Raw genomic sequence first — 71,353 nt, 5'->3', positions numbered from 1 at the left:
GTAAGTTCATTTGTAGTCTTATAACTTATTAAGAAATGAATAATAGGCATACAGTTTCTGAACTCTTTAGAAGAAAGGAGAAGTACAGAAACAGTAAGAAAAGCAAACTCATGCCTCGTTTTGTGTCAAGTCATCGTACATCAAGACCACAATCTGTCCGTCCGGGATGCCATTCCTGTTGACAATCTGGTAGGCAGTGGTGTGAAGTAACGAAGTACAAGTACTTCGCTACTTCACACCGGTTGTTTCAGTTGTGCTGTGCTGTGGGGCAACTCAAAGGCTAAAGCACTTCATACCTGGTGGTGATGGTAAAACACCAATAAGTTACAGTATTTACTGATCCTCTGAAAAAAAAAAAATAAAGGAAAAACCGAAGACGGGCCGACAATGTTCGTAGTTTGGAGCAGAGGTTGCGCTACAGTTTTTTTGTTGTCCGTCAAAGAAAAAAAATCATATATATATATATATATATATATATATATATATATATATATATATATATATCGACTAGATAGATGTGCGCGCGCACATTATAAATTCTGCCCCCCCAGAGGTAGTCCTGGCCTCCCCTTGGCCCCCCCAACTTTAAAAGTCTAGCTCCGCCACTGTTTCCAAGCCCAAATGAGGAACTTCATGTTCAAGAACGAGCCCAAAAAACCGCAACCCGCGACTCATTACGTTTGCTAGCGACGTTAAAAAAAACAAGCCCAAAGTAACTTATAATAATCGGACTTGACAGAAACTCAAAATAGTTCTTGATTTTCCAGCAACAAAATGCGCATCTCCCTCCTCCCTCCATTGTTCATGTTTCTCATCAGCTGATCAGCTGATAAATGTCGCGTAGAAACGGCGGTCGCTCCCCAAGACGCGCAGAGAAAATATAATGACATTACTAAAGAAAATAGTAACGCGCATGATTTGGATAAGTAACTTTTATCTGATTGCTGGATTTGGAATAGTAACGCCTTAGATTACTCATTACTGAAAAAGAAGTGGTCAGATAAGACAAAGTGACGAGGTAGCACAGAACGTCAGAACACTTGCATGCCGATTACGTCATTGCTCTGCATGTATTTCTGTGCTGATGCGTCATAGTTTGTGATGTCACAAGCGCTTTGTTGTGTAACACATATATAACTCCTGTTGGTAAAATTCTACCTCATTACAAGTCAGTTCGAGGAGAAGAGGATCTCGTTTAATCTAGGAAAATGGCGCTGATGAATTCAATAAGAGCAGATCTCCATGTCTTAGTGGATGATCTTGCAATTCCCGCGATTGAGGAATATTACCAACAAATCCCAGAGGAAGATTGGGACAATTTGACTTTGGAATATGAGGACATCAGAGAGAACACCGAACATCTTTTGAATTATCTGACAGATGTCTTTTCAGATGTGGTTTTAGACCTGGTTGAGAACCAGGGATTTACATATCAGGACTTGAAAGCCACATTTGATAATATTGTTTCTCAGGCCTTCGTCCAGGCCATGGGTATTGAGAAGACCATAAAAGACGAGTGTACAGAGGTATTTAACATGCTTTTTATAAAGCATGTCATATCGATGGTGACATCTCCCTCAGATGACCAGGACCCCAACGAGTGGCTCAAGGTGGGGTTAGAATTTAGATCTCTGGTGAATCCTGTCATCTGGTTCGTCCAGGAACTGAGAGCAATGAGGAAATCACTCGAGGAAGAGCGAAAAGACGCGGTACACCTTTTTGTACAGTTGTTAATGTCTCAAGGAATCAAGAAGTCAAAGAAACGTTGGAATCTTAGCTACCTGAGAGAGACACATGATCGCATTGTCGACAAAATCTGGGCTGAAATTGAGGGACGGCAATACAAAATCCAGCAGAAATGGATTCCTGCCCTAAGTAAAAAAGTTTTTAGGGATATCACTAAACGCTGCGGGTCTGCTGGATGGGTGCTGTCCTTCAGGAAGAAAGAGGAGGTCGACGATGCGATCATGTGGTGTCTAGAAAGTCACCTAAAAAAGCACCAGAAAAAGAGAGCCAGCTTTGTTTCAAGGTTTTTTTCTGGTGCTGTTAATGCCGTGAGATGCCATTTCTCTCAGTTAGGGCCAATAGTGTCTTGTCTCTCTGTGCCTCCGTCAGAAATGGACCGATGATGCTTTTCTGTGCTTATGTTGATTCCGGACCCAAGAAGCCTCCCCATGCCACATACGATTCCAGCGACAAGGATGTCTTAGCCCTCCGCTTGTCCCAGGGCTTCCAGCTTGTGCCGTTCCAGTGAGCCAGAGTCTCCAGCTGTCGAGCCTTCAGCTGTCGAGCCTTCAGATGTTGAGCCTTCAGTTGTCGAACCTTCAGTTGTCGAACCTTCAGTTGTCGAGCCTTCAGATGTCCATCCTTCAGTTGTCGAGCCTTCAGTTGTCGAGCCTTCAGACGTCGAACCTTAAGTTGTCGAGCTTTCAGCTGTCCATCCGTCAGCTGTCCATCCTTCAGTTGTCCATCCTTCAGTTGTCGAGCCTTCAGACGTTGAGCCTTCAGACGTCGAGCCTTCAGACGTCGAGCCTTCAGACATCGAACCTTCAGATGTCTGTCCTTCAGTTGTCGAGCCTTCAGTTGTCAAACCTTCAGATGTAAATCCTTCAATTTTTGAGCCTTCAGTTGTCGAACCTTCAGATGTCAACCCTTCAGTTGTCGAGCCTTCAGACGTCGAGCCTTCAGACGTCGAGCCTTCAGACATCGAACCTTCAGATGTCTGTCCTTCAGTTGTCGAGCCTTCAGACGTCGAACCTTCAGTTGTCGAGCCTTCAGACGTCGAGCCTTCAGACGTCGAACCTTCAGTTGTCAAGCCTTCAGATGTCCATCCTTCAGTTGCTGAGCCTTCAGTTGTCAAGCCTTCAGACGTTGAGCCTTCAGACGTCGAGCCTTCAGACATCGAGCCTTCAGACATCGAACCTTCAGATGTCTGTCCTTCAGTTGTCGAGCCTTCAGATGTCGAGCCTTCAGTTGTCAAACCTTCAGATGTAAATCCTTCAATTTTTGAGCCTTCAGTTGTCGAACCTTCAGATGTCGACCCTTCAGATGTCTGTCCTTCAGTTGTCAAGCCTTCAGACATCGAACCTTCAGTTGTCGAGCCTTCAGACGTCGAGCCTTCAGACGTTGAACCTTCAGTTGTCAAGCCTTCAGATGTCCATCCTTCAGTTGTTAAACCTTCAGATGTCGACCCTTCAGTTGTCGACCCTTCAGTTGTCGAGCCTTCAGACGTCGAGCCTTCAGACGTCGAGCCTTCAGACATCGAGCCTTCAGACATCGAACCTTCAGATGTCTGTCCTTCAGTTGTCGAGCCTTCAGACGTCGAACCTTCAGTTGTCGAGCCTTCAGACGTCGAGCCTTCAGACGTCGAACCTTCAGTTGTCAAGCCTTCAGATGTCCATCCTTCAGTTGCTGAGCCTTCAGTTGTCCAGCCTTCAGACATTGAGCCTTCAGACGTCGAGCCTTCAGACATCGAAAGTTCAGATGTCTGTCCTTCAGTTGTCGAGCCTTCAGATGTCGAGCCTTCAGTTGTCAAACCTTCAGATGTAAATCCTTCAATTTTTGAGCTTTCAGTTGTCGAACCTTCAGATGTCGACCCTTCAGTTGTCGACCCTTCAGTTGTCGAGCCTTCAGACGTCGAGCCTTCAGACATCGAACCTTCAGATGTCTGTCCTTCAGTTGTCGAGCCTTCAGACGTCGAACCTTCAGTTGTCGAGCCTTCAGACGTCGAGCCTTCAGACGTCGAACCTTCAGTTGTCAAGCCTTCAGATGTCCATCCTTCAGTTGTCAAACCTTCAGATGTCGACCCTTCAGTTGTCGACCCTTCAGTTGTCGAGCCTTCAGACGTCGAGCCTTCAGACGTCGAGCCTTCAGACATCGAACCTTCAGATGTCTGTCCTTCAGTTGTTGAGCCTTCAGACGTCGAACCTTCAGTTGTCGACCCTTCAGTTGTCGACCCTTCAGTTGTCGAGCCTTCAGACGTCGAGCCTTCAGACGTCGAACCTTCAGTTGTTAAGCCTTCAGATGTCCATCCTTCAGTTGCTGAGCCTTCAGTTGTCGAGCCTTTAGTTGTCGAGCCTTCAGATGTCAAGCCTTCAGGTGTCGAGCCTTCAGTTGTCGAGCCTTCAGTTGTCGAGCCTTCAGATGTCGACCCTTCAGTTGTCGACCCTTCAGTTGTCGAGCCTTCAGACGTCGGGCCTTCAGACGTTAAGCCTTCAGATGTCGAATTTCAGTTGTCAAGCTTTCAGACGTCGAGCCTTCATATATGTCGAACTTTCAGTTGTCGTGCCTTCAGCTGTCGAGCCTTCAGCTGTCGAGCCTTCAGTTGTCGAGCCTTCAGATGTCTATCCTTCAGTTGTCGAGCCTTCAGATGTCCATCCTTCAGTTGTCAAACCTTCAGATGTCAATCCTTCAGACGTCGAGCCTTCAGACGTTGAACCTTCAGACATCGAACCTTCAGATGTCTATCCTTCAGTTGTCAAACCTTCAGATGTCAATCCTTCAGGTGTCGAGCCTTCAGTTGTCGAGCCTTCAGTTGTCGAGCCTTCAGATGTCAAACCTTCAGTTGTCGAGCCTTCAGATGTCGAGCCTTCAGATGTCTATCCTTCAGTTGTCGAGCCTTCAGATGTCGAGCCTTCAGATGTCGAGCCTTCAGTTGTCGAGCCTTCAGTTGTCGAGCCTTCAGTTGTCGAGCCTTCAGATGTTGACCCTTCAGTTGTCGACCCTTCAGATGTCGAGCCTTCAGTTGTCGAGCCTTCAGATGTCAAACTTTCAGTTGTCGTGCCTTCAGCTGTCGAACCTTCAGCTGTCGAACCTTCAGCTGTCGAGCCTTCAGTTGTCGAGCCTTCAGATGTCTGTCCTTCAGTTGTCGAGCCTTCAGATGTCGAGCCTCCAGTTGTCAAGCCTTCTGATGTCTATCCTTCAGTTGTCTAGCCTTCAGATGTCAAACTTTCAGTTGTCGTGTCTTCAACTGTCGAACCTTCAGCTGTCGAGCCTTCAGTTGTCGAGCCTTCAGATGTCTATCCTTCAGTTGTCAAACCTTCAGATGTCAATCTTTCAGTTGTCGAGCCTTCAGTTGTCGAGCCTTCAGATGTCGACCCTTCAGTTGTCGAGCCTTCAGATGTCGAGCCTTCAGTTGTCGAACCTTAAGTTGTCGAGCCTTCAGCTGTCCATCCTTCAGCTGTCCATCCTTCAGCTGTCCATCCTTCAGTTGTCCATCCTTCAGTTGTTGAGCCTTCAGTTGTCGAGCCTTCAGACGTTGAGCCTTCAGTTGTAGAGCCTTCAGATGTCCATCCTTCAGTTGTCGAGCCTTCAGTTGTCGAGCCTTCAGATGTCCATCCTTCAGTTGTCGAGCCTTCAGTTGTCGAGCCTTCAGTTGCTTATGAATTTTACATGCAGCAGTTTACATACTGTATGCAAGTAGGTTGCTTCCTTTTTTTCTATTACTGAAATGTCTCTCCCCACAAGCAACAGTCATAGGCAATGTGCAAAATATACATAAAGCAAGCCAGACTTCTCAAAAAATGCCATGTAGTTGCATTTTATTCAAGCTGCGGAATACAACTTTAATAAAAAGGTTTTTTCTATATTTGTTAAAGCTGTCACGATGTCGTAGCAGTTTGTTACAGATGATCTGTGAAAACAATCTCCTCCATTTAGGGTTGCCACCTTTCAGAAATTAAAATAAGGGACGCTCCCCATGGCGCATCACCCTACTCTCATTGGGTGGGACTTCCACTGCAGTGATAGACATTATTTTATGGCGGTGTTTTTTGTTTTTAAAAAGTGATCCGTAGAGCAATCATTCATGCATTAGAATATCCCTATGAGCCTCGGCAGATGATTGAGGGAGGAAGAGATGTGTTTTAGGTTCTGACGGGTCTGCAGTTCTTCTCCCAAATATGGGACGATTCCGTATTTTACGGGATGGGTGGCATCCCTACCTCCATCTCCTTCCTGAACTACTATTGCTAGCTATAGAAACGCAATGTTCTGGCCAAAACAACCAATCAGAACCAGCAGGACGCTCTTAGCGCTGTTAATCAACTTCATTCACTCACTGCTAAATATGCTAATGGGGGAGAAACAACTTATCGTTACAGAAAAACCGTTTATCTGCCATCACTGGTAGCTATGCTAACCAGAATGAGCATTCAAAACAGGCAGTGCTAGCTGCAGCATAGCACAGAGCAAGGAGAGGGATTGACAGCACTAAAACTCTCCTCCTACTGATTGGTTGTTTCTAGATTGCATTTCATGCAGATCCAGGAGGATCCAGGGGAGGATTCAGTCCAAATATGGATGTGTGCTTTTTGGTCTGGGAGTGGTAACATTTGATTTTTATTGCTAAAAACAATTTTAGAAAACACAATATGATTAATTTTGTAATTGACAGTGCCCCATTTTTATTTAATTTCTATGAAAGAAAAAAATGTAGAGGGTAAGGTTAAGCCTTCAGAAGGTTTGACAACTGAAGGTTGTCAAACCTTCAACCTTCAGTTGAAGGTTTGACAACTGAAGGATGGACATCTGAAGGCTTGACAACTGAAGGTTCGACGTCTGAAGGCTCGACAACTGAAGGTTCGATGTCTGAAGGCTTGACAACTGAAGGTTCGACGTCTGAAGGCTCGACAACTGAAGGTTCGATGTCTGAAGGCTTGACAATTCAGTGCAGATTGCAGGGCAGGAAAAACTCAAAGCTTTCTTTCCCTTTTCCATAGAGATGCAATACGCAGTACGATGTTTTCAGACCTAAACCCTGAAGTTATAATATGTATGTGTTCGCCATCCTGTTAGCCTGGACCTGGACGTCCTGCAGGATGTGAGGTGCCTGGTTCTCCAGCCTGCTGGTGACAGATGAAGTTCTTACACCAGTGTGTGGACAGTCCCCATGCATTCTGCTAGTTACTGCAGTGTTTACTGTCTCTCTCCTCTCATAGTGAAATACAATATTGGGAGATTGTTGATGAAGCACGTAGTAAGAAAAATGCCCTTTTTCTTGCAGTTTCTCTGGAGGTTTTCAGGAATATCCATACTTTATTTTTTTAATGACCTCCCACTGGTTTTGTTACAGTTTTGTTCCTATTGTCTTCTTCGTGGTTTGCACCAGGGGCAACATCTGGTTGTTTATCATGTGACTCATGATGCAGAAAAAGTGTTTCTGTTGCAGTTTTATCATCCTAGCGCCAAAACCTTTTATGGAAAAACAACTTGTTGTTGTTTTTAAAGCTACTTTCCTGCAACTTTTTGAGGCAATCTGGTCTTTTGGGTTTTCTTTCCCTCTGCCATAATCATTAAAATCGCAAAAAATAAAAACTTGTAATAATTTACTCTGTCTAATTAATCACTATGCCATCAGCATTGCAAGCAAACACATAACTGGAAAATAACAGTTTGTTTTTCCAGAGAACCTAAAATGTCTGGACCTGCTGTCAGTTTTGTTTTGCTCCTGTCCATCTGACTGGCTGATGCAAAGCTTCAGAGAGACTGGAAAATCAGAAGCCGACGCCTGTTCCATGTCCTGCTGATTGCCCCACTGTTCTGCTGTCCTTCACACCTGCTTAAAATCATCATTACTCACTCTGTGTGTGTACACACACTCCTCAGTTTGCATTGTTGTCAGATATTGGGGTACTATCAAGTTGGCTGAACCCCAGAGGATGAGTTGCATCTTTGCGGCGGTGAAAGTGAACAGTAAAGCATTGTGAGATATTGTGAAATGTGTAGCACATTTCATTACAACAAAAGCTTTTAATTTGGATAGCTGGAAAACATTGAATTTTATATCTTATAAAAAAGCTGTCTAGTGTTACGGACAAATTCGTCTCAGTGGAGTTGAAGTGTTCATAGGTTTCCCAAGTACCAAAACATGCATCATGTTCACATTTTTGCCACGACTGTGGCTCTGTGGGAAGAGTAGTTGTCCTGCGATCGCGAGGCTGTAGGTTCAATTCCAGCTTCCTCCTGTCCAGCACATGTCAATGTGCCCTGGGGCAAGACACCTAACCCCAACTTGCCTACCGATCTGTGTATAGATCCGAGTGCGAATGGGTGAATGTGACACTATTGCTTTGAGTAGTCAAAATGATTGGGAAAAAAAGCTATGTAAGTTCACCATCATTGTGTGATCAATTCCAATCACAACTGATAGTTGAAAATTATAACATTTGCTATATTTTCAGATTGTGCAGTTTGATTTCACACTGCAGCGTCAATCTTAACCTGGGTTCGATGAGTCGGTCTCAGGGGTTCGGTGGAGCCTCTGTCGCGGAGGTAAAGACACACTTGTGTAAAGTCGTGATGACGCCCCGCTTTGATATCATTTGCTGCAGAGGATCACGTTACATTGCTTAGCCAATCAGTGCTGCGGAGGAGCACTGATTGAAGGAGCTTCACTCTCAGCATGGATTTGAACTTGTGTCTTTAATTACTTCAGCAAAGCTCACAGTTTTTACCAAATTCTGTAGCTTTCGGTGAACTTCTAAATCTGGTCCTTAGTCGCATCTTTTCGGGGTTGCTACTGCCTCTAGTGGCGTGAGGGTGGTAACACAACTAATACAATTACATTACTAAATCAGAATACCGCAGTCTTTATTATTTATTATTAATTTTCCATTCTCTTAAGAATGTAGAGATAATTAAATGACCTAAATAAAACCTTAAAGTGGTTACAGTTTCTCTCGATTACCAACCTGTTGAAACTGTGGCATATTTTAAATACCTTGGGTCGTTTCTGGACAGTCAGCTCAACTGTGCTGAAAACACTGACTATATTTTGAAGAACTGTTCTCAGAGACTCTACCCTTTAAGAAGATCATGGGGTCTTCTTAAAGGGTCTAGTTGGTGACCCAACTAGAGTCTAGTTGGGTCACCCCTATGTCTTGAATTTAGGGGGGAAAAAAATCATTTATCACTACAAAAGGGTTCAGTGAATGTGCATATGAAGCTGGTGGGTTCGGTACCTCAAAAAAGGTTAAGAATCACTGCCTTGCTTGAATGTGTTTGAGGACCTGCTTTGACTATCATGTACCTGTTTTCTTGCAGGACTACTTTGTACATTTGCATTCTCTCTCTGCGCTCCTGTAGCCTCTTTTCTAATTTGCATTGCTGTGGTCCATTTGAAATCTTTGATCTTATGGAAATTATGACATTGTATGAAAGAAAATGGTTGAAAGAAAGTAGGGAGGGAAAAATCTTCCTACTTTTTGAAGCATTTACAGATCTGTGTCCTGCAACTTTGTGTCTTTGCAGTGGAGACCCCAAGAAAAAAAAATCTTAGCTGATGTCGATTATATATTTTTCACTTCTTTCAGCTGGAGAAAAACTTTCAGGTATACAACTAAACTAGATTAAAAAGAATAATTCTCAGCTAAATCTGTGTGGAATGAAGCACCTGACAATCAGTACGAATACTGTAATGTACACACACCTCTTTCCTCTCCCTCAGCTAGCAGCTAAATTTAAATAGATAAAAAACAACACGCACACACACACACACACACACACACACACACCTACACACACACGCACGCACGCACACACGCACACACACACACACACACACACACACACACACACACACACACACACACACACACACACACACACACACACACACACACACACACACACTAGCTAGCGTTTGAGTCTTTCCTCTCTAGTTTAAGAAAGGGTCCCATACTCTCATTCCCCTCTATCTGACAGTGTATGCTGTGGATGAGTCGTTCATAAGAGACGGTCTCTGAGTCCCATGAACCATTCCGTATAGGTGGTTAGCTTCATCCTTCCAGTGTCTGTATATGACCCGCCTTGCTGTGCCAAGGGCTGTTTTTATCCATTGTGCATTTTTTGTTCCTATTTTGCCCTTATAATTCAAGAGGTTAAGGAATCCCAGTTTAGGTGTCAAGACCAACGGTGCTTGTTCCCATCTGCCAATAAGAAATTGGGTATTGGAGTATTTATTTTAAGTATTGGAGTTTTTTATTTTACCTCTAAATAATTTAACTGGTATCTGTTCAGAATTTTGAACTGCGATGAACCTCATTACTGAACAGTTCTTAGCTGTAATGCGGAATGCCGCCCAGTGGGTGATGCTGTCGAGCCACGTTTGACAGAAAGCCTTTCCAGCTTCTTATTGCCATGGTGATGATGAGTGGCTCATTACGGTCCCCTGCAGACTTGGTGTTCCTATAGTTAACCTGAGAGGAAACACGGCGCGGGGGTCCGACTCGGGACGAGCCCGTTTAGTCTCCGGGGAACAATCAAAGCCCTCCTTTAAATAGACTGTGGTTGATGGGACTTAGCAGCGTGAACCGGTGCATGTGGACTCGTCGCTACAGTCAACATCTGTCTGATGGGAAGGGGCCCAGGAGCGCCTCGTTACTGGATCTGTTAGGCAGACGCCTGAGCAGCAGATGGATGGAGGCGCCATGCTGCTCTAGCTGGAGGACGAGAGCGAGCGCTTCAAAACACTCAGAGTCGATGCATTAACACACACCGACACACTCCTAAACCTCTCTGAGAAAAACCACGGCTACCCTAAAGTAACAAAGCTACACAAAATATAAAACACTCCTGAAGTTTTGCCTCTGTGCAGCTGGAACAAACAGAATGTTTGAGGTGATTCGGACTTTCGGAAAACTGGGAAAAAAAAAAAAGATCAAAGCACGTGCTGAAATGAATGATTGCTACCGTGAAAAAAATAAAATAATAAAAATAATAACCCAGGAAAAGTCTACCCTGTGTCACAACCAGGCGTGTTTGGGTTTTGATTTTTGTTTGATGATATTTCTTGTGGGTTATTCATGCATGCACTGAGAAAAATTTGACCAATGGTTACTTAAAAAAATTGTGGCAACAAAGTGACACGTAATATAATTGAATAGAATTTAAGTTCTACAATTTTGATTAAAAAGTATTGAATATGTTAACTTAACTTCACTTAAAAAAATGAAGTACATCTTAATAAAAGCAACAGCTGAAATGTGTTTGATTTATTAATATCAATGCAAATGATCATTTATATTGCCCAAAAATATTTAGTAAATCCAAGTCAATTTTACAAGAAAAACTAATTTTTATTTACCAAGTATTTGAGCAAAAATGATGTAGATTTATTAAATATCTGGGGGAAATTTAATCATATTTACTAATAATCTAGGTGAAATTAACTTATATTTATTAATTAAATGGGTGAAATTGATTTACATTTACTAAACATCAACATAAAAATTATTTGGATTAAGTAAATAATACAAATAATATCAATTCATATTGTAGCACATTACTGGTTAATTCAACACATTAAAACTGTTGTTCTTATTAATCTGTAGCTAAAATAATTGATCAATTTTAAGTTTTTATTTGTATCATAGCACTTTAAATCTATTCAATAATATTGAATGTCACTTTGTTGCCCTAATTTTTCTGTGTCTAATTTACACAATATCCTGACCAAACTTGAGTGGCATCAAAAAATAACAAATTAGAATGCATAAAACAGCAGCAGCATTTATTTGTGCAATGTTATAAAACGTGTTTATCCAGCACCAACTAGTGCAAAATTCCTAAATACAACAATAAAACAGAGAAGGGGCAATACATATCAGTATCAAGTCAAAAACATAGTGCCACTCTGCTCAAAGTAGTTAACATGATTTTTTAGAACCATCACATCAACAACAATCAACGTGGACTCAGTTAAACTTGCTTCAACAATTTATCAATCACATAAGAGTTCACTTTATGTTTAAAGTGAACTCTTATGTTCACTTTTGGGCTCTGCATGTTTAAGGCATGCAGAGCCCAAAACAAGTATGCACATAAAACCTACCTGGGGAAAACACATGACAAGATGTGAGAGTTGGGCGAGACCTTTGAGGCATAAAAACGTCCATTTTCTTTTTTTTGTATGTTTATGCTACATCTTGTCACTGTGTTGGGGCCCGTGGCTCCGTGACACTTACTTTCCTTTTCAAAAATAAGTTGAAAGACAGAACTGGAAAAAAACATATTAAATAAAGTGCAAATGAAACACAACAAAGTTTTCCAGCCTGTAGATCATCACCCTTCAGTGGTGAAGCCTGCATGGACTCTCGAAAAAGGCAATAGTGAATGCTCTATGCTGTTTAAAAGGGACAAGGGTTCATGTGACAGACCTGAACAGATCCAAGCCATATAACAGGCACATATGAGAACAAGGGGTCAGTCCTTAGAAAGGGTGGTTAACTGTAATGTACTGCAAGAAAAAAATACACATGCAGAAATCCACTGAACTGAAAATGACCCTAATTTTAACTAACTTCACTGAGCATTTCACAAAGTTTTGCGTGTTGGTTTTGACAGTGACTTGTCTATTCCCTTTTGTTTAGCAAGGGTCCGTTTTCTTAAGCCAGTAGTTTATTCCTGAGGCTGTTCACTTTTGGGGAGAGCTTTGAATTATCCAGCCCGAGGAGAAGTTTCTGAAACACTTCAAACGTGTATCTGAGCTCCTTTGGATAGGCGAGATTCACAGCATACGCCAACCCAACAAGCAGGGAGCAAGCCCTTGGAAAGTTACCCAGAGCAGTTAGAATTTTCATGCCGTCCACCACAATGCCGATGTCTGGATCCTCTGACGTGTTAGCTTTGATGTTGTAGATCTTCAGGCTTTGAACAGCAAGGTCCTGTGACACACTGTCTTCATCAGCATCCTGTAATAGCAAGAACATTGTGCATATCAGACAGTGCAGCCAAATGAGAAGGTTCCATTTCCCAAATTGCTTGCAACTGTTTGGACAAGAAAATCTAGAGCTTGTCAGCCGTTGCTTGTAATGCACTCTATTTATGTCAGTGTTTTAGACAAATCTGAGATAACACACAAAAAAAAACACACATAATTTATAAAGGAAAAATATATATATATATAAATCAATCATAATAATATATTATACTATAATCAATTATGTAATGAGGAGCTGAACAGTTACAAATATTTCTAAATGAAGTTTCTGAAATTAAATCAATCCATTACACTATTATTTCTTCCTGGCACTGTCTTGATTAATATCTTATTCTGCGTTGCCTCAGTCTTTCTGTAAAAATGTATTTGTATTCACAAAGCAGCGTCTGGCCATCATTTCTTAGCTCACTTTTAGGGACAAATTGCCAAGACTTAAAAATAAAAAAGTTATGGTTAGGTAAAGCATTCTTAGGAATAAAATTACATAAATTACTGACAAGTTTTAAATTATGCCAGTTGGTGAAATCAAATTGAGATAGCATTCTGCACTAGCATTTAAAAATTACTTAATGGAAAATAAGAATTTAAACACACTTAACAGAGGACAATGATATACCTTGCCAAGAACTACTGGGAGAAATACAGTTATGACTATTTTGTGATTTGACTTTCCAACAAATAACAAGTACAAGAGATGAGAGAAATCACCTACTTTATATTTTAACATCTAATTCAACTTACATCGTACTCTTTTAAGAGTTCATCTGTAGATTCCCCAAGGTACATCATCAAACATCGAATGATAACATCTCTGGTCATGTTGATGTCAGGATTGCTTGGAGTCTGAAACGAAAAAAAGAAACACCAGGTGGTTTATATTACTGTTAATATTGAGTTCCTGTGCCTTCTTGGGGACCAGTGTAATAAAACACTACTCATACAAATTCTCATGCGATTATTTCATATTCCATTTATAAAGACAATCACAGGCTAACCTCCAGTAAATTTAAGTAATAATATTCCATAAGTTTAAACACGAAACTTTGAGAATAAAATATTAGCAACGATAATGCTCAATGAAAGATACCTTGAGTAGGATAGCCTGCAATCTCAACCCCATGCTTCCGCCCTTCGAGTGGAAGAGGTTCAGAAGTCGAGGAGTAAATTCATCCAGTTTGGACATAAACTTTGATTCAAGATGCACCATTGTGATTCTGTGAAACTCATCCTGGATCTGAAAGACAAATCATGAAACCAGTTTTAAAGCATCAAATATTACAAACATACATACTGTTCTTACGACATTTTTCAAAAGGAAGAAGATGGATCAAATTTGATCTATAAAAAAGATGACAGTAATGTAACACATTTTGTATCAAATTGCTAAATGCAGAATCACAAATGCAATCCTTCACATTGACTAGGAATATTTCTGATTGGCATGCACTTAGAACTCACGTGAGATGTCTCAAATAGAGCGGGCCATCTGGCTTTGATGTCCTCTATACTGTGTGATTGGTTGATGATTTCGTTTCTTCTGTGTGCAAATGTTTTGGCCATTTTTTCTTTTATCAATGCGTTGTTGTCCTTTTTCTTTACTTCAGTAAGCAACAGAATTCTCTCTTGTTCTTGACTTTCTTCATCCTCTCCAGCCGGGTAAGGAGGAAGGAAGTTTATCTCTGCTTTTCGAGGCTTTTTAACATTCTTTGCAGACTTCTTGTCCGCAGGGGTCTTGCGTTTTAGTGCATTGCATAACACCTCAGGAACACCGTAGCCTCTGAGTTTGGTGCGATAATTTGACATCTTGTATTTAAGGCTTTGCTGCCAGCCATAGTAACCTGCAAAGGAACCGGGTTCCTTGAGACAAGGATATTTATTGACAAGTGCCTCAGCAACATCACTTATCTGTGAACCTGAAGGATAGGCTGTATAAGTATATACAGTTTCAGCCAGTTTCTCAAGTATGTCTGCCTTGATCTTAGAGGTAGTGAGAAGTGTTCCATTCTTCTTGTAGTCCTCATTGCCTCTTTCAAGATACATCTCAGTTTCGTATGCAAACTGCGGAATGGGGAACTGCTTTGGCCATGGCTGACAGCGTTCTGTGGTACTGCGCCCAGACAGGATAATGGTGTCCTGTGAAGAAGATGTTCCAGCAGATGACTCTGCATTTGATGCAGTTGACTCTTCAAACGATGCAGAGTCACAGTCAGTGGACTGTTGAACAGAGGAACTGTCCAAACTTTCATGAGCTGCATACAATTTCAGAAGAATAGGAGAAGTGTGAACAACCTTTATGGTGCCTTTGTGTTGGATAAGATCACTGTTGTGAAGAGTAAAATAATCTTCAAATTCCAAGTCAAAATACTGAAGACTGAACTCAGTAGAAATCCCAAAGGTCTCTTTCACAATATTATGCAGCTCCTCCACAGTGGGCGGGATTCCTGATGGAAGAGCCAACTTCTCAATTCGGTCGTCAATTATTACTCTGAGTTTTGCCTCCATCTCTGCCATCCTGACTAGAATAGACAAAAGTTAAAGATATTCTTATAAAGTACATAAAAAAACCTATATAAAACATTTTATAAATAAAATCTGTACTTATTTAAGTGCAACACCACACTTATAATCAGAACATTAAATGTGTGTGCCATAATTATGATTCTTAAATTGCAAAAATGTCAACAAAAAAGGATACTGTTGTTATATTTCCAGAAAAATGTGTTTAAAAACAGATGTTATGAGATGTAAAGGTTAATATAATTTACCAAAATTACCTAAAACAAAGTACAGATGTGACGTTTGAGTGTGACCAAGCGTTTTCCTCCCACACTGTATGCAGCCAAGGGTACACATCACCAAGTTTCTGCTGCTCAACAAGAGCCATTTTGCCAGTGTTCTCAAGTTGAAAAGATCTAAGATGCTCTTCATACCATGCATCTAGTAACTTTACAATAAAATGTGCACGGTTGTTCAAAATGGCTATCTGAATAATCTCAGCAAAGTCAGGAAGTCCCCCAGTAGAGCCATACGGTAAGATCATCCCAACAGTGTACTTTGTTCCATAGCAGGTGACACTGTTAGCAAACTGCACGGAAGACAGAAGCGGTGATGTTTCTCTTAAAGCTTCCTGTATGTCTGAATGCAGTACATCTAAAGGCACCACAGATATTTTTGTGACACACAATGGCTGTTTTCCACCATCTGTATGTAAATGGCATGCCATCATCATCTGATGTTTTGTAGCAAGGGTCACCAATATATTTTTGAAGTTCTTTGTGTGCCTCACAACTTGCTTGAAAAAGCTGTGTTTCGCTTCAAAGCGCATTGTCCACACACCAACCAGAGGCCCATACTCTGCAATCAGTGCAGGGTAATGTTTTAAATAATGGTGTTTGGGTGTCAGTGTCTCTTCAGGAAAAACTTCTAAGAATCTGTCGCGATGCTCAGATATTTTAAAGTCAAGGTATGCAATACTTTCAACTGAATGAACAGGGGCAACCACCAATTCAACTATGTCTTTTAAAGTCAGAAGAACCTGCCAGGCAGCATCATCCTCAGGTACTCGTGAACCAACAATGAGTGGCAACAACCGTATTAGGGCCCAATTTTCATGGGCATTTCCTCCTATCGTTCTGCGACGAATGTAGTTTTGAGGGACTGCTTGAGGGCTGTTGGCTTTGTCTGAGCCCTTATAGGGAAAACGTGTGATTAACTCGTTGAGTTCAGTCAAATTAAAGTACTTCTTCTTGGTGAAAGTCTGAAAACACAATGCTAGTTCTCTTGGGACTATTCCTTCAAAAAGGTCATGTAGTGCATCTGGTGGATACCCAGATACAAAATGAAAGTGATTCAGTTTATCAGTCAATGGACACGAGCGCTTAACACCAAAGCAATGGGTTAAATGTGGATTTTCTCTCACAGTTTGCACATGCAAACTATGGTCCTTCTTTGTCCGAGGTGGAAACACTCCAGTCCGCACTTCGTGTGTCTGGTACTCTGAAGAATGTCCAAGACAAAATCTACAGATATACGGCCCCTTGAAACTTTCAACTAGTCCACTAATTGAATGTGCACCGAGATTATCGGCTACAACACAGTGTACAGTTCCTTTAAATCTTTTTCCAACACTGGAAATGAAAATCCCGTCCTCTTCTAGAGTGGCAAGATCTTTCAAGAGGGGTTCCAAAACTGCTTTGTATTCAAACTGTTTGACATCAACAGCTTTGCAAAGTAAAGCTAGGTGTATCGACGTTAATGCAGACTGCAACTGTAAAGGTACATTTGCCAAAATCCAATAAACGGCTGTTATTTTGTGGGTTTTTTTTGACGTTCCTAGTGGGTTGCACACTTCAAAGTCATCGACATAAAGGATTATAGAGAGTTTTATCTCTTCTCCAGCATAGAAGGCATTTTGCTTGAAATGTTCGCCATCAAAAGTTGACTTAATATATCCAGTACTGTTTAAATGTCTGGATGACAGTCCCTCTGCAATGTGGTTATTCTTCAAAACCTTCTGCAAAGTCTCGAGAATAGGCACATATTGAAAGGTCTTGTTCTTTTGGGAATCAAGAATATATTCAACAGGATCAATGCACTGGAAATGCTCCTTAAAATACCGTCTTCTCTTAAAAGCTGAACCAAGTGGACCACCTACAGCAAGTGCTGTACTAATGGGATGGAAGTTGCACAACTGTTCTGCCAAGTCTGTTATGATGGCCTGGTCAACAATGCTCTTATTTAACTTCAATGTTGAATCAAGTATACCTCTAACAACTTCAACAGATGCTGAAGATGAAATGAACTGAAGGTCTTCAACCAAGGCATCAATGCACTTCACTGAGGCATTATAGACACTTTCTAGCTTCAGCAGAAGTAAACCGATTCTTTGAAGAACCAAGTATGATGCACTTTCATTATCACAATCTAAACTTGTGCCCTCATTATCACTGGCCTCTAATGAATCAGAATGGTCAACAATCTGATCGTGGTGACTCTCATACACACCTTGCTTAAAATCGCTCGAAGAATAGGATTTGTGTGTTCTACTTTTGTGTTTCAAAAATGTATTGTATATATTTGTCCGAAAGCTGCATCCTTCAAATACACAAAAGACAGTTTCGTGGCTCTTCAGGTGATTTCCTATATGCTGAAAGTAGTCCTTCTCTGTAGAACAACTAGCACTGCAAACTAAACACTTAAAAGCAGGGATGATTCCTGGCTGTATACTGCCATGAGCTGTATGATACCTGGACAAATGTGTGCGAAGGGCACCCTGTGTTTTAAATGTGCAAGGGCAACTGTCATATAGACATGGCTGGGTTTGCCCACGACCAAATGTTGCGTGTTGTAGTCTGTAATGTTTTAGTAGATTCCCTTTTGTTGCAGACAAAGACTTGCAGATCTTACACTGCCACCCCATAGGCCAGAACCTAAGATAATAAGAAAAAAAAGGTGTTTTTAATTTAGTGTATAACTAGTAGCCTACATCACTAATAGATCTAGTAATTAAATAATGTGCCAGGGCTGAACAACCAATCAAAATTTTATCAAAATTGCAATACAGCCTACTGCAATTTTCAAATCACAGGAGGTACAATATTTCTTACATTTCTTAAATCTTAAAAAATTATTTTAAATGAAATGTTCTGTTGCAAAGATGTCCTGGCCTACACATCCTAATCTAGAGACTTAAAAAAAACATCCGTTACACATCCCTGCAAGAATCACGCCATAATCATCTTAATTTTTTAAATGAAAATAAGAAAACAATTATACAAAATTATATTTCCCTCAGAAATTGCAAATCATTTCGCAACTGTAATGTCACTGAAAAGATCATCACAATTAAGTTTTTTTTTTTAAATCATCCAGCTCTATAATATACCAACTATGGATGAATACCTCATCCAATCTCACTTCAACAAATGAACTATCGTTTTAAGATTTTAAGACAAAAATATGAAACAGATTTTAAGGTAATATGCACATCAACAAATGCCAAAAAATAAATATTAAAATCAAAGATGCCCAAAACGGACTAAGGAAACATTTCTCTCACTCTCTCTGTGGCAGCTCAGTCAGGACGAAGCTACATACTGATTTCAACCCAACATTCACAGACGCATCTCACTGTAACTGTTTATCTGTCAGTGTGAGCTGCAGCCACAGTTTGAAAGCATAACGTTTTTCCGAGAAAACGGGAAAAATGAGGAAGCCGTTTGTGCCAACTGAATGTAACTAACGTAATGTTAATGGAGAGCCTCAGTGAGAGCCGGTGAACTGGGGTTTAGCAAAACACCAGCCATTGTGCTCAAAACACGCCAAATTAAAGTAAGAAAGAAGAAATAGCGCACTTTGTCTGAAAATGTAACTATGCAAAACGGCTGTTTTTTCTTTCGAAATGTGTAACGTTATAAAAACTGATTAGAAATCTGCTTTTAACATGCTACTTGAGTAAAAATGTTACTTGAGTACATTTTAATTGTAAAAACTACAGGCAGTAACTTTAAACGAAACTCCTGAGTTGATTAGCTCATTGATTATCTCACCGTTGAAAACAACGTCTGTTCCTCCATTATGGTGCCCAAACATGCTAGCTAGCTTGTTAAGGTGGGGGAGGGGAAGCTTGGGCTGAGGCCAAGAAACTAAATTAAATAAAAGAGTAGCTTGTATTCTACGGCTACTATATAACGGTATTACGTTAGTCACATTAAATTGTGACATTGAGACTACTTTTTCAATCATTGCAATGCATTTAGTCAAATCAAAGACGACGTAGACTGACTTCGAATCCTTCACAATATAACTTAATTGACTTGCTGTACAGTAAAGTTGCCATGTTTGCTAATTTCAGTAACTTAAGACAATGTTTAACTGCTACAGACACTTGAATTGTTTAACTAAAAACACTTAAAACATGTCTTACCTTTAAGCAAACGGTAGTCCACGACGCGATGTTCCTGTGATGAAAATGCCTTGGGCGGGAAAAAGTCAAGGCCTCCCAAATGAGTAAAATTTATCAATTGTCTGCATTTTTGACTTTACCAATGAAAATAAATAAATAATACTTATTGGTTTTTTGCTGATTATATTTAAATAAAAACAGAGTAAAATGCAATTAAAAAAATATTCAAATTTGGTTAATTCAGCTCAGTGAGATTCAAAACTGCACACAGTCTTTTTTATTATGTATAGTTTGCTCTTATTTATTTAGTAAATATTACTTAACCCTGATCACACTTTTTTCAGTGTGGTCTTACCATAATCTGCTCATTTCTCTACTTATTATTGTTTAGTAGATCTGCAACTAACGATTATATTATTAATTGATTAATTTATCGTTTATTCTGATGAATAATTGATTAATCGGATGACAAATTTGGCACATTCTGAAGATTTTTAAATGAACCTTTAGCCTAGCGGTTCTCAACGTGGGCGGTACCGCCCCACAGGGGGCGTTCAGAGGACGGCAGAGGGCGCTGGCGGACATTTTTACAAAAGGGGGGCGCTGGGATGCCTTTGGGGGGCGTTTGGTCGAAGGTAAACTTTACACCTTAAATGAACAACAATGCCAGTTTAGACTTTGAGCAACTTGGTAAAACTGTATTGTGTAACATTAAATCATGCTTGGCTGCAACTGTATCGATGGCAGCTCTTCTTCTGTTCAGTGTTTGTAGCTTCTGTTAGCTTCTTGGTGCAGCTCCGTTCTCCTGCTACTGGTAGCTAAAATAACGATACCCTCACTGTGTATCCCTCTGAAAAATGAACCTTTCAGTTGTTTGCAAATAGTTCAAAGTTTAAACTGGCATGTTGAACATCTTTTATCTGCTCATTTGTGTAATATTTAACAACTAGAAAATGGCAAAGAATTTTTTCCACTCTGATTGGCTGCTGCTAGACCTACAAATTCGTAGGTCTAACAGCTTTACTCAACTCAGTCGGTTAGTTTGGCGGAAAAACTGTGAAAAGTTCTTTGCATTTTGCTGGTTTGCACAGATATGGAAAGTGTGGAAGACCATACTGTATCAAATTGACATAGGAATAACAGAATTTCCATTCTAAAGTAAAAATCCAGCGCATAAAGCGTTCATGTTTTTTTGTTTGTTTTCATCCAGACGGCTTTCCGCGCCCCTCCTGCAATGGGACGGCAACCCCCCTAGGGGGCGCGCCCCACAGTTTGGGAATCTCTGTCTTAGTGAATGTTTGATCATTTAGTAAAGGATGCATCTGCAGCAAAAAAAAAAGAAAAAAAAAACATGTCAAAATGTGAAAATCTCAGCGCTTTCTGCACTCTAAAAAGTGTATTTGGGCTGTAGTTAATGTTATGGTCTTTTTTACTTTAACCTGACTTAATTGTTTGGCTTTAGTTGTGTCAACTTACTTTCATGAGTTCAATTAACTTAAAAGTCACACATTTCATCTAAAACAAACGTTTAACTTTGAGTTGAAGTGAACCAATTAAGTTGAATGCAGTTTTACGTCTGACGTCATTACGTAAGCTTTGCCCGAGACAGATCCACTTTACCAACCGTGTGTGCAGCCGCCATTTCTTCTGACCGTTGACTGTTCATCGGATTGTAATAAAACAGTAAGTATTCTACACACCATGAAAAAATATTATTTAAACGGTGTAAAAATATTCATGACTTTTTCTACCTTTAATTTGAAACAGTTAACTGTGTTTAACGTCGAAGTATCATCAGTTATTTGCTTTGAACACATTTGCTAGTTGTAATTAGCCGCGCTATTCGGCGGAGCATGTTTGAACTTAACTGCTCTATTAGTTAGTGAACGTTTATTTTGGGTGTATACTTTTAATTTGACCCTAAAGAACTTAAATAGCTAGAAGCCTTGTAGGTAGTGAACAATATGAAATGTGGACCGAGGACTGCTGGCGTGTTCCGGTCGGAAGCTAGACTGGGTCAAAGTGTGGGAGCAGCTAATGCACTGCAGTGGTGGCCAGACTTTATAACAGGAACTACTGGACAGGTTGTTTTTAATGGGTAAGCTTAACGTACAGTTACGGAGGTATCAGTGTTATACTCAAAACTAATTTAATGTGACGCAACTGCGCTCTGCTCGTCACCGTGAGCTGCAGTCAGGGAAGCCATTTGTTCCAAATGTCAGGCTGCTTACTGACGACAGGATATAAAACGTATAATATCCTAACTTCGCTAATAATCCATGTCATTTCTCTTAAAAAGGGAAAAGCAAAAAATAAAATAAGCAATTCATGTTTATAGGAACTTTGAGTTAACTTCTCTTTCCTACTCTCCAGGCCTGGAACCAAGCATCATCAGACCATAGAAGGTAAGCCATATTTGCTTCACTAAGCTTCTAATTTAACACAAAAAAAGTTATTAGTTAATATGCTGTATTGTATTGATAATATGAAAAACACATACTCTAAACTAATTCAAAAATAGGTTCCATAAATAACGTCATTTAGGGAGCTTAAAGTAAAAGGAATAATAGTTGGTCAAAGAACGAGATGAAATTAATTTCCTCCAAAGGGTTGATGAGCTCTCCCTCAACATGGGGTCAGAAGCTCAGTCATCTCGGAGAGTACTCAAAATAGACTCTCCATCCATATTTGTTTCATCTTCCTTGCCTTCAGATTTGGCAACATACATGTAACTCAGTTCCTGTCTTATCCTTCTAGTGTTGCACTTCATGTGGAGATGCAAAGACTGCGAGAGCGTGTTTTCCAGAAGATCTGAATTGCTCAAGCACTACAAACTAAATCCCAGGCATTATGTACGGGGCTATTCATGTCCATGCACATATTTAAGTTGCGCGTGTAGATTCAAGACCTGGAATGCTTTACTGAACCATTTATCAAGACATCATCCAGTCCACCAAACAGTTACCAATGACTTAACCACATTCTAATGCCCCATTTGCAGTGCAAGTAATGCAGATTGAGGATTTTTACTTAGATTTTGGAATGATTGGTCAGTATTTACTTTTAAGTCATTTTATAACATACTAAATAATTTTTATTTTGTTTCTCAGATTAATGCAGAGTTCCTGAGACTCATGGCTCTTCCCCTTGAGCAGACTTTCTTTGCCCAGTTGGACAGGCTCTCAAGTCAGCTGATTAAAGTCATCAAAGCCAAGGGAGGAGCAACACGTGCAAAAATAGCTGGAATCATGAGAACCTATGATGAGGTATGGATATCATCGATAGGAACACTGAGGGACATTTACCATTTTTAATTTAAAACAAAGAAGTTAAAGTCTCTAGTTACTTTCAGACTTTTTGTTTTAATTATTAATACTTGATACACTTTGTGCAAAGCTGATATCACTCAAAGAAAAGCAATTTTAACTGTCTTATGTATTTTTGGTGGATTTAGTCAGTCAGTCTGTATTGCGGTTCATTCATGAAATTCATAAAATGCACCTTTCAGTCCAACTTGCCAGAAACATTTTTTTTAGCTTATTTTAAAATTAAAATTTTTTAAACGTTAGACTTGCATCAATTTTATGCTGCAAGATATCTCTTTAACAACAAATGATATTCATTAGTCCCAGTAGATTGTGCTAAGAAAAAGCCTAAACCTCAACAATATAGTCTAGTTTCACACATTGAGACCTGAAGCATAAATATGGCAGAGGTTGAATTTGCGTAATTTTGAAGAGAACTGTTAAAGACCGGTGGACATGCGGGTTGCACATTATGGTATTTGTTAGTCCTTTGCTGTTGTGAATAGCCTGAATATATTACTGTTGCATCCGAAATCTTGTCAGAGATATGGAATATTGATAACAATAATTTTTCTCCAGGTGGAGGACATTGGGATTCGAAGGGAATGTGTTCTGAAAGGGCTCATCACCTTTCTTGGAGAGGATCCAGAAGACCTTATTAAGGAATACTGTGTAAGTTTCTTTTAAAGGTTTGAAGTTGCATCTTAATCCATTCAGAAAAAATGAAAAATTCAATGTCAGTTGCTTTTACATTTTTAAATTATTTCTGGCCTGGCTTTGCTATATGTAAACATCTGTTTTAATACAGCAGGCAGATTTGGTGTCAGAATTGTAAATTTAACATGGCTAAGTCCTGCTTAAATCCAGCAGTGGTGTGCTTTGCTATTCAGCAGAGACCATTATCTAACTTCACTATCAACTTCATTTACTGTTCACCAACATAATAAAAACAAGTTAATAAGACTGTTTTAGTCATGCTATTTTCATACCAGCTCCAAAATATCTGATAAGCAACAGAAATATGCATTTTGTGTTGATTTTCAACCTAAGATTACCATTGGCTTGAATTACTATTCTGCTTTGATGTATAATCTATAAATTTGTTTAAGCTAAAGCCTGCAATATGACAAAACACATATAAAGTTACATGCTTGCATTATCTTTAAAAAAACCCATTAAAAATCACCCTTTGACTTATTCAATTTGTAATGCAACTGTGAACTTGGAAAATTTATCAAGGATATTTCAGATGCCATAAACGATTCTCTTCAATTCACAAGCTGTACACCTTTACACTTATACTTGATGCTTGTATTTATAAGGCTTTTCTTTTTCAATTGAGAGATTAGTTACAGTCTTCAAGTTTAACATATTGTTTATCTCACTACAGGGCAGCAGTGGAGATGATGCCCAGATGGAACTCAAACAACTCACCCTGGCAGTGTTTGTGATTCGGAAGGAGGGAGAGGGATTGAAAGAATCCCCAGAAGACATTGTCATTGAGGGAGTGGAGGTGTTGCATGACCTGACTTCAGTTGCCTCAGCATGTGCCCTGCTTCTCGGTTTGATATATGCCCTTAACCTGGCTTATCCAAAGCCTCTGCACTTCACATTTGAAGTGTTTCAAAAAATCTTCATGCAACTTGACCAACACAAGATGTCTCCCAAAGTTCAGAATTTGTTTGGAAGACTTCAGACCTCACAGTGAAGACAATTGCATCCTGTGCTAAAGGACAGATTATTTTCTGTCTTTGTTTGAACATGAGGGGGTCGTGTTTTGGAAGCTTAACCTCAAGGGACTGAACTTTTTGAATTTCTTTTGGGACATTGTGCATATTAAAGCCACAGCATTAGTAGGCTGCTGTAGTATTGTTCACAGACACTTTCACAGCGTTTTTTCTTCTTTTTTTTTTCAATTTAGATTAAGCAGTGCTTAATGTTTACTATTCTGTTCTGATGTCAGTTAAATAAGTATCGGACATGGTTTAAATGCTGCAGCCATGACCCACTCCCTTGTTTGAAAGGATGTAGATGCTATTGCTCGTTTTCAGTTTGTTCTTGAAGATGTTAAAAACAGTCACACATGTTGTTACATTTTATGTAAAAACAGTTTAGGGATTGAGAATGTTGATTTCCTTTATTTTAGGAGGACTTGTGGTAAATCTATAAAACCTTATTTTTTCAGAGGAATACTTCTGGATTCTACAAGCTCACACAGGGATGTCCAAGGTTTGTTCTGGAGAGCCATCAATGTGCAACTTTCAGATGGACTATTTCAATATCACCTTACTGAATTCACACACCAGCAGACACTCAGCTGAGCAGAGACATAGTAATTAGCAGTTGATTTTATTTGGATCTTGGATTCATCTGAAAGTTGGAGGATGGTAGCTCTCCAGAACTGGACTTAGGATACCCCATGTTGAGTTTACTAAAAAGCTAACCCAATTAAGCAGAAAAGCAAAAGATCTGTGTAGTATGTTCAGTGCATATGTTGTGAAAAATCTGTAAGTTTGTGATTTCACAATAAAATAAAAAATTTTCTATTTGTGCAATGTAAATTTGTTATTAGAACCAAGTTGAATTTTTGAGTAGTGTAAAGGAATTATACTCCTATTGTAAAAGCTAAAACATACTTTAAAAGTGATTTATATTTAAGCATTATTATAAGTACAAAATATGTACAAAACGACTTTGGGGTAGTTTCATTTTTTAAGTTAGAACAACTTAAATTTTTGAGTTGACTTTCTATAAATTTAAGTTGGAGGGATTAAAAATTTGTATATGAATTAAAGTAAATAAATTGAGTTAGACTGACCTACATTTATCAAGTTAAACAAACTAAAAAATATATGTTGATCCAACTTAATTGAATTACTTGTTACCTACAGAAGTAATTCAATTAAGTTGGATCAACTTTTTTCTTTTTAGAGTGTGCTCGTGTGTAGGGATTATTAAACCAGATAAAACTGAAACGGCCACTTAAAGAAATCTGTTCTGTGTAGAACAGATGTACCAGACAAAGGTTATTTTTTTAATCATAAATGCAAAGTGTGTATATTTTTTGTAAACATGTAGGTATATATAGATATATTTGGTATATCGGTTCTGAGTATGCTGTTATTTAAGAAAATTGCTTTTTTTTTTTTTAAAGTCTATGTACTCCAGTTCATGATTTATTGATTTTGAAACGAGCTGACAGTTATTTCAGTAATCCATTAATCCTGATGAATTGCTTCAGCCCTGTTGTTTCTAATTGTTTCTTGTGTTTAGCTTCATTGTTTATCCTGGTGTTCTGTCTTTTGCATACTTGCATAAATTTTTCTTAAACTATCAGGCCTGTTTCTTGATTCCTTTTAGTCTCAGTTCATATTTGTTAGTCTCCTCCCCCATTTCCATTCCATTGTGTTCACATTCACCAAATATTAAACTCTTCATCCGATCTGTGTGTCATCATCACACTCCTGCTGCTCACCTGTCTCTCCTGCCATTTCTGCTCCTCAGTTTCTGGTGGATTCCTCACTTCCATGCAGTGATCTATAGCAGCGTTTCCATTACAGTTATTCACAAAACCTTTTTCAATGTTTCACTGATGTCAAAAAAGCACAATTTTGATATTGCAGTGTGTTTCCATTAAATAAGAAACACAATCAAAATCACATGTGAATAAATTTGTTAATGCGATAAGTCATTTAAAAACCTCCAGTCTGTCTTCTTCTTCCTCATGGTTTTAGCCAGTAGCAACATTCAGTTGTTGATCATAACTTGTGATGTTAAAACAATGCTTCCATTGCAGTTTTGTGAAATAAACCAATTTCAATAAGGTAAAAAAACCACCACCTCAAAACTTTTTAATTGAAAAACAATTTTTTTCAGAAATTCAAAGAGAATTTACTTTTGTAATGTCAAACTGCGCAATTATATAATTGATGGAAACGCAGTTTTTGCCTAATTTTTTGCTGTTTTTACTTTAAATTTCCTGACAGTGTTCAGATATGTGTGCACGGGCTTGATTGACAGCGCTAAGACCCTCCTCTTGGCTCTGATTGGTTGTTTCTGGTGTATTCCTGCAGATGGCAGTAGGACCACAGGGAGGATGTGGAAGAGCTAAATTTTTTTCACAAATCATCTGTCTCATGTTATACTGTCACCACATAGTGGCAGTTTTAATAAATGTGCAAACAAAAAAAATCTTTCATAAAGGTTGCATAATTCTTTGGGTCAAATTTTTTTGTCACAGACATTGATGAAACTGTTAACATTTTACTGCTGGTTTTACTGCTATTTGCTTTTAAGGTAAAATGTGAATGAGTTAATTTACCCAACGTTTTCAGCTGGCTCTAGATGTATTGGTGGCCTAATCAAAACATTCACGACCCTCTGAAAGGTAAGCCCCCCCCCCTAAGCACAAAATTAGTTGTTCCAAAATAGTACAGTTTAAGTAGATCGATAAAAGTATACTAAAGTAAGTAAAAATGTAGTATATTAAAGTATACTTTTTTTTCACCTGGGCAGCCAAGCCTGCTGAAGCAACTCTGGCTCTCCCATTCAGACGGTCACTTCCTGTCACCGTCTGGGGCGAACGGGTTCCCTCCACAGTCACAGCTTTCCTTTCAGTAAGCACCGGGAGCGTCTCTCCATCCCAAGCAGCCGTTTAGCAGAGGAGCTTTTGGGAGACCCCGCCGATGACGAGGCCCCTCAATAAAGACGCCATCTGAGCCCGATCAGCTCTGATCCGATGGCACCAGGCCTGTGTTAACAAACGCTTTGCTCTGGAAGCTGGCCACGCAGAATGAATAGCCATCTGCTGTGGACTGAGTGGCTGTAAACAGCATCAGATAGCTGAGTGCAGAGCGGGAAGCGTTTATCAGCCGGTCATCCTCAGCTCTGTTAGTTCTGCTCTGCTCCTCCGTTTATGGCTGCCTTGCTCTTTTTTTTTTCCTGCCACTCATTTTCCTTTCATTTTTATTAAACCTCTCTCATGGGATTAAGATCTGCCACATAAAAAATTATTTTTTAAAATAATCTGGTTTTATAGAGACACTCATTTACATGAAGTGTTTCCATTTGGTCCACATGAACGCCATGGATGGCTGTGTTTATGTTTCAGTTTACGAGGAGCTGGAATGAGAAGCGGATAATAGGAACGTTCTGCAATGCTTGGCAGGACGACAGTATGAACTGCAGGAGTTACTGAACCACAACTTGGAGAAGAACAAAGTGCTGTAGTGCTCACCTTACCAGGAGCCAGTATAGCTAGGCGCCTTCATTAGCAGCTATGGCAGACAGAGCCACTGGAGCTCCACGCTTTGCATTCTCAAGCAATTCTAGTTAGATTCACTCCTCTGTCCTCGACTTTTCATTCTGATTTTATGTATAATAATTAGGCCTGAAATGATTCATCGGACTAATCATGCTTAGACCGATTAATGTGACTGAGAACACAGACTCTAAAAAAGGTCATTTGCTGAAAGGACATCAGCCTCAGAGCGGTGATTAAATCAAAACTGTACAAATAATCAAAACATTTCACATTTAACATAAAAAAAAACAAAAAAACTTTTGTGTGCAAATATATTCAACCCAAAACTCATCAAGTGTCAGTTTTAGCTTCACTTGGTTCATATTGTGTAAAAAAACCAAACTATTTCTTAGCATCTTTTGCTATTCATTTATTAATTGGTTAATCAAAAAAAAAAATTTTAATAAAATTGACAGATCAGAAGTATTAATGTTAAATCAAACAGAAAGCACTGAGCCGTTCACATGTTGAACTCAAAATTTGTCTTTTAGCTGCAGAAATCCTTCGATACAAATGATCAAACATTCACTAAAGGAACGCTGACATTGCAATTAAATGTTCATCCTCTTATTTTAAGAAAGGAACTGAGCATTTTGATTATTTGCATCTTGCAATATAATGTTTTAATTTGCATTAAAAAATGCAAAAAGTTAAATCAAAAGTCTGCAAAATATACTCGTTTTTTCCGATTAATCGATAAATCATCAGAATGACTAAAAGATTAATTGATTACTATAAGAATCAGTTGCACCACTGATAAACAGAGAAACGAGCAGAATAGGGCAAGACCACACACAAATAACCCTCAACCAAGAACATGTTGCATTTTAGGGAATTTGTTTTTTGTGTCTATTAATGTATTTATAATGATGTTTTTTAAACAGGCTTAAGTGATGAAAATGTGCTTTTTTTTATCCAATTAATTGTCAGACTATAATTGTTTACTAAGATGACTAAGATGTTTACTAAGATAAAAAAACAAAACAACTTTTGTGTGCAAATATATTCAACCCAAAACTCATCAAGTGTCAGTTTTAGCTTCACTTGGTTCATATTGTGTAAAAAAAAAAAACCCTATTTCTTAGCATCTTTTGCTATTCATTTATTAATTGGTTAATCCAAAAAAAAAAATGTAATAAAATTGGCAGATCAGAAGTATTGATGTTAAATCAATCAGAAAACACTGACGATTATTACAAGGCTGTAATAATCCCTGAATGCGTCCTGTACTGTGTGTGTGGATAATAGTTAATATTAGCAGCTAAGCTGGTTTCTCCTGATTGTTGTTGTCAGTGATCTGGTGGCCCAGCAGCGTCTGCAGCCTCTGCGGCCTGCTGCTCCTATCTGCTCTGTCTGCTTCCCCGTCTCTGTGAAGCCTGGCTAATGACACCCTTCCAGATGGCTCGCCTGCTGTGTGTGTGTGTGTGTGTGCGCTGGCCAGGTTTGAAAGGGATCTTTCATCTTTCCTCTTCCTCTGACAAAAGAACGGGTCCAGTCAGCACAGCTGCCTATCTGCCGCCTCTCCTCCTCAGCATGTCTCCATTAATCCCAACATTCTGCCGCGTGTTTCAGTCGAGGACTGCTCTCTCTTCCGTCACTCCATCTGTACTTGCTTCCTCAGCCTATCAGTATGCCTCTCTTCTCTTTTCCAGAGTCAAACTCTCTATCCTTTCCCTCTGATCCTCACTTTCTTCTCTAACTCTTCCTCTTGGCTCGCCGCCTTGCCCCCCCATCTCTCCCCGCCTCTCTCTTTATTCTGTTTCAGTCTTTGCTTCTCCTTCTCTGTGCCTCGGCTTGTTTCTTCTTTGCTGCGTAACAGAGAATGACATGTTTAGCAGTCCCCCTGCTCTCTCCTCTCATAAGGAATTACTGTCCTGACCCACTTCTACAGGAAACCTCTGCAACATCCTCAAAGACGCGGAGCTATTTGTGTTCATGAATGCTGCATAGCTCTCGTATTGTCTCCATGATCATAAATCTACAAACATGTCAACTCGTCCTCGGAAAAAATGAAAGGCTAATTTGCAGTAATGAATTTAAAAGTAGCAGCAGGGTATCAAACGTAAAGTGGAGCGTTTCAGGATTTTAACGAACAAATACGACACACTGTGCCTCTCAAAAATATTCACATTCTTTTGAGGTTTTTTTTCTTTTATTATTATTTTTCTAGCAATTGTTGAAAGAAAATCAAACAGGATGATGCTAACAGTACAGTTTTTGCCATTAGCCTTTAGCTAACAGATTTTCTGTTTCTGCAAACAGGAAGTCAGTCTAGAATACTGTTATGTTGTGTCTGTGCGGCAACCAAAGCTGCTTGTGTAATTAAAGCAGAGTTGATTGATTTATTAATAATGCACTTGAAGTGAGGTTGAACCCATTTCTCTGATGTTTTTAATATCCTGTACAGCATGTCAATGCAGCGGACCTAATGTCTATTTCTGGTTTCATTGCAAAATCAGCAAAGCTGATCGACTGTATGAGGAAGTAGATGCACAGGAAAAATAGGAGAGTAATTTTTTCGGAGTTAACATTATTTTCATCTGAAAGAGTCATGTTTATACATTATAGAGTGAAATCATTTCAATTAGTCAATAGACTCGGAACAAAAAAATAGAGTAAATCATATCAGAGTAAAACAAGAACACGCCCACTGAAGTTCCTTAAGTTTCGTTTCTTCCACCATCTTGTTTTTCCGCATTGGAACGGAGGCGACGGTTAGCTGTGTGCCAGGTAAGTCCCCAAATGGGTTATAGATATATTTTACGTGGGGTTTTATGATTTATTTTTTTTATTACTAAGATTAATTATCTCTAGTGGAAAGATGATGTGCTACTGTGTGGTCGTGGGGGAAGGAGGGGTGCAGCGAGGAATTAATATGATTGGCTAACTAATTAGCATGTGTGCTTCAGCTAATTTAATTTAGCCGTTTCCAACAATGTAAGCAGAAAAAAAACATCAATGTTGTACAATGCTACGTCCATTTTTTAATTTTCACAAGTCAAGACTGTCGCTATTTTTAAGCTGAGAAACGGAGTTTAAAAGAGGAGTTAGCTGTACAGTCGAAGCTGGCTCTGCTAGCTTGTGGAGCCAGGATTCCGCCCAGAAAATGGCGCGGGAGGACTACGCTAGTAGCTTCTTGAACGTAGAGCAGCGATTAAAAAAACAGGATTAAAGTTGTGCTTTGTATGCAAACTATGTAAGTTGTCAGTAAAACATTTTTGACTGACTTTTTTGTTCATAAACCCCGTTTACATCGAGTTGCATGGAGCTGATATGTTGTTTTTTTCCTTTTTAGTTGTGGTGATTGGCTAAATTTAATTAAAGAGTCTAGCTAGCGATCCCATTAAGGATAGTTGTTAGCCACCCAGTGCTTTTCCCCCATTATGGTTTCAACCTTTTATCTTAATTTTTTATTCAGTTTGATAAGTATGTTTATATAATTATTGAAAAATATATTTTTACATAATGCAGGATGCAAGCTGTGCGTGTCAAATACAGAGATCGACAGAAATACGTCTGTTTTGAAGACCAACTGTCTTACAGTTCGTTTTTGGAATGTGGTGAGTGCAAACAAAACAAGTTTACAGCATTTTTACATATTAGGTTTATCAAAAACGTTTTGGGAATGGTGCCAAAATAGATGTTTACCAGCTTTTCAGTTTTCATTTTTTAAACTTAATTTTACTTTTTATGCCATTTTAATTATTTACATATGTTCAAATATAGAATAAATAAATAATTTGCTATGTTCACAGCTGCAAAAAAGTTCAGCATTCCAACCTTGGATTTAAAAGTCTTTGATGACTCAAAGACTGAAGTGGATGAGGAGGTTTTTGAGCTCCTTTTGAAAAGTCCAAACCTTGGTGTGCTGGAAATTTGTGAAGCACAAGATCTCAATCCAGAAGGTAGGTTGTTTTGAAGTGTCATTTGTTTATTTTTGTGAACTATTTTTGGTCATCCTTCTGGGTTTGACCAATAGGGATAGAAATTGCTTTCCAGATCAGTATAGACATGTTGATGTCCATTTGATATCACCAATCTGAGATCATAAAAGCATTCACCTTTGTAGCATTTCAAACATGTGGAAACGTCCTACATCAACAATTTAACCTATTTTTAAGTGTTTCAGTGGTTAATTACAATGAACACAGAAAAATGTGCATGAGTTAGTTGTGTTTGTATCAAACTGTTTTGTGTAAGAAGAGCTCATCAGGTGATTTCATAGTTTAATTTATTTAAAATAATCTTTTGTTATGGTTTCTGTAACCACTTAGGTGGTTAGAGAAACAATTTTAGTGTGTTGGCTTCTGTTAACTCTACCAACAAAATGTTTAGATAATCCTATGGATCAGCAAAGTTGTGCAGCAAGCAGCTCCTTTACCAGTTCTAGTGGAGAAACGGAAGTGGACTCCGATGACACCATTGTGTTGCAACACAGTCCTGCAACAAGACGGAGAACTGAAGACACCTCTCTTGCCCAAGTAAGCTATGTAGATAACTGTGCAAACTTCCATAGAGTTTTTACAAATTTGAATACATTGTATAAATATATATATATAAATTACTCTATAAAAAAGCACTTTCTGTGTTTTTTCCTTCAGCATATCTCTGCACATTCTAGTCCAGATCCTTACCATAGAAGGCTCTGGACTTCACAAAAATTTAAGTTCTTGAAGTTTTTATTTGTGCTTTTTAACATAACTTACTATTCTACTAATAACTATTATAGCTCTTCTAATACTGTCTCTTTTTTATGAAATAAAATAGGATTTGTAATTGTCTTGTGTACGGTGTTTTCGTGATGTATCGATTTATATTTTTACCATCATTTAAGATGATTGAAAATGTTCTAAAGAACAAACCAGGAGGAGACAGGATCATCAATGAATATGCGCAGACAAAAAGCCTAACAGACAGCAGACGGCGTGACATGGTCAAGATATTGGTTGCGCATATGACAAGTGAACATGGGTATGCTGAAATTATTTATTTTTTGTATGCACCTCTCACAATTACCTGTTTTGAAGGTGTTCTTTACTCCTTTAACAATGCTCATAGTTTTTTCTGTGTCTCTATAGAACAAGTCCTTCCAGATGTATCAAAGAGGACTATGCAAAGGGTATTATTACCTTGTTCCCTTACCTGGCTGATCCTAAGAGCAGATTTGGCTATGTAAGTTCAAAACAGAACTCCAACCTATTGGCTATGGTTTGAGTAGAACTGAAAATGTTTCTCTTTTGCATGCCCTGCTTCTGTGCCACTTGTTTTTAACTTTCCAATGTTTAAACCTTTGTAGAGTCCATTGTTCCAGTGTTGGGCTACTGCAGCTTGAAGAATAAACATTGTGAATAGATTTTATCTATGTAATTCAAACAATGTGATATAAAATCTGTAAATCAGAGCCACTAGCATTCACGGCTGTCTTTGCTTTTACAACTTTAAAAACATTCATCATTCACCTACTTTTAGGAGCATTATTACAATGCAGAAGATGGGAGTGGGTATCTGGCTTGGAGACTGAAGTTTGTCCAGAGAGAAGCTTCTAATGGACAAAAGAAGATCCCCAGACTGTCACAAACCCAAACAGGTATGTGTATTTATACTTGTACAATTCTCACCCTGCAACCAAACTGCACAATAAGTTCTCAAGCCTTATTTATTAAATCCTAAGATGGAGTGTCATATTCCTATATTTTTTTAGGGGGACCAACAACTGATAGGGACTGTTTGAGAGAAGAAGACTGCCTTATGACAGACAGCTTGTGTTCTGAGGCCATTGCGCTGATGAAGCACACAGCTGATGAAGGAACTGTTATGAGGAAGATGAAACAGACTTTCAACTATCGCCAGAAGATGATTCATGACCCAGTGAAGTCATCTAGTATCTTTTTGGACTTCCCAAGATTCCTGGACATAGGAGGATTGGTATGTTTATCTTCACTTCAGCTTAACCTATTTTTAACAAAGTTTAAGTTAAGGTGGATGTGAGAAAGTTTAACAAAATGATTTTTAAAACCTTCACTTCATCTATTCTCCAGGTTGAGCAGGATTTTACATTGATGTTTGGGGAAGCCATCGCTGCAAAGTTCCTGGAGAAGTGGCCCACTGTCTACAAGCAGAAAGTCCTCGAACAAAGCCGTGGTCTCACACAGTCTGATGACCTTCAGAACCTTCTTCACAATGCTGAAGGCACAACAGAAGTGGAAAATGGTAAGTTGGACTGGATTATTAAGAAAGTGTTTAATGTAACAGAATTTTATGTAAATTGATTCATTGAATTGAGGTGATGGCACCTCCTCCTGCCGTCACTGTTTGGTAAGCTCACTATGGAAGTGTTAACACTGTTGCAAATAAGAAGTTTTGGTAGCTTATGTTTACTTTACTTTTTCTTCCAGGATGGGACAGTGACATGTCATCCATTTTGATCCTTGTGCACCTCCTGCCACCGTCACCTCACGGCCGCAAGAGACCAGGAAAACTCTCAGCCAGACAAGCCAGTGAACATCTTGTGAAGTTTGTCAAGGTAAGGTTACAGTAAAGGGAACATTTATGTTGTTAAAAATTCTCTTTTCTTCACTTTTTATTGATTCATTTAATTTATTTGTATTTCTTTTGAAGTTGGTCTTAAATTTCATTTCAAGCGTCATTAAAGAGGGCCTGAAAAGTAATTTGCCTTATCTATAAGAACCCTGTCTTCTTTGAAACCCAAGACTAATCGTGTTTTATTCTGTTTTTGCCACAGACAGGAACCAGCATCCAGGAGCACCTTGATGGCATCGCAGAAAGGCGTCAACCGTACCTGCTTGCAGTAGGGACTCAGAGGAGCGTGATTCACAAGTACTTCATTGTGATTGACAAACGTGCCATACCTTGTAGATCACCAGGCTCTCTTGCCTGTTTTGATGAGCTTTTTAAAGCTCACTTTGTGTTCGGCACTTCATATGACCATGATCTGGTCAATGTGTACAATTTTCTGCAGACCGCCATTTATGAGATAGATGTTGAGACAACCAAAGTGAATCCTAGGGTTGCAGAGTTGAGGGCTCGGATGCTGCGTTAAATAGTTGTTTTGCTATGATTATGAGTATTAAGTTGAGTTGGAATGTTCTGTTTCATTTGTAAGAAGTACCACACAAATGCTAATTCTCTGACCAAGCACTTAAAAGTGATCCACGGACTTTGCTCTGGAAAGACACTTCGTCTTAAATGTGGTCAGGCAGGTTGTGCTCAAGTTTATGGCACATTTTCTGGGTTCAGAAAGCATCTTAATAAAGCACATGATAAACACTCTTCTAATCCTGGTGAAGGCCCATCTACAACTGAAGAGACATTTGAAAGTCAAGATTTGCCCTCTACGAGTGTTGCTTCTGATACTGTCCTGCTTCAGAAATCTCTTGTGTCTACTTGTGCAACAGCAGTTGCTGAACTTAAAGTGGCAGGTGTAAGTGAAAGATCAATTAACTCTTTGGTCATTTCCCTGGAAGAAATAGTTAATGATATTCAAAATCAAGCAAAAGAATCTGTGAAAAGCAGTCTTTCTTTACAAGAACCTGTCAAAAGTGACATAGAGTGCAAAATTGATCAATGTTTTGAGAAAATGGAAAATCCTTTCCTGGCATTAAATTCTGAAAGTAAAAGAACTCGTTTTTTGGCAGAGAATTGGGGACGTGTAGATCCAGTAGAATATGTCCTTGGTTCCAGATTTGATACACTGCGTAGTCGAACCACAGGGGGCTATGATCAGGTTATTGTTACAGATAAATTTGTTTACATCCCAATTTTGGAAACATTAAAGTTTATTTTTAGTCACCCTAACATAGAGGAGATGATGGCCAAGTCAAATTTAAGTGAAACTCTTAAAGATTTGTCTGATGGAGAACTTTTTAAGAGCCATGGTCTGTTTTCAAAGCAAAATCATGCCCTTCAAATTCAACTTTTTTATGATGATTTCGAAACGGCTAATCCTTTAGGATCAAAAAGGGGAATACATAAATTGGGAGCTATATATTTCACACTGCGAAATTTTTCTCCTAAATACAATTCTGCTCTACACAATATTCACTTGGTCTCTCTGTTTCATGCACAGGACATTAAAACTTATGGCTTCTCTAAGATACTTAATCCGATTGTGGAGGATGTTAAAATCCTGTAGAGGGATGGAATTACCGTTTCCCTGTATGATGAGCCAATACGTGGAACTATTGTCCAAGTTACTGGTGACAACCTTGGTCTTCATTGTCTGTTTGGTTTTGTAGAGTCATTTAGTGCCAGATACTGTTGCCGCTTTTGTCTCATTGAGAAAGAGGACTTTCAGACAGAGTTTACAGAGGACTCACCCAAGATTGTTATGCGAACTCGGGCACTTCATGCTGAACATTGTCAGAAAATGGAGGCAAATCCCAGACTTCCATATGTTATGGGTGTTAAAAAGCCATGCATTCTAAATTCACTGCGGTACTTCAGTACATGTGAAAACTTCTCAGTTGATATTATGCATGATATCTTGGAAGGAGTGGCACAATATGAAATGAAGCTGATTTTGTTGCATGTAGTTGACCAGTACACAACATTAAAGGATGTAGACAGGAGAATAAGGAGCTTTAACTATGGGTACATGGAACAAACCAACAAACCACCTACAGTGAAGTTGTTAGAGGACTCAAATGACTTGGGTTTAAATGCCATCCAGTCCTGGTGTCTACTACGTAACCTACCACTCATTTTTGGAGACTTAGTTTTTCCACATGATCAGCACTGGTATTTGCTGCAGCTGTTGCTTCAAATAGTGAATATTGTTTTTTCACCAGTGTTATCAAAAGGTATTACTATTTTCTTGAAACACCTGATTGCCGAACATCACAGGTTATTCAAACATTTGTTTCCACAGAAGAAGCTGCTCCCAAAGCATCATTTCATGGTGCATTACCCTACATGTATACTCAAAACAGGCCCAATTCTACATAGCTGGTGCATGCGATACGAAGCTAAACACAATTTCTTTAAAAAACAGTTGAAAAGTTTCAAAAATGTTACAAAAACACTGGCATTAAAGCATCAAAGTCACATTGCTTTCAGTTGGCATACATTTGACCACAAGAGACTGACCATTGGACCAGGTAAAATGGTGCCTTTAAATGCACTGAATTGGGGCTGTGAGATAGCAGAGACTCTTCAGTTACCAATCAACACCAAGGTTTTAAATGTTAAATGGGCCAAACACCATGGAAATGTGTATCGTGCAGATTTAGTTGTTTGTAAAGAAATTTTTCGTGAAATGCCAGTTTTCCATAAGATTTACAATGTTGTTGTGAAAGATGAGAGGTTACTGTTTTTTACATTTGCACTGCAAACAGTGTGTCTGAATGAGCATTTCAGTGCTTTTCAAGTTTTGTGTACAAGAGACGGACCTCATGTTATTTATGTAGAAGAGCTTTTCTGTTCCAGAGCTTTTGATTTACAGGTGTCATACAGTCATGAAGATGGAAATGTTTATATTGTTCCATACCGTTTCATGTGAACAATAAAAATGGCTGTTCAAATACTGATTTCTGGTCTATGCATTCTTACAAACTCAGCTGGGTATATTAGCTGTAAAACAATTGCTTAGTGAGTGAAATGAAGTTAAAGTTGGTTCTATTTAAGAATTTTATTTAATGTTTAACTGCACAATATGGAATAAAATGAAAAGTAAAATTTTGTACTATTAAGAGCACAATTTGACACTTTATGGAATAAAATGTATTCTATTTTGTGTAAAATTCCTTTTTAGTCAGACTAAAAGTTATCTCTACTTAGAATAGAATGCAATTCTATTTAGAGTAAATTATATTCCACTTGGAGTTAAAATACGGTGGAGTAGTTTTTCTTTTAAACAACTTGGAGTAAATTCTCTTGGAAGTGATTAAAATTTTTGCACTAAATGGAGTTGATTTTACTCTGTAATTTCAACTCTTCCATGAGAGTAAATTTTACTCTATTTAGACTGGGACCAAATGTTGTCTTTTTTAGAGTAAAATTTTCTTCAATTTGAGTAAATTTTACTCTGGAAATTTTACTGTGTGGTAGCTTCTGAGACAGCGCCGAGAAACTTTCCACCGTATTGATACATATTAATTTACATTAATGTTTGAACGACTAAAATAGGCACATATAAAGGCTTTTAAAGGGAAACTAAAGTATTTATTGATTTTGTTTTGTTTTTACAATTCTGAGTGCCACTATTCCGTGTGGAACTCAGGATTGTTATCTTTGTGGATCACTACGGCTTTCTGTATAAAGCTGCACTTATATAAAAAACGTATAAATTAAAAAAACTCAATTGGAAATTGTTTTTTGGTTTATTTCGCATGTAATGGACAGGGTGATGGAAAAGAAGAGGAAAAACAAAAAAGAAACGGAGACAAGTGAGGTGACAAGTTTAAAGCGAAAGAAGGAGATAAGAGAGGAGAGACAGAAGGATGAAGAGAACACAAGACGCTTCTACACCTGCAGAAAGCGAGACAAACAACAAGAAACTGAGAAACCTCAGAGACAAACAACATATGACAACAAGGCCAGTGAAAAGTACACAGCACTAATTAATACAAGATGTAACCAGAGTCAACTCAGAGTTCACCTGTAAACATCTAAACCCAAACAGCTGACCCCATTTTAACTAATCGCAGGCGGCTCTCACACCGGGGCGCCGATGTGGTTCGGTTAGTCTTCATACGAAGGCTGGACCACGAGTCCAGTACCGAACTGAGTGGAACAAAACATATTAGAACTTTTTTTTTACTTTTAGGATGGAGTAGTCTTGTGTGAGTGATAAAAAATATTCACAAGGTAATTTTTTTTTTCTTGACACAATTTCTTCTGGGTCTTTTTTGGGGCAAAACTCTAAGCGTAGGACTTTTTCACAATATAATCTGTGTGCCTGCACTTAAACATTTGAGGAGGTGTAAGTGTTTGGTTTTTCTAAAAGACAAAAAAGAAAAGAAAATTACAATTACAAACTTCTTTTTCACTGCAACTTCAGTTACAAGACACAAATACTTTTGTACCAAAAATACCTCCATACACCACAGCCACCCATCAGGTTCATCTGGTCTGGGAAAATAAAACATTTATACAGAAATGTTGCCACAGTTAATAATTCTAATCTCAGTATCAAGGTAAGTTTATCGTTATGTACCAAACTGAACCTAATCTGCAAACTTTAACTCTGACTATGATGCTTTACCCTGGGCTCTTGTGACAGATTTTATTAAAAAATTCTCTAATCTTTCTCATTACTCACACTGCACTCCATTATTTTGTGATCGTGTAACTCATTTACATAGTGATGAATGGAACTTTTAATTAGTTTTTTGCCACTGGCTTGCAGTCAAAGCTGTGCTGAGAGTCTGCTTAGGAACTTTAATGATGGGGTGATCCTGTCCTGAACTTGACGTCATGGTAACAGGGCTGTGATTGTGAAGCTGGTGAAAATGATGCAAATAGTTTTCAGTTTCAGTAACTGCTTAGGTTTTAGAAAAAAAAACAAAAAAACAGATGGACAGCTTGGCTCTGCACATTTAGATAATCCTTCCAGATAAAATATTGTAAAATCACTAAACAAATGTATAAAAAAAAAACCCACCAAAATTGGGGTTTAATTTCCTTACCCACATGCAGAATCAGACTCAGGAGGAGACAAAAGGTATTTAACAGATTTATATGTACAGGGAGAAACATGATGAAGATCTGCATCTCCTCAGGAACGATTTCATCTGGAGGAGGAGAGGGAAGTGATTCCTCGTCTGGGTGAGTCGACTGATGTGGATATTTTCAGTGAGGAGGAGCCGACTGAGACGTAAGGCTGAGAAATGCGTGGGAGGAGCAGATCAGCTTCTGGTGTGAAGTGAAGGTAGTTGTTTGAAGTCCAGGAGAGAGAGAGTGGAGATAAACAGGAGCTTGATGATCCAGAGGAGGATGAGAGGCTGATGGAGAGCAGCCAGGCAGGAGAGACACCCGAACGGCAGAGAACCGAGGAAGTAATCCAGGTTTCACAGAGGGACCAGCGTCTGCATTCAGGAGGAATCCTGGTTCTGGAGTCTGCACCAACTTTAAAAATTAAGATTCAGAGAACCAGTAGCTTGGACTCTGTTTTAGGATAAACTTTATTTGAACTGGTCATTTTCCTTCAAGGATTTCATATTTAGTAGAAAGACTAAGCCACTGTTGGACATTGTCAGGACATGTAAGAGATCTTTGATCTCAGAGTTTTATTCTGCTTAAAAGCAGAAGATCAAGCAGCTCCTGATATTTTAGTAAGTTTGAAGACCAGAAATTCCAAACAGATCTTTTACGCACTTCTCTCATTCACATGCATACATAGTTTATATATAAAAAAAAGATTACAAAACAAAATAGTCAGTGAAATCTGTTTTTCATTTGCAGGTTTAGGATGTATTTTATCACGAGTTTATGTTTTATGTACATCAGGCTCTAACAATTAATCACTTTCAGCTGGATTTCTTCTTTCTTTGTCTATTTTGATAATCACACAGACGTGTGTGAGCTCTGTAATTACCTGTCCTTCCTTAAAATCCTTACTTGACACAGCGGTTTAACCACAAGAAAAGAACATTTGACTTATTTATTACTGATGCATCCACATTAAATTTCTCTAAAACTTTAGTTTTAATTGAGGAAAAACTAAGTATAAGCTTTTCCACCTCTTCAAATACACACACACAAGCACACCCCCACACACGCATGCACCACCCCCCCCCCCCACGCACACACACCCCCACACGCACACACACGTGTGCACACACACGTGTGCACACAAGCAGTGGAACCGTGTGTTTAACATGGATCTGTGCCATAATCTGTGAATGCTACATTTCTCTGTACTCTGTTACTTTTCAGAATCTGGACCTCTGGTAGTTTCACACCTTGCTGTCACTGTCTGCTCTGTGTTTCCACACAGCTCACATTCTGCAGATCTTCATGCTCTTCATGCTGGCAGAGCGAAGCGCCCAGTGAATTCTGAGTCTGAAAGGAGAATTGTTTGTGAACTTTGTAGTTCTAGGACCAGACAACTGAGCTTCCTGCTTTGAACCATCAGCTGCTGCTTGCAGAACGGATTGAGGCTCAAGTCAAAAATACTTTATTGAACCCAAAGGGAAATTAAATTTCAGGACGTTGTCCTTGTGACAACAAAAAGCGAAGACATCTGTGCTGGCTAGAAAGTGGGACGGCAACCAGTCCAGGTACGCAGCTCCAAGAGGAGGAAAACTCACGGAGTTTGCTTAATTTTTCTTTTATCATGAGCTTTTAAATGTGCAGACTGAACTGAAATGATAATCATACAAACGTTATCTTTAAATGAGTGTTTTATTTTAAAATGCCACTGGAAGGTGGCATTTTATAGCTTTACAAGCTTTACAAGCTGATTATTCCTCACTGTTTCATGTTTTAGCTAATATCAGTAAGCAGCAACTCATGTGTAATAATCATCACATAGAGATTTAAAGCTTTTAAAATGTTTTTTTGAGGTTAATTCTTTCAAATAGTAATTTTTTTACTAGTTGTAAAGTTAAATTAATTAAAAAAACATACTACCAAATACTTTGCCTTGTAAGCAGTGATGGAGCCAGAACAGTTTCATAAGGATGACCAGGATGGGACTGTTGTTACTTTTCAAAATAATTCACAGAAAGTATTTTCATGAAGGCCTTGCTATATTAATACATATCAGAGTGTATTGATGTTATACACACCCCTTGGTAGGGGTGGCCAGTGATTGGTCGGGGCCAACCACCCCCTGGCTCCGCCCCCGCCTGTAAGCGTTTAAAATACTGTGAAATATTTCAAAAACGACAAATGAAGTTACGATGAGACGGAATACTGAAGATGGATGTTTTTAAGTCCAGTGCCTCGCAGATACATTAGAATTCATGTTAAACTAACAGAATGTAACGTAACTGTGAAGCTGCCATGTTTCCATGTTGACTTCTGACCAACAAGCACAAAACCCTCTCAGGAGACAGTAGCTGCATTCCCATTGACCATGGAATTGGCTCAGTAGGAAAATGCCAATTTTGGGAAAAAATAGATAAGGACTCACACCAGACTGTTAAAGTAGATATTTTGCTGCCTATATGTTGTTCCGAACCTACATCCCCCTACAGCGACTTAATATCTTCATCTGAAAATTGATGAACCTGTTGTACCTTTGTGTTCAAGCGCTCTCAAATGTTGACCACAGTGCAATTTTGGATACTGCTGTTTTATCTTAAGTGGTATCTAATGATGCACAATACATGTGAAGCTTAACAGATTCTTTAAAGTATTTTTTGTCTGTAACAGGACATATTTTACTCGCAACCAACTCAAAAAGCCTTAAGAACCTCCCCATTAACACCAGCTATAAAAAGATACCACATCTCTGAAGACAAAACTATAATATGACTCAATGTTACTGTAAGCTCTTCATGTCTACAGGAAATCACATCAACTTGTAAAACACATGGTTTGTTAAATGTATTAAATACATTTGCAATCAAGAATTGTGACTGGATATTTGAACCACCCTGACAATAAAACAGTTTTTCTCATTCTTCAGTGTCTGTTCAGACATTGACCTCGCAGCACGACTAACATGCAAAGAACCTGCTTTGCCAAACAAGCTGTGCTGGTACTCCCTTATGTTTGCTCCTTTACATTTACTCCTTTTAATACTCCTTTACGTTTATTATTGTCTACTGAGCTCAAAGAGATTCAAACATTTTTCCTTGCTGATTTTTTCCCCCTCATTGTTCATTTTGCAGTGAAGATGCTGCCCTGGACTCAGTTGGTGTTGGTCTTTCTTAGCGTGGCGCAGGCTGTGGTAAGCTGCCCTGATGTCTGCAAATGCTCCAAGAAGTCTGGCCCAGAAAAGTCCGAAGTCAACTGTCATAAAAAGGGTCTCCGTAGCCTTCCTTCCAATCTGCCTCCGGACGCCTGGATCCTCAAACTGGGTGAGTGGCATTCGGATAATCAGGTCGTTCTTTGAAATATGTTACATTTGAGTGTATATGACTCTGAAGTCATTTATTACAGGTGTAGTTGCAAGACTAATATTTTTTTCCCCACTGATGCAAAAAGGTGAGAATGGCATCACAACCCTAAAAGCCAATTCATTTAGATCAGCGCCCAAGATTGAGAGCATCAACCTGGAACGAAATGCAATCAAATCCATCCATCCCAATGCCTTTTCTGGTGCCAAACAACTGATGCTGCTCAATCTTTATGGCAACCACATCACAGTGCTCCCCCCAAGGGGGTTTCAGGTAAGGTGGTCAGAAAGAAAAGGACAGTGTGTTCCTCCATTCTACACCGTAATCTGACCAAAACTCTGTTTTCATTTTCATTTTTTTACCTCCCCTGCAGGACCTCCTGAACCTTCGTTTCCTCATGCTGGGCCAGAACCAGATTGGGATTCTCAAATCTGAGATGTTTGCTGGCATGAGGAACCTCTCAGACCTCGATCTACCTCTTAATGCGCTGACAGCGCTTCCGTCTAATGCCTTCAGACCTTTGATTGCCCTCAAAGTGTTGGACCTTTCCCTCAATCGAATCCAAAGGATTTCTCCAAAGGCCTTCACTGGACTCAGACAGCTCCTGTTCCTCAATCTGGACAACAACAGGTCACTATAATATATGGTATTCAAGTATTTAAAAAAAATTCAATATATGAACAAGATGAACCCATAAAATACAGCACCTCATGGTACTATTTATACTCTTGTTATTTTCTGTAATGTGACATTTTGTCACATTACAGCCATTAGAATAAGCAACAAAAAGAATGTGCGACCTAAATGGAACGATTTGTCTTCCATACAAAATCATCATTATGTGCATAATAGAGATCATTCATTGCCCTATATTTATCTGTTGTAAGCTGAACAAGAGACTGGTTGGAGCATCACCTTTCAGTAGGACAATGATCCTGAACTTACAGCACGATCTACAATAGAGTGCTTTAGAGGTCAAACCCATTTTCATTTTGGGCCACAACCGGCCCTATGGATGTCCTCAAAGGGCAAAATGCTTTGATAAAATCCATTAATAATCTGTTGACGATATCTCTGCATTAGATGAGTACATCTTAAAATTAAATAATACTGAACGTCTTTTTACATTGATGTAATTTGGCACTATACAGATAAAAACGTTTTTGATTTGACTGATCCAATTGAAACTTGAGATGTTCAGAGATGTTCTCCAGCTTTCTGACGAAGCCTGAGCTATTTTGCAAAGAAGAAATGGCAAAAAAAACAAACAATTCGGTCGATAAGGGTTACTTCACACCAACCCTGCCTAGTCCACTAAATGATCTAATGGCAGTTTATTTGCCTAGAAAGTCCGGTTTGATGGGGGAGATGTGAACCTTAGGTTCTAGGTTTTTAGGTCCTATAAACCTAGAACCTAAAGACCTAGGTTTCTAGGTCCTAGGTCCTAAAAACTAGGTTTTTAGGTCCTCCTAAAAACCTAGTTCTTGTTTTGGTTAACGTAAACTCTGGTGCAGTTTGAATGCATGTGTAAACACCAAACAGATCAAAGACTGCTCTAAAGGCAGTAAGTGGACTGTAGTCCTGGGCATTCTGGGAAAATACAACCAAAACAAATCTACTAGTCTAGTGCTAACGGAAGAAAAGGCTCGTGATCTTTTACCAAAGTAAAGAGAAAGCCTACTATCGCTAAAATCTGACATCACCCCATTTATGTTTACGTTTTGTGAAGAAGGAAGTTACGCTCATGTCTTCTTCAGAAACCCTCTTTCTGTCATTTCCTTCAGTGGTTCTTGGTGTAGCGCCACCACAGGAGAGGAGGGGAACACATTTTCAATTAGTCTGGATTGTTTGGCACAGTCTGTGATGGACTGGCGAAACTGTCCAGGGTGATCCCGCCTCTTGCTCGAAATGTCTGGCTGGAGATAGGCACCAGCACCAATGCTGACCCCACTAGGGACAAGGGTGTAAGAAAAGGATGGATGGATTTTTGGCACAGTGCAGTGTGAAAGTGAACCACAGCATGGTTGTTGCCATTTTGATCCCCAATCAAACCGAGTCTACCAGAGGTGGTTGGTAGAAAAACCCTCCAAAAATGTTTCAGAGAAAGGTGGCTCTACAAAATATTAACTGACAGTTCCTCAAGATAATAAATCATAAAAAACCCTTTGTAGATTGTTATTAATTTCGTGAGATAAACTCATGTTTATCTTTTATGATCCCATGGCATACCAAAATGTAAGAGTGCATTCATTCCTTTTCAATGTGTTGCATGTACGGTGCTACAAGACCTCACTTTATGTTCTTAATTTGCTACAAACACTTTAAAACACATTGTTGTAATTTATCTTTTCGAATCTTAATTTCTTTAAAGGTGTGACACAGTGTGAAGTGAGTGCTAACAGTCAGCTTGCCAATGAAGTGAAACCCGTTGTTGTATTGTCCTATAATCAGCTGCCTATTAATGCACTAATCTGGAGAATTTGTCTCACATAACTCAGTCTGAAAACTGTCCCATCTGGAGCATTCCGGCCGCTGAGATCACTGGAGATGCTGGTTCTGGACAACAACCTCTTGTCAACACTGAGTCAGTCAGCTCTGGATGGCCTTAGCAATCTGCAGGTAACAACATTGTTGCCTTCACAGGAAGTGTGAAAAAATAACTAAGGTTGCATTCCCACCAAGCCTGTCTGGTCCGCTTTAATTCAACACTAGTTCCTTTGTAAAGTCTGGTTTGTTTGGGAAGGTGTGAAAATGTAATCAAACTCTGACATGGACCAAAAAAGCAAACTCTCATCCGCCTATGGTTGGTTTGGTTGAAGTGAACTCTGGTGCGGTTTGAATGTGTATGTGAACTCTAAGCGAACGTGGGAACAAGTCAACTTGTCATTATAAAAATGACCACCTCTTTTTTTTTTTTTTTTTGCTGAAAGATGATTTAGGGGGGGAAAAAAAAATCACTTTTGACTTGAAGGAGACAATAAACGACTTTGGCCATGTTCTTTTCTGAAGGCTCTTCCAAATTTAAGGAATTTTTTGGGGGGCTTGTTTTTGAATATGAAGCTGCTTATTTGGGCTTCAATTTCTTTCCTCAAAAAAAAAAAAAAAAAAAATATTACCGAGCTCCCCACAATAAAACAAAAACATAAACGGTAGGTAGTTTGCGCGGTGTGACATGAAGGCATACGCTGTAAAATCACTTTAAAATCTCATGGATTTGTGTAGGTGCCACGTTAAGCTGTTTTGGGCTGGTTTTTATGGAGCTGGTTGCTTGTTTCTCTCGTAAGATGTGGCAACGCTGCCTGCAACCGATGTAAAAGCAGGAAGCAGCCAGAGATAAATCCTTCAACCGCTAAAATCTGATGATACTCCATTTTTGTTTACATTTCGTGAAGAAGGAAGTCGCGCTCAGTGTTTTCTTCAGAGGTTTTTGTGTTGTTTCCTTCGCACAGCGCCACCACAGGCGAGGAGGGAAACAGGTATTTCATTCAGTTCAGACAGTTGGACAACTAGCAGGGTGAAAAGAAACCACACCAGCTGAAAATGTAGCAAATGTCGCAGTTTTGGACTTGAATTTTTAGGACGTGGAAACACCATAAAGAAATGACCTCACACTGTCAACATTCTTCAAGTTTTCTATATAAAGTTCATCCCATAAGGCAAACTAAATTAGCTTCTTATTGAACCAGGAGCTCTACCTGAGGAACAACGAGCTGGAGCAGCTGCCATCTGGTGCGTTCAGCAACATGCCCAAGCTCTCCCAGCTTGGACTCAGTGGAAACCGCCTGAAGACAGTGGATGGAAACATGTTCAGCCATATTCCAGGTTAGATAGACCCAATTCCTTTTCTTCCACTCCCGGTGCCCTGGTTACAGTCTCCTTTGTCCTTCACCTCAGAGCTGAAGAAGCTGCACCTGCATGAGAACCCGTGGCAGTGCGACTGTAGCATCATCTCCCTGGTGAGGTGGATGGGACAGACCAAGGCCGCCATGTCGCCCCGGGACGCCCCGAAATGTGCGAGCCCACCGCAGCTGAAGAACAAGAGCCTGAGCAGCCTGCGGCTGGCGACGCTGCAGTGCAGCGCCTGATGTCCAGGAGCACACCACAGCATGTGGACACATTAATATGTCAAAACCAACTTACTTTTTAGTATTTTTTCTGTTCTAAGCTACAGTGTGGAGAACGTACACACCAAACTCCTAATGTAATTATAAATTTATCTCGAACCTCTGAGCTGATGTGTTGTTTCAGATCCCATGTATGTTTTTTTCCCTGCTTCTCTTTGTGAATGTTTCTGACATCAAACAGCATTAAAATCTCTTTTGCTGCCAAAGATTTTAATTGGACAAAGTGAGGACTGTCTCCATCAACGGAGACCATGTCTGCTTCCTAAGCTCTTAAATTCAGCTGTGAGATGAACATTAATCTCATAATCTCATATTTTCCAAAGAATCTATCCAAGTATGGAAAGTGAGGGATTACATGCAAAAGGATTACATTAATCTTGTTCGAGAAGAGTGCCTTAAATTTTTGTATTTGGAGCACGAAGTTGAGAAAGAAAGACGTCTCATTCGCTGTGGTGAAATAAAACTAAAATAAAAATGGAGACAGTTCCAGTCAGGCTGTTAAATCTGTATTCTTTAAAATGAAAAACTAACGGTAAATATGGTGCTTATGTTCAGTCTTAATCCTGCAGTATTCTGTTTTTTCTTTAGCTTTGATCTGCAACAAAGACATCCAAAACGTTTAGCAACATACCATTGCCATCTTAGAAGATGTTGGTGGCAGCATCATGCTGTGGGATGATTTTCTTCAGCAGGAATAAGAAAGCTAATCAGAGATGATTTAGAGATGAATTCTGCTAAACGTTGCACAATAACAGAAGAAAAGGTTGGAGTTTTCAAAAAACTTGAACCTGGGGCGGAGGTTCACCTTCCAATATGGCAGCTAGAGACATTTCACTGACGTGACTTTTATAAAAAAAAAAAATTATTTACATATTTGTTGAAACTGACAGTTCAATATGAGAGATTATGTGTGAGAAAAAGGAGCTCCTGACAACCAATCAGAGCCAGGAGGTGGGCCTTCGCTTGTAGACACGCCCATCATTCCCATACCCACTTTTAATCTTTATCAACAAAATAGTTTGAAAGCCATCTTATCAGTTTGCTTCAGTTTTACCTGAGACATGACTTTGTGTTCATCTGTCACATGAAATTCCAATAAAACACACAGAACAGTGGAAATATCAGTACATGTGAAGGTTCTAAAATGAAACAATGGAAGGCCAACACATCAGTGCAGAAGTTATTTTAATGAAAAAAAAAAAACATGAATATTTTGAAAGAAGAAATGACTTGGTGTTTTAATTCAGCAGTATTGGGCAGGTAGAGCGGAGCTGCTGCAGTGAATCTGTCCACTGATCATTTCTCCTTTATCTCTGACAGTCAGACACAACAATCAGGCTGAATGGGAGGGAAAGAGGCAGAGCATGCAGACCCTGTGAAACCAGCCTAAAGAACGAAAAGCAAAGGCAGACAGAGACAGCGGTAAGGGGAAGGAGGACGGTTTTCTGAGCTCATGGTTGCTGTGGTTCTCTGTGTAATTGACATCTGAACTCCACACAAAGCCTCTGACATGACAACACCAGCGTCTCTCTTGCTTGATCATTTCCACCTGCATTAAACCTGCAATTATGAGGCAACGTCTGAGAACAATGTTTCACTTCTGCTCTGTTCTGAGCTGGAGCTCATTGTGCTGCTGGATATTTGACAGCAGAGTCGGCTGATGTTCTCCCTCCTTTTTCTGTCATGTCTTTCTTTTGTTTTGATGTGTTTTTTTAAACAGCCAGTTTAATGCATAAGAAACTCGGCTAATCTCAAACAGGAGATTGAAGCTGAAGCTTCACGTTTGGGTTTAATATTGCATATTTGATTTCCTGTTGAAACCGCTGTGTCTTCGTACCTGATAATACTGTTTGTGACAGAGATATTTATTGTATGCAAAAAGATATAAATTTGGATGCAGAAGAAAATATGATAAAAAAATGAATCTGATGAACTCCTGACTTTAGAAAAATGAGAAAACAAATATCACATCCTCCTTGATATTTAATCTGCTGAAGACCTGCAGTTCTCTTTGAGACATTATTTCTTTTTTAAATAAGACCTGTTTATTCAGGTTCTCAGAACAGATTAATGGTTATATAGTTATGAAGAAAAACCCAGATTTTTTTTTCTTTTTACTCTCACATCATGAGTCATTTCAACCAAACAGGTAAACACAGAGCACAATAACCAACAAACACAAAGAAAAAAAAACTGAAGAAAATGTGCTTTTAATAATTTAGCTGTGAAATAATATTTTTTGATTGAAAAATAAATCAAATCAAAATAAAACCATGGCACGTAAATTGTTTAGCGCTGGAATGATGAGATGTTTTATTTAAATGTGTCTTTTTGTGTCGTACTGATTCTTCCTGTGTGTGTGCGTGTGTGTGTGTGTGGATGTGTGTGTGTGTGTGTGTGTCCGCCCACAGAGCCGTCTCCTCGGCTCCACGGTGCAGGTAACTGGGACACTCTGTGGGATGTTTGTAGGACAATGCCACCCTCTTCTTGGCCCAGAAAAGATGTTAGGAGTCTTTTTTTTTTGGATCTTGTTAAACATTTGATGCTTTTCAGTTAGCGTTTTGTTAAAAAGTTGTATTCATCCCTTAACAGCTGACTAAGCGTGACCCAGTTGGCAAAAAACTTCCATCACCTTTAGGTCTCATTAAGATGTTGGTTGAAGCGGAGCAGCTCCACCAGGCTTTGTGTGCAGAGAAAGAGGCGCTTCTTTACTCTGCTGCCTGTGTTGTGTTTACAGTATTTGCCTAAGTGCAGTTACAACCTTCACAGATAAGTAGCTCTTAGTTTTGCTACTTGTAGGCCTTTGACTACACCACAAAACTTGATTAAAGTGTTGAATTACACACATCTCAACCAGGATCACTTTAAGAAACTTCTGTTGCTTTTGACAACATTCTGACTAAAAAGTGTGAGGGACTGGTGATGTGTTAGACTGGATCAGGTCTCGCCTAGTCGACCAGGATGTCATTTAGCAATTAGAAATATTACCACACCTGTCTTTTAAGATCATGGAAGCTAAATTCCTTTTAAGCCATTTGATTTATATAGTGTTTTTATAACCACTGAAGGTAACATAGTTACTTGATTGTGCTATAAAATGGCACATGGATAATAATGGATAACACATGACACCGCCCCTTCAAGTAGGATTAGACAGGACTAGTGGGCCTGTGAAGCTGCTTTAAGATCCTTGTAGATAGAAAGAAAAAAAGAACGAGTACATTTCCACCAAAAAAACTCAGACATTTTCTGAGTTTGAACAGTTAAAATTGGCTAGGAAAAAAACAACTGAAATTTTGAGTTTTTTGAGAAAAATCTGGAAATTTTCTGAATTTGAAAAGTCAAAAAACTTTGGACTTTAGAAATTCAGAAATTTCCATGGTTTTTTTCTAGAAGATTTCTCAGCTTAATTATTTTTTTCCTAACAAAATTCAAACTTTTTAAACTCAAAAATTTTCTTGCTGTTTCTAAGAAATTTCTGAGAGAAATCTTGATATTTCTGAGGTTTTTCTAGCAAACTTTCAACTTTTCCATCTCAGAAATGTCCTTGTTTTTTCTAGAAAGTTTCTAGTTTGTCAGAGATTTACTCTTCCTCTAAGTCCCCAGTACTCCAGCAGATAGATGCCCTTTAGGCTGCATCAGCAGAGTCGTATATGTAAGTAAAATCCACATCAGCCGGTGCCGTGGCAGAGGAACTGGCTGTGCAGCAAAGTATGAGCTGAAACGCTGAGCTGCAGGCCGAAGCGCTGACAGAGGCCTGCAGCAGCGAGCGTCTGCTCAGAGATTCCATCAGAGGAGGTTTAGCACCGTCCTGCTGATCTGGCACAGCAACAGTCAGTCTCTGTTGCCTGTGTTTGCTTTTGCATCACACCCTGCATGCCTTCAGGTTAAAACGCTGAAGAAACATGCAGCTCCTCAAGTCAAAGGCTGTTAGGAAATCACACTGCTGTCAGGAAGGGAGCGTGAGCTAAAAGTCTGCAAATATGATCCAGGTCCTCTGGACTAGATGGGTGTTATCAATGTGTGTGTGTGTGTGTGTGTGTGTGTGTGTGTGTGTGTGTGTGTGTGTGTGTGTGTGTTTAGTTTTCAAGGTGAAGATTTGCTACCATTAATTTCAATTCTGTTCAGTTTTATTTCTATAGTTTGCTTGTTCCTCATATTGAACATGCGTGTAGCAAACAGTAGAGAGGAAAAAAAATCTTTAACAGGAAGAAAAAATAACTGAGAGAAAGCATAATGTTGAAATGACAGCAAATAATGGAAACTGGAGAGTAGTAGTAGAAGACGAAAGTGACAAAACGTGGTCAGTTATTTGTGACCAAAGGAGGCAGCACTGAGACAGTCTCAGGCGAAAATAAAATGGAACTCAACAAACTCACACAAAAATGTCAAAATTTGAATAGATATATAAAGACATAACCCTAAAGAACTTCTTTAGAATTATTTAGAAAAAAAAAAGTTGATTTGGGGGTTAGTTATACTTCACACACATGTAGCCAGAGGTACATGGTGTCTGGAGTCTAGACCTTAATCCAAGCAACATGTGTCAAGATGTCATATCTGCTGGTTACAAAATCTATCCAAATGATTTCATTTATTAAAAGGGATGGGCAGAAATGTCACTTTCAGACCAACAAAGCTGGTGGTTTTAGTATTAGCGGTGGGAATACAAATGTTGGACTGCATTTGGTTGGTTGATCAGAAAAATTCCCGATAAAATATCAGCGAGACAAAATGTAAGTAAAGCTTCATGGAAAATAAAAACTTTTATTCTCTTGAAACTGAAAACGTGAAAAAGCTGTTTTAGTATTCTGAGTCTCCTGGTTTCCTCTGAGGCGTCTCCAAGAAGCCAATAGGTGCAGGCAGCAATCTGCCCCTGCAAAGAAAACAGTCCACAATGTTGTGTATCATGCACACACACACAAACAGACACGCACACACACACACGCACACACACACACACACACACACACACACACAGACACATAGTTAGCTACAGCAAACAAGCTCCACAAACACACAGTCTCCCTTCCGTGGCTGCAGCAGCAGCAAGCAGCTCACTGACAGATGATTCAGAGCACTCCCGATGAGAACAATGCTCCGGTGCCATCCTCACACCACCAGTCTTTCCCACAGTTGCCATGGGAACCCTTGCTCGTGTCATCTTCCAGCAGAAGTGTTTGTGTTGTCTTGCTTCCTACCAAGCTGGGAGTCACGTGCTCAGCTGACAATGCCAGCAGGAAAATCCCTGCTTCAAGGACGGCAGACAGAGAGCACTGCAAAAAAAACAACAAAAAAAAAAAACATGCAGTGGTGAATTTAACATGCTCAATTTCAAGAAAGCTTTTTTGGTGGATATTCAGCATCAGTCGGTTCCCTCTTCCCATCGTCACAGAGCAGTTTTTATTAAGAAATAAAAAACAAAACATACACCCAGTGACTCCTGCCTTCCTGCGCCTAGAGCCGGTTATTCTCCGTCAGCCTCCTGCACCCGCTGGATGCTGGCGCAGGAAACTCATAAGAGGCAATAAGCAGAGTAACTCGATCAGAGGGAAGCTACGGATTTGTTGAATTCAATTTGTGGTGACCGTTTTTTAAAGATGAGCAGCAACCAGAGGGGACACGGCGCACAGCGTCACCGCCCTGCTTTATGAATAACACTGAGGGAAATGATGGCGGGTGTAAACAAATCCGCAATTAACCGTTTCCACCTCACCGTGTCTTTGGCTGACGTCAACTTTAATTTTGGTCATTGTGATGCAAAAAACAAAGAAATGCATTTCCTGGTGCAACTTTGCCAATAAGCTGCAGAGGTCAGCAGATCCCTGCATTCGTTCACCTGAAACGTCTTGAAGTTAAACAGTCACAGATGCAATAGAAGCAACGTAAAAATGAATATCGTTAAAACAAAAAGGAAAAGAAGAAGAAAATAACAAAGCACTTTGTTTCACCTGCAGCCATCCTGTTCTACACCAACTGAAAACCTGGTCATGCATCATAAAGCAGCTTGAAAATTAAAATAAAATGATGTTGATACGGTATAATAGTGCTGTTGAGAGGAATATTTCACATTCCTTACTGTGACAATGGTCTTGTTCAGATTAGGATGATCTGAAAACAAGATGACTAAAATTTTATTTCTCAGAAATTCTCAGTTTACGGGCATTATTTCATTATGCTGCCTCTTCTTTTTCAGCATTTAAACACTAAAAAAGAGTGTTGCTAATTGCTCAGTTCTCAGTAGTTGCTCTGCCATTATTAATGTGGATTATTGACAATATGAGTTTAGTAGAAATAGAGGCTGCAGGAGAAGATAATATCCCCCTGGAAGAGCAAAAGGGAGACAGATAACATAATAAACATTTTCATAATACCATTTATATTTGTGTGTCTGGTATGTCAGGGATGCACAAACAGCACTTCTTAAAAGTCCAGCAGGTTTCGCTTCAAAGATCCGGTCAGGTGTGTGTGTGTCTCTGTAGGAGGTTTTCCTCCAAACACACTCTTATCTCTGCATCCATTGCGGCCGTTGTGACAAAGTTGACTTGCAGCTCTCTGAATGCTGGTAGATGGAGTCTGATCGGTTTGTTGGAGTAAAATGGAAACATAACAGTCACTTGTTGCTTTTTTTAATAAAAGAACAGCTAGAAAGGCCTAAACACTGCTGAAACACAACATGTTGAGAGTAAAATGAACATGTTTTAACTGTTTTAACACATTAGTGATGTTAAAACAGTCCTGTTCCTTTATTTAAAGAGGCAGTATCAGGGGCGCTGCCAGAAATCTTGGGCCCCCTGACAAAAAATTTGTTTTATATAAATATATTTATATAAAAGTTACATACTGCAGCTTTAATTTCACTCAGGAGAGGACAGGTCAGGAGGGACGTGTTTTAGAGCTTCTGCTCACTCACTCATCTGTTAAGTGGTAAAAGGCACGGGGAACAAGTTAAATATATGAATACATTGGTATTTTTTTTCCTTAATTCATTAAATGCTAGTGAAATGGAGGCTAACAATAGTCTGTAGCTAAGCTAATTACGCTAAATGGTTGATAATCTCACAGTCTACCCACCTCTCTTGGAGAAAAACTGGGTTGTAAATTAACACTCTTGCCTTTTTCTCTCTCTCCGTCTCTATATTTTGTTTTTGAAAACTTGATTTTATAACTTTTCTTAGCAGCACAGTAACTGACACGGTCGCCCTGTATTCTGCTGCAGCTTCTACTGAATGTAGCTGCATGTGTCACTGTTCAGCGCTCCAAACGGGAACGAACCATTTCATGCAGATCCAGGGGGATTCAGGACAAAAACGGATGTGAGTTTATTGGTCTGGGAGGGGTAACATTAAACTTTTACTGCTAAAAGCAATCTTTGAAAATACAATATGATTAATTTTGTATTTGACAGGACCCCAATTTTTTTTTATTTTATGTCCATGAACAAAATATAAATAATTAAATTGTGGAGGGCCCCCTGTTAGTCAGGGCCCCTAGAATCGTCATCACTTTTCACCCCTTTGAATTTGACTTCCTTTAAAATTGGGCCTCTGTCTCTTTAAAAACTACTATTCTTTCTGAAACTCCACCTTCAGCAAGTCATCACAACATGGCTCCTGTATTAACCCTTTAACAAACTTTTATCAGTGTTTCACTGAGAAGCAGCTCAGCAGACATGCACTTCCACCAGGTGTTTGCTAATTGCTGCTGGCTAGTCTAAAGGAGCTGGGTGGAAGTGGAGCTAGGTTGTTTTTCACTGCTGAAGTGTTACCATGGAGATTAAAGAATTTCTCAAACACGCATGAAGGAATCAAGGCAACATTCCAGGTGTGTTTTTGATGAGACAATTACTTTAGAAAGCTAAAAAAAGAGTCAATTTTACATAATACTGCCCCTTTAATTGATTCATTTCCTCAAAAGTCATCACAGTAGTTTCTAACCATCTTTTTATTGTTATTACTATCATTATTATTATGTTTAATTCAGACCACACAATCTTTTGAGAGATGATTTTGAATTTTTGACTGAGGCATGTGACCCTGTGATCATGTTCCTGAATACTTTCATCTGCATCAACACTGAGAACATTTCCCTTCAGGAGTCGACTTTAATGGCCGGAACATTAAGCAAAAAAGAAAGAAATGAGCGATCTCTAATGAGAATGAAAGCTTCCTGTAGAGACGCATCCTGGCAGAAACAGCAGAGCAACACGCTGTTATTTTCCTCCCCACTCGCTGACAGCACATGTTTTATGGAGCTGATAGAATCTCCCTGACTCTTCAGGGCAGCTCACACTTCTGCAGGCTCCTCTGCTTATCTCTGGACTGATCTGCTGCGTCTCGGCACAGAGCTGCTCATCCAGCAGGTCAAAGACTCTCCAGACGAGCTGCAGAGAATACTTGAGGCAGTGAGGCCACAGTGTGAGCACAACGCAGCGATTTTATTGCTTCAAATGTTAACTTTATCTGCTCTAGTTTGAGTAAACAGTTATGTGAGCTGTTTTTGTTGAATTTTGTTGAAACAGCTGTAGATTCACTTTCACAAATCCACAATACAGCTTATGTTATGTTGTATCTTTGAACATCTTTACAGTTTTCTCTTGCTATTTTCTTCTAAACTTATAGATCTGTTGTATTCTGCTGAATATCTTACCTTATAGTTTGCATGTTCTCCCTTTGAATGCATGGATTTTTCTGGGTACTCCAGCTTCATTCCCACAGCCCAAAAACAGGACCTATATAGCTGACTGCATATGTTATATTTATATGGCATGATGTCAGTGATACCAGTTTTAGCCTTGTGGTCTGAGGAAAACTTAGCCATTGACCAGACGTATTTTTAACAGAAACATGTGTACTGGTCTGAGTGGAACCAGTTCTGCAAAAAAATTTCTATCATTTTTCATGAGTTTGTTTCTCACAAATTCCATCAAACAACATCTTAGAAACCCCTGAACAACAAGCACAACTACATTAGAAAAAGCAGAAGATCAGAACAAAGCGACGTTCCCGTGGACACCAGACCTTTGTGTTGGGTTGGCTTTGAGATAAATAATTGACTATTTCTGCCCACACACAGATGCCTTAAATAATAAATGTGCAGAAAGAAGCTGTTAAATGCAACTTTGTTTTGTGCATTGGATATGAGAGGCTGCTCCAGTAAGAATGCTCCGCTGCTTCACAGTGTGAAAAGAATCAGCATGAAAATGAAAGATGACAAGCTGCAGCTGAACTCTGGCGATGCTGGTACGAAGCTGCTTGACATTCTCTGGATGCGGTTCCAGTTCGGAGATAGTTAATGGTTCTGGAGCTCCATAACACTCTTTAAGTCACTTGAATTTTCTCTAATTAGTTGCATTTTTATTTCCAGCTGAGAAAAGATGTCTTATTATTATTTTTTTTAGCATAGCTCCTAATGAAAATGGGAACAAATTCTTACTAGGTGGTCTGTCATGGTAACAAACTTTGCTGGACGATAAATTGTCCCAGAATTTATTGCGATAAATGATAATATTGTTGACATGAGAGCATCTTCAAATGGTATAATAACACACAGACACATTCAAGATCAATAAACTTTAGATTCTAATGAACATCTAACACTGGAACTGGAAGACATTTTAAATGTCCAAAATATAAATAAACAAAACAACAGAAAGAACTAGAATGAATCATGAAGTCTCTGTGAACAAAACTGGCCTTCAATAAAAGGGCTGATTGAGACCAAAGCTCCAGACTGGAGACTTTAATCACACAGTTTTTGGTAGAAAGAGAGAAAAGAAATTGATTGCTTTATTTTATAATTCTAATTATTACTTGATTACTACAAAATGCACACAAACCATGATGACAAATTAAGATGTTATGATATTTACAGTGATTTTAGTCTAAGTAGGACAATTTCCTCATGTTTCCTACTCATATTCTAAAAATGCAGCAACTTTCATGCTAATACTTCCTCCTGACTCTGATTGGTTGTTTGTGACAAAGCGGCGTATTTCTGCAGTTGATACTGGGAGAATTCAGTTTTTTTCACAGACGCTGTCCCACGTTATACTGTCATAACATCACAGAATACTCACAGTATTAACAAATATGTAAAAAAAAAAAAAAACTAAAAGACAAAACAGAAAGTATAGAGATGAAACCAAATCCAACAACTCAGAGCGATGAGAGGGTTTTGTAAGTTGACACGTTTTGAGATTTTGAACTTAAAACCCCTCGCTTCCTTTTTGTGATCATTTAAATGCTTTTGTGATAATCCCAGAACAGAATCCACCTAAAACCTGTTCTTTACTCCTCAGCATATTGTCTGCATATCTGAGAAATACAAAAAAAAGGAGATTAAAAAAACATCCCCTCTGCATATATGTACTAAACACCCCAAACTTGAAATAAACCAAGTAATGAGGTTCCCACGGAAACGTTTGCACATAATAAGCGACGTCTCAGTTGTGTTGTCCGACCACGACACTGAAGTCAGCTCTGTGTGTGTCGCTGGGCTGCAGAGCTGGACGGAGCCAAAACAATGCAGCTCATTGGGTTTGGCCTGGAGAGGTGACACTATGCCAGCCTCATAAACAAGACTGAGCACAGATAATGAGCCTCCGCAGGCACCAGTGAGATCTGCTAATGAGAGGACAAAATGAGAGCGAGGTGGATGGCGAGTTAAAGGTGGAGAGTTTGCTGTCTTTAAAGACAGCTGCATCACTCCAGGCTTCAAACGGAGAGCGGAGGCTCTTAGAAAAAGCTTCAGCAAATATAATAGATTCTAATGCTGCTGGCATTAGAATCAAACAATCTGCTGAGCTCATTATAGGAGCTAGTTGTCAGTGAAACGCTGGTAAAAACGTTATTAAAGGGTTAATAGAGAAGTGATGTTGTGATGACTTTCTGAGTTTCAAAAACAGCAGGAGCTTTTAAAGAGACAGAAGCCCAAATTCAAGGCGTTAATTTACAAAGTCAAGTTTCTTTTAAATCATATTTAATATATACAGCGTTTTTAATACAACTGAATGTAACATAGTTACTTGATTGTGCTATGAAATGGCACTATTATGGAAAATACATAATATTGCCTCTTTAAAGGAAATTTGACTTTACAATTTAATGTCTTGAAATTGTGCCTCTGTCCCTTTAAGAAGCTCCTTCTCTTTCCGACATTTCGACTTCACCAAGCCAACAAAACAATGTTCTTCTATTACCCCATTGAACTGTTCTCAGGATTGTATTTTCTAATTGCTGCTGCCGCTAGTCTGTAGGAGCTTAGTGGAAAAAGGGAGGCAGAAGCTCGGCTGGAGACTGCAGCTCCCAGGAGTTGCTTTTGAGATGAGAAGAGCGTTATACGCCCCCCCAACACCACATTTCTAAACCTCTGAACCTGCAGCAGCTTTTGATTCTAACTGAAAAGTTTTAGGTGATTTGTTTCACATATTTCACACTAGAACTGTAACCAAGCACTAACCAATAGACTCAGTGGACCCCTGGTTCAAGAACAGCCTATGCAGTGGCCTGATGCCAAGATTCACTGAGGTTCAGAGTGTGGGTACAGACTCCAGAGAGGCACACACATGCACACACACACACACATACGTCTGAGTGAGTGGGCGGGCCTCTTGTTATGAGACTGCAGGATGAGTCACGTGTTTTTCTGCAGTCGCTTCGCAGCATCCAAACAGATGTATCTTGAAAAGCGACTGACGTAGATCGAGTCTGTTGTGAGAGTTTAGATCCAGTTAAATATTCTTGGTTGGGATGTGAGTGGATTCCTGGTGATGGAACGAAGCAGCAAGTCTCTGTTTTCAGAGCAACACTGATAATTATTAGCAGTAATTAGCATAATGCCTGGAGTGTGGCTGAGTTACTAACTGCTGGTGGCTGTTTAAGTCAGCGTTACATCAGCACCAGCTGCTTCCTGGTCACACACACAAACACACACGCACATGATTTGTTTTTCTACACTCACAAGGACTTCCAGTCATTTCTATAGCCGAACCCTGAAACTAACAGGTTTATCTGAACCCAAACACAGCTCTTCCTCTGATGAGGCCCGAGCTGTGGCTGCCATAAGCAGCGGTGGTCCTCATAATGTTGTATTTGTTGGGGAATAAATGGGCCTTACAAGGTGAGAAATGCTAAACACACACACTTTGCATCTTTTCTGCTTGCTCATCTGTTATTAACTAATATTTAATTTAGGAAATGCTCTCATGAAACTGGGACTTTCAGACGAGGGAACTGGAGAAGAATCATAATGAGGCGGGGAGGACTTTGGTCTCAGAGCTAACTATTAACTGCATCGGCCTGCGTCAGCGCTTTGTAGCCTTCATCTTGGACAAAGTTTTCTGGAGCAACGTTGTGGTAATTAAAGACGCTGCAGTTTATCCACACAGGAGTGAAGAACAAAAAGGGAAAAGGAATCATCCGGCGAGGTCACTGTTGTTAGGACATGCTGCTTTAAGATTCAACTGAAGTGCAAATATAAGCAAATGTACCGTTTGAGAGCTAACCGAGAGGGTCCACCACCCGACCCCTATAGCCCACCAACAAACACACACACACACGCACACACACACACACACACACACACACACACACACACACACACACGCACACACACACACACACACACACACACACACACACACACACACACACACACACACACACACACACACACACACACACACACACACACACACCCCAGAAACTACTGGGAATACATTATGTGTATGCTGGAGGTCACTGAGCAGCCCTGAGTTCCAATATGGCAGCCATGTTTAAAACATGGAGCGACGGTTGCATGTTTAAGCTATTTATTAGCACATTTGATGTTTTATATCAAACTAAATCATTGGCACAAAGTGTAAATTAAATCTTACTGTTATTTCAGTTTCTTTGAACACATGAAATAGAGAAAACTGTATTTGTTATCAGCTTCTCTTGCTAATGAAAGCTAGCGCCAAAATAAACAGCAAACCCCCTTCCTGCTTTCATCCAGAATGAGGTGTGTGACATCACACCTGACCTGTCACCAGTAACCTTAACCCAACATTATGTCTGCATGAATTTGCAATTATACAAAGCCTAAATTGTTGTTTTGATTCAAAACAGACACATTTAGCCATGATGAAAATTAGCTACATTAGGCATAATAGAACACAATTTCCAGTTTTGGTTATGTAGATTTTTCTAGTGATGCTAAACTCTGGAACTGAAGAATTAACGAAGTTTCACTACAATCCTCTTTGGCTAAGTAAAACACTAAATACTGTGAAGTTAGCCAGATTTTGTTCACACTCTCACTGGTAGATGTGTTTGTTAGACAACACAGTTTGACGGTGAATTCACACCTGTAAACTGCAGTTAATTTGTCTAGAAAGCCTGGTTTGTTTGGGGAAGTGCGATTGTGTAATCGAACTCTGAGAAGAAAAGTAAACTCTGGTCCGCCTACTAACCTCGGTCTTGGTTCAGTTGTAGTCCACTCTTGTTCGGTCCGAATGCATATATGAACGCCAAGTGGACTGGAGATCGCTCCAAAGGCAGGAAGTGGACTATGGCACAGGGCATTTTGGGTAAATACAAAACAAAACAAATGCATTCTAGCACTAGCGGGAAAAATGTCTCGTGGAATTTAATTAGCTCTACATTCTTAAGATAATGAAAGATTTATAATAAATATGACTGCGGTATTCTGATTTAGTAATGTAATTATATTAGTTGTGTTACCACCCCCACGCCACTAGAGGCAGTAGCAACCCCGAAAAGATGCGACTAAGGAGCAGATTTAGAAGTTCACCGAAAGCTACAGAATTTGGTAAAAACTGTGAGCTTTGCTGAAGTAATTAAAGACACAAGTTCAAATCCATGCTGAGAGTGAAGCTCCTTCAATCAGTGCTCCTCCGTAGCACTGATTGGCTAAGCAATGTAACGTGATCCTCTGCAGCAAGTGATATCAAAGCGGGGCGTCATCACGACTTTACACAAGTGTGTCTTTACCTCCGCGGCAGAGGCTCCGCCGAACCCCTGAGACCGACTCATCGAACCCCTGAGACCGACTCATCGAACCCCTGAGACCGACTCATCGAACCCCTGAGACCGACTCATCGAACCCCTGAGACCGACTCATCGAACCCCTGAGACCGACTCATCGAACCCAGGTTAAGATTGACGCTGCAGTGTGAAATCAAACTGCACAATCTGAAAATATAGCAAATGTTATAATTTTCAACTATCAGTTGTGATTGGAATTGATCACACAATGATGGTGAACTTACATAGCTTTTTTTTCCCAATCATTTTGACTACTCAAAGCAATAGTGTCACAGGTCAGGAGGGACGTGTTTTAGAGTTTCTGCTCACTCACTCATCTGTTAAGTGGTAAAAGGCACGGGGAACAAGTTAAATATATGAATACATTGGTATTTTTTTCCTTAATTCATTAAATGCTAGTGAAATGGAGGCTAACAATAGTCTGTAGCTAAGCTAATTACGCTAAATGGTTGATAATCTCACAGTCTACCCACCTCTCTTGGAGAAAAACTGGGTTGTAAATTAACACTCTTGCCTTTTTCTCTCTCTCCGTCTCTATATTTTGTTTTTGAAAACTTGATTTTATAACTTTTCTTAGCAGCACAGTAACTGACACGGTCGCCCTGTATTCTGCTGCAGCTTCTACTGAATGTAGCTGCATGTGTCACTGTTCAGCGCTCCAAACGGGAACGAACCATTTCATGCAGATCCAGGGGGATTCAGGACAAAAACGGATGTGAGTTTATTGGTCTGGGAGGGGTAACATTAAACTTTTACTGCTAAAAGCAATCTTTGAAAATACAATATGATTAATTTTGTATTTGACAGGACCCCTTTTTTTTTATTTTATGTCTATGAACAAAATATAAATAATTAAATTGTGGAGGGCCCCCTGTTAGTCAGGGCCCCTAGAATCGTCATCACTTTTCACCCCTTTGAATTTGACTTCCTTTAAAATTGGGCCTCTGTCTCTTTAAAAACTACTATTCTTTCTGAAACTCCACCTTCAGCAAGTCATCACAACATGGCTCCTGTATTAACCCTTTAACAAACTTTTATCAGTGTTTCACTGAGAAGCAGCTCAGCAGACATGCACTTCCACCAGGTGTTTGCTAATTGCTGCTGGCTAGTCTAAAGGAGCTGGGTGGAAGTGGAGCTAGGTTGTTTTTCACTGCTGAAGTGTTACCATGGAGATTAAAGGATTTCTCAAACACGCATGAAGGAATCAAAGCAACATTCCAGGTGTGTTTTTGATGAGACAATTACTTTAGAAAGCTAAAAAAAAGAGTAAATTTTACATAATACTGCCCCTTTAATTGATTCATTTCCTCAAAAGTCATCACAGTAGTTTCTAACCATCTTTTTATTGTTATTACTATCATTATTATTATGTTTAATTCAGACCACACAATCTTTTGAGAGATGATTTTGAATTTTTGAATGAGGCATGTGACCCTGTGATCATGTTCCTGAATACTTTCATCTGCATCAACACTGAGAACATTTCCCTTCAGGAGTCGACTTTAATGGCCGGAACATTAAGCAAAAAAGAAAGAAATGAGCGATCTCTAATGAGAATGAAAGCTTCCTGTAGAGACGCATCCTACAACAACTAGAATCTGAAACCACTCCATTTTTATTTACATATTGTGAAGAAGGAAGCCAAACCCAGTGTCTTCTTCAGAGGTTTTTGTGCTGTTTCCATCAATGGCTTTTGGTGCAGCGCCACCACAGGCGAGGAGGGGAATAGGTTTTTTAATTAGTTTAGATCAGTGGTTCTTAACCTTTTTTGAGGTACCGAAACCGAACCCATCAGATTCATATGCGTATGCACTGAACCCTTCTTTCGTGAAAAATAAAATGATTAAATGATTTTTTTTCCAAATTCAAGACATATGAGTGACCCATCTAGAGGTCACTTTAAGAAGATCACCAAGTGTTCTTAAAAGGTAGAGTCTCTGAGAACAGTTCTTCAAAATATAGTCAGTGTTTTCAGCAAAGTTGAGCTGACTGTCCAGAAATGACCCAAGGAATTTAAAATATGCCACAGTTTCAACAGGTTGGTAATCGAGAGAAACTGTAACCACTTTAAGGTTTTGTTTAGATCATTTAATTAGCTCTACATTCTTAAGATAATGAAAGATTTATAATAAATATGACTGCGGTATTCTGATTTAGTAATGTAATTATATTAGTTGTGTTACCACCCCCACGCCACTAGAGGCAGTAGCAACCCCGAAAAGATGCGACTAAGGAGCAGATTTAGAAGTTCACCGAAAGCTACAGAATTTGGTAAAAACTGTGAGCTTTGCTGAAGTAATTAAAGACACAAGTTCAAATCCATGCTGAGAGTGAAGCTCCTTCAATCAGGGCTCCTCCGCAGCACTGATTGGCTAAGCAATGTAACGTGATCCTCTGCAGCAAGTGAAATCAAACTGCACAATCTGAAAATATAGCAAATGCTTATAATTTTCAACTATCAGTTGTGATTGGAATTGATCACACAATGATGGTGAACTTACATAGCTTTTTTTCCCAATCATTTTGACTACTCAAAGCAATAGTGTCACATTCACCCATTCGCACTTGGATCTATACACAGATCGGTAGGCAAGTTGGGGTTAGGTGTCTTGCCCCAGGGCACATTGACATGTGCTGGACAGGAGGAAACTGGAATTGAACCTACAGCCTCGCGATCGCAGGACAACTACTCTTCCCACAGAGCCACAGTCGTGGCAAAAATGTGAACATGATGCATGTTTTGGTACTTGGGAAACCTATGAACACTTCAACTCCACTGAGACGAATTTGTCCGTAACACTGGACAGCTTTTTTATAAGATATAAAATTCAATGTTTTCCAGCTATCCAAATTAAAAGCTTTTGTTGTAATGAAATGTGCTACACATTTCACAATATCTCACAATGCTTTACTGTTCACTTTCACCGCCGCAAAGATGCAACTCATCCTCTGGGGTTCAGCCAACTTGATAGTACCCCAATATCTGACAACAATGCAAACTGAGGAGTGTGTGTACACACAGAGTGAGTAATGATGATTTTAAACAGGTGTGAAGGACAGCAGAACAGTGGGGCAATCAGCAGGACATGGAACAGGCGTCGGCTTCTGATTTTCCAGTCTCTCTGAAGCTTTGCATCAGCCAGTCAGATGGACAGGAGCAAAACAAAACTGACAGCATGTCCAGACATTTTAGGTTCTCTGGAAAAACAAACTGTTATTTTCCAGTTATGTGTTTGCTTGCAATGCTGATGGCATAGTGATTAATTAGACAGAGTAAATTATTACAAGTTTTTATTTTTTGCGATTTTAATGATTATGGCAGAGGTAAAGAAAACCCAAAAGACCAGATTGCCTCAAAAAGTTGCAGGAAAGTAGCTTTAAAAACAAAAACAACTTGTTTTTCCATAAAAGGTTTTGGCGCTAGGATGATAAAACTGCAACAGAAAAACTTTTTCTGCATCATGAGTCACATGATAAACAACCAGATGTTGCCCACATCTTGTCTTTCAATGACGCACAACTATCAAGTGATATTTTAAAATTTTCTGTCAACTTAAAAAAAAATTTAACTCAAAACCTCAGCGGGCCGATGAATGACTGCCAAGCGTCCCAACCACTGCGTTTAACAAGTTTTCTGGGGGTAAAACCTGAATGTGTTTCAATTGTTACTGAAATACATGAACTTTTTAAGTATTTTACACTATTTTACATGTTTACCCCTAGAGGGGTCACAAGTGGTGCTGGTGCTCATCTGCAGTGGTGGTGAACACACATACATCTAGGGAGAATTTAGAAAGACCAGTTAACCTAACAGTGATGTTTTTGGACTGTGGGATGAAGCCGGAGTACCTGGAGAGAACCCACCATGCACTGGGAGAACAAGCAAACTCCATCCAGAAAGACCCCAGGAATCGAACCCAGGACCTTCTTGTTGCAAGGTGACAGTGCTACTACCAACCAGGGGCATCATATAGGAGGGAAAAGTTAGGAAAATTCCAAGGGCCCCTGACCAACAGGGGGCCCTCCACATTTTTTTCTTTCATAGAAATTAAATAAAAATGGGGCCCTGTCAATTACAAAATTAATCATATTGTGTTTTCTAAAATTGTTTTTAGCAATAAAAATCAAATGTTACCACTCCCAGACCAAAAAGCACACGTCTGCTGGTTCTGATTGGTTGTTTTGGCCAGAACATTGCGTTTCTATAGCTAGCAATAGTAGTTCAGGAAGGAGATGGAGGAAGGGATGCCACCCATCCTGTAAAATACGGAATCGTCCCATATTTGGGAGAAGAACTGCAGACCCGTCAGAACCTAAAACACGTCTCTTCATCCCTCAATCATCTCCCGAGGCTCATAGGGATATTCTAATGCATGAATGATTGCTCTACGGATCACTTTTTAAAAACAAAAAACACCGCCATAAAATAATGTCTATCACTGCAGTGGAAGTCCCACCCAATGAGAGTAGGGTGACGCGCCATGGGGAGCGTCCCTTATTTTAATTTCTGAAAGGTGGCAACCCTAAATGGAGGAGATTGTTTTCACAGATCATCTGTAACAAACTGCTACGACATCGTGACAGCTTTAACAAATATAGAAAAAACCTTTTTATTAAAGTTGTATTCCGAAGCTTGAATAAAATGCAACTACGTGGCATTTTTTGAGAAGTCTGGCTTGCTTTATGTATATTTTGCACATTGCCTATGACTGTTGCTTGTGGGGAGAGACATTTCAGTAATAGAAAAAAGGAAGCAACCTACTTGCATACAGTATGTAAACTGCTGCATGTAAAATTCATAAGCAACTGAAGGCTCGACAACTGAAGGCTTGACAACTGAAGGATGGACATCTGAAGGCTCGACAACTGAAGGCTCGACAAGTGAAGGCTCAACGTCTGAAGGCTCGACAACTGACGGCTCAACGTCTGAAGGCTCGACAACTGACGGCTCAACGTCTGAAGGCTCGACAACTGAAGGCTCGACAACTGAAGGCTCAACAACTGAAGGATAGACATCTGAAGGCTCGACAACTGACGGCTCAACGTCTGAAGGCTCGACAGCTGAAGGTTCGACAGCTGAAGGTTTGACAGCTGAAGGCACGACAACTGAAAGTTCGACAACTGAAGGATGGACATCTGAAGGCTCGACAACTGAAGGCTCGACAACTGAAGGATAGACATCTGAAGGCTCGACAACTGACGGCTCAACGTCTGAAGGCTCGACAGCTGAAGGTTCGACAGCTGAAGGTTTGACAGCTGAAGCTACGACAACTGAAAGTTCGACATCTGAAGGCTCGACAACTGAAGGGTCAACATCTGAAGGCTCGACAACTGAAAGCTCGACAACTGAAGGCTCGACAACTGAAGGCTCGACATCTGAAGGCTCGACAACTGAAGGTTCGACATCTGAAGGCTCGACAACTGAAGGCTCGACAACTGAAGGCTCGACACCTGAAGGATTGACATCTGAAGGTTTGACAACTGAAGGATAGACATCTGAAGGCTCGACGTCTGAAGGCTCGACAACTGAAGGCTCAGCAACTGAAGGATGGACATCTGAAGGCTCGACAACTGAAAGTTCGACATCTGAAGGCTCGACGTCTGAAGGCTCGACGTCTGAAGGCTCGAAAACTGAAGGGTCGACAACTGAAGGGTCGACATCTGAAGGCTCGAAAACTGAAGGGTCGACAACTGAAGGGTCGACATCTGAAGGCTCGACAACTGAAGGCTCGACAACTGAAGGCTCCACAGCTGAAGGTTCGACAGCTGAAGGCACGACAACTGAAAGTTCGACATCTGAAGGCTCGACGTCTGAAGGCTCGACGTCTGAAGGCTAGACAACTGAAAGTTCGACATCTGAAGGCTCGACGTCTGAAGGCTCGACGTCTGAAGGCTCGACAACTGAAGGGTCGACAACTGAAGGGTCGACATCTGAAGGCTCCATAGCTGAAGGTTCGACAGCTGAAGGCTCGACGTCTGAAGGCTTGACAACTGAAAGTTCGACAACTGAAGGCTCGGCGTCTGAAGGCTCGACATCTGAAGGTTTGACAACTGAAGGCTCGACAACTGAAGGCTCGACACCTGAAGGATGGACATCTGAAGGCTCAAAAATTTAAGGATTTACATCTGAAGGTTTGACAACTGAAGGTTCGACATCTGAAGGTTTGACAACTGAAGGCTCGACAACTGAAGGCTCGACAACTGAAGGCTCAAAAAGTTAAGGATTTACATCTGAAGGTTTGACAACGGAAGGCTCGAAAACTGAAGGATAGACATCTGAAGGCTCAAAAATTTAAGGATTTACATCTGAAGGTTTGACAACTGAAGGCTCGACATCTGAAGGTTTGACAACTGAAGGCTCGACGTCTGAAGGCTCGACGTCTGAAGGCTCAACGTCTGAGGGCTCGACAACTGAAGGCTCAGCAACTGAAGGATGGACATCTGAAGGCTCGACAACTGAAGGCTTAACGTACGAAGGCTCGACATCCAAAGTTTTGACAACTGAAGGACAGACATCTGAAGGCTCGACGTCTGAAGGCTCGACAACTGAAGGCTCAGCAACTGAAGGATGGACATCTGAAGGCTCGACAACTGAAAGTTCGACATCTGAAGGCTCGACGTCTGAAGGCTCGACGTCTGAAGGCTCGACAACTGAAAGTTCGACATCTGAAGGCTCGACGTCTGAAGGCTCGACGTCTGAAGGCTCGACGTCTGAAGGCTCGACAACTGAAGGGTCGACAACTGAAGGGTCGACATCTGAAGGCTCGACAACTGAAGGGTCGACAACTGAAGGGTCGACATCTGAAGGCTCGACAACTGAAGGCTCGACAACTGAAGGCTCCACAGCTGAAGGTTCGACAGCTGAAGGCACGACAACTGAAAGTTCGACATCTGAAGGCTCGACGTCTGAAGGCTCGACGTCTGAAGGCTCGACGTCTGAAGGCTCGACAACTGAATGTTCGACATCTGAAGGCTCGACGTCTGAAGGCTCGACAACTGAAGGGTCGACAACTGAAGGGTCGACATCTGAAGGCTCGACAACTGAAGGCTCGACAACTGAAGGCTCCATAGCTGAAGGTTCGACAGCTGAAGGCTCGACGTCTGAAGGCTCGACAACTGAAAGTTCGACATCTGAAGGCTCGGCGTCTGAAGGCTCAACATCTGAAGGTTTGACAACTGAAGGCTCGACAACTGAAGGCTCGACACCTGAAGGCTCGGCGTCTGAAGGCTCAACATCTGAAGGTTTGACAACTGAAGGCTCGACAACTGAAGGCTCGACACCTGAAGGATGGACATCTGAAGGCTCAAAAATTTAAGGATTTACATCTGAAGGTTTGACAACTGAAAGTTCGACATCTGAAGGTTTGACAACTGAAGGCTCGACAACTGAAGGTTCGACAACTGACGGCTCAAAAAGTTAAGGATTTACATCTGAAGGTTTGACAACGGAAGGCTCGAAAACTGAAGGATAGACATCTGAAGGCTCAAAAATTTAAGGATTTACATCTGAAGGTTTGACAACTGAAGGCTCGACATCTGAAGGTTTGACAACTGAAGGCTCGACGTCTGAAGGCTCGACGTCTGAAGGCTCAACGTCTGAGGGCTCGACAACTGAAGGCTCAGCAACTGAAGGATGGACATCTGAAGGCTCGACAACTGAAGGCTCGACGTCCGAAGGCTCGACATCCGAAGGCTCGACATCCGAAGGCTCGACAACTGAAGGGTCGACAACTGAAGGGTCGACATCTGAAGGTTTGACAACTGAAGGCTCAAAAATTGAAGGATTTACATCTGAAGGTTTGACAACTGAAGGCTCGACATCTAAAGGCTCGACACCTGAAGGACAGACATCTGAAGGTTCGATGTCTGAAGGCTCGACGTCTGAAGTTTCGACATCTGAAGGCTCAACGTCTGAAGGCTCGACAACTGAAGGCTCATCAACTGAAGGATTTACATCTGAAGGTTTGACAACTGAAGGCTCGACAACTGAAGGATAGACATCTGAAGGTTCAATGTCTGAAGGCCCGACGTCTGAAGGCTCGACGTCTGAAGGTTCGACGTCTGAAGGCTCGACAACTGAAGGACAGACATCTGAAGGTTCGACGTCTGAAGGCTCGACGTCTTAAGGTTCGACGTCTGAAGGCTCAACGTCTGAAGGCTCGACAACTGAAGGCTCAACAACTGAAGGATGGACAACTGAAGGATGGACAGCTGAAGGATGGACAGCTGAAGGCTCGACAACTTAAGGTTCGACGTCTGAAGGCTCGACAACTGACGGATGGACATCTGAAGGCTCGACAACTGAAAGCTCGACAACTGAAGGCTCGACAGCTGAAGGCTCGACAGCTGGAGACTCTGGCTCACTGGAACGGCACAAGCTGGAAGCCCTGGGACAAGCGCAGGGCTAAGACATCCTTGTCGCTTGAATCGGATGTGGCATGGGGAGGCTTCTTGGGTCCGGAATCAACATAAGCACAGAAAAGCATCATCGGTCCATTTCTGACGGAGGCACAGAGATTCAAGACACTATTGGCCCTAACTGAGAGAAATGGCATCTCACGGCATTAACAGCACCAGAAAAAAACCTTGAAACAAAGCTGGCTCTCTTTTTCTGGTGCTTTTTTAGGTGACTTTCTAGACACCACATGATCGCATCGTCGACCTCCTCTTTCTTCCTGAAGGACAGCACCCATCCAGCAGACCCGCAGCGTTTAGTGATATCCCTAAAAACCTTTTTACTTAGGGCAGGAATCCATTTCTGCTGGATTTTGTATTGCCGTCCCTCAATTTCAGCCCAGATTTTGTCGACAATGCGATCATGTCTCTCTCTCAGGTAGCTAAGACTCCAACGTGTCTTTGACTTCTTGATTCCTTGAGACATCAACAACTGTACAAAAAGGTGTACCGCGTCTTTTCGCTCTTCCTCGAGTGATTTCCTCATTGCTCTCAGTTCCTGGACGAACCAGATGACAGGATTCACCAGAGATCTAAATTCTAACCCCACCTTGAGCCACTCGTTGGGGTCCTGGTCATCTGAGGGAGATGTCACCATCGATATGACATGCTTTATAAAAAGCATGTTAAATACATCCGTACACTCGTCTTTTATGGTCTTCTCAATACCCATGGCCTGGACGAAGGCCTGAGAAACAATATTATCAAATGTGGCTTTCAAGTCCTGATATGTAAATCCCTGGTTGTCAACCAGGTCTGAAACCACATCTGAAAAGACGTCTGTCAGATAATTCAAAAGATGTTCGGTGTTCTCTCTGATGTCCTCATATCTCAAAGTCAAATCGTCCCAATCTTCCTCTGGGATTTGTTGGTAATATTCCTCAATCGCGGGAATTGCAAGGTCATCCACTAAGACATGGAGATCTGCTCTTATTGAATTCATCAGCGCCATTTTCCTAGATTAAACGAGATCCTCTTCTCCTCGAACTGACTTGTAATGAGGTAGAATTTTACCAACAGGAGTTATATATGTGTTACACAACAAAGCGCTTGTGACATCACAAACTATGACGCATCAGCACAGAAATACATGCAGAGCAATGACGTAATCGGCATGCAAGTGTTCTGACGATCTCTGCTACCTCGTCACTTTGTCTTATCTGACCACTTCTTTTTCAGTAATGAGTAATCTAAGGCTATTCCAAATCCAGCAATCAGATAAAAGTTACTTATCCAAATCATGCGCGTTACTATTTTCTTTAGTAATGTCATTATATTTTCTCTGCGCGTCTTGGGGAGCGACCGCCGTTTCTACGCGACATTTATCAGCTGATCAGCTGATGAGAAACATGAACAATGGAGGGAGGAGGGAGATGCGCATTTTGTTGCTGGAAAATCAAGAACTATTTTGAGTTTCTGTCAAGTCCGATTATTATAAGTTACTTTGGGCTTGTTTTTTTTTAACGTCGCTA

At 40.0% G+C, this 71,353-nt stretch overlaps 4 protein-coding genes across 5 annotated transcripts; 3 read left to right on the top strand and 1 right to left on the bottom strand.

Moving 5' to 3' along the window:
* Positions 1–11,488: 11,488 nt before the first annotated feature.
* LOC145549748 (uncharacterized) lies at positions 11,489–19,969 on the bottom strand. 2 transcript variants are annotated; one of them, XM_081602493.1, is made up of 5 exons: positions 19,644–19,969; positions 14,177–15,234; positions 13,806–13,952; positions 13,460–13,561; positions 11,489–12,689 (listed from the first exon to the last, which is right to left on the bottom strand). In XM_081602493.1, exons 2-5 carry the CDS (start codon positions 15,227–15,229, stop codon positions 12,384–12,386), a joined length of 1,608 nt encoding a protein of 535 aa, XP_081458619.1. In that variant the 5' UTR covers positions 15,230–15,234; positions 19,644–19,969; the 3' UTR covers positions 11,489–12,383. The 2 variants fall into 2 exon arrangements, with proteins under 2 accessions (XP_081458619.1, XP_081458621.1); XM_081602495.1 differs by lacking the exon at positions 19,644–19,969 and having other exon boundaries at positions 14,177–15,534.
* A 2,742-nt stretch (positions 19,970–22,711) lies between these two features.
* Positions 22,712–25,471, top strand: LOC145549749 (uncharacterized). Its single transcript, XM_081602496.1, has 3 exons — positions 22,712–22,888; positions 23,507–23,599; positions 24,318–25,471. Exons 1-3 carry the CDS (start codon positions 22,757–22,759, stop codon positions 24,633–24,635), a joined length of 543 nt encoding a protein of 180 aa, XP_081458622.1. The 5' UTR covers positions 22,712–22,756; the 3' UTR covers positions 24,636–25,471.
* Positions 25,472–30,731: 5,260 nt separating this feature from the next.
* Positions 30,732–37,774, top strand: LOC103474709 (uncharacterized). Its single transcript, XM_081602839.1, has 11 exons — positions 30,732–30,959; positions 31,701–31,789; positions 31,985–32,134; positions 32,565–32,710; positions 33,064–33,200; positions 33,308–33,401; positions 33,699–33,816; positions 33,931–34,154; positions 34,268–34,439; positions 34,625–34,752; positions 34,972–37,774. Exons 2-11 carry the CDS (start codon positions 31,702–31,704, stop codon positions 35,287–35,289), a joined length of 1,575 nt encoding a protein of 524 aa, XP_081458965.1. The 5' UTR covers positions 30,732–30,959; position 31,701; the 3' UTR covers positions 35,290–37,774.
* A 3,244-nt stretch (positions 37,775–41,018) lies between these two features.
* Positions 41,019–49,671, top strand: LOC103458026 (uncharacterized). The gene is made up of 7 exons (XM_081602614.1): positions 41,019–41,467; positions 43,028–43,216; positions 43,344–43,528; positions 43,629–43,885; positions 45,754–45,874; positions 46,942–47,077; positions 47,150–49,671. Exons 2-7 carry the CDS (start codon positions 43,033–43,035, stop codon positions 47,338–47,340), a joined length of 1,074 nt encoding a protein of 357 aa, XP_081458740.1. The 5' UTR covers positions 41,019–41,467; positions 43,028–43,032; the 3' UTR covers positions 47,341–49,671.
* Positions 49,672–71,353: the final 21,682 nt, after the last annotated feature.

Source organism: Poecilia reticulata, chromosome 21 (assembly GCF_904066995.2).
Source record: "Poecilia reticulata chromosome 21, P_reticulata-male-v2, whole genome shotgun sequence".
Taxonomy (NCBI): domain Eukaryota; kingdom Metazoa; phylum Chordata; class Actinopteri; order Cyprinodontiformes; family Poeciliidae; genus Poecilia; species Poecilia reticulata.
Note: the sequence above shows the minus strand (reverse complement) of the source record. Positions and strands in the feature narration are given on the sequence as shown.

Bases quoted from the DNA above. Each gene is read 5' to 3' on its own strand.
- LOC145549748 (XM_081602493.1), bottom strand. From the start codon at position 15,229: ATGGCAGAGATGGAGGCAAAACTCAGAGTAATAATTGACGACCGAATT. The intron at 13,562-13,805 runs GTATCTTTCATT...TTTTCGTTTCAG, and splicing joins TGCAGGCTATCCTACTCAAG to ACTCCAAGCAATCCTGACAT. The intron at 12,690-13,459 runs GTAAGTTGAATT...TTGCTATTACAG, and splicing joins AACTCTTAAAAGAGTACGAT to GATGCTGATGAAGACAGTGT.
- LOC145549749 (XM_081602496.1), top strand. From the start codon at position 22,757: ATGGCTCTTCCCCTTGAGCAGACTTTCTTTGCCCAGTTGGACAGGCTC. The intron at 22,889-23,506 runs GTATGGATATCA...ATTTTTCTCCAG, and splicing joins TCATGAGAACCTATGATGAG to GTGGAGGACATTGGGATTCG. The intron at 23,600-24,317 runs GTAAGTTTCTTT...ATCTCACTACAG, and splicing joins ACCTTATTAAGGAATACTGT to GGCAGCAGTGGAGATGATGC.
- LOC103474709 (XM_081602839.1), top strand. From the start codon at position 31,702: ATGCAAGCTGTGCGTGTCAAATACAGAGATCGACAGAAATACGTCTGT. The intron at 34,155-34,267 runs GTATGTTTATCT...TCTATTCTCCAG, and splicing joins TCCTGGACATAGGAGGATTG to GTTGAGCAGGATTTTACATT. The intron at 34,753-34,971 runs GTAAGGTTACAG...TTTTTGCCACAG, and splicing joins ATCTTGTGAAGTTTGTCAAG to ACAGGAACCAGCATCCAGGA.
- LOC103458026 (XM_081602614.1), top strand. From the start codon at position 43,033: ATGCTGCCCTGGACTCAGTTGGTGTTGGTCTTTCTTAGCGTGGCGCAG. The intron at 43,529-43,628 runs GTAAGGTGGTCA...CCTCCCCTGCAG, and splicing joins TCCCCCCAAGGGGGTTTCAG to GACCTCCTGAACCTTCGTTT. The intron at 45,875-46,941 runs GTAACAACATTG...TTATTGAACCAG, and splicing joins ATGGCCTTAGCAATCTGCAG to GAGCTCTACCTGAGGAACAA.